Raw genomic sequence first — 61,806 nt, 5'->3', positions numbered from 1 at the left:
TCACTCTCTCTGTCTCTCTCCCTATGTCTTGCTGTCACTGTCTCTTTCGCTCATCCTTCTCCTTATCCAGTTGGCTTTTTCCAAAACAAACCTCTCTCTTGCCCCCCCCCCCCCTTCTGTCTGCTGCCCTTACCTCTCCTACCCCCTTGAGTAATGAGGGGCGTGAGGAGTGGTTGAGTGTAGGGGGGGTTTGGTAGGGAAAGGGATTAAAAGCCCCAGATTAAATGGGTTTGGGGGTTAAAATGAGATACAGCTGGAAACGGCAGGGGGTGCATGCATGTTTGCAAATAATGGTAGTGTACATTTAAAGTGGCAGTGATATATGTCTCGTATGTCTCACTGTCATGACTTTAGACATTCTCAAATGATGGATCACTGAATCCTCAATTCTCCACTGATTTTTGTCGCATCTGTTGAGTAGCCTAACCATGTGTGACACTGTGCCATTGTTTCTGTTTTTAGATCCTGTTACTGAAAAGCCTAATATTAACCAGACCCAGCTCTGAAAATGTAAAGCTTCACACACACACACACACACACACACACACACACACACACACACACACACACACACACACACTGTGTGCTCATCTGTCTGATGCTCATCAGAGAGATTGTCAGCCATGACAGTTGGGGTGAGGCCTGTCACCACACAGCCGTTGAGAGAGAGAGAGAGAGAGAGAGAGAGCCGCCCAGCTCGCCCTTCTTACTGTACAATCTGCCGCTGCTGCTCGACGAGCGGCTTGGCCCCCACCATCTGCCTGCACTATGCTGGATGCAGTCTCCATGGCAACCCACTCTCTCTCACAATGAAAGCCTGAGATGACTCGCCACTCTCCACCCCCCCCCCCCCCCCCTCCCCCTCCCCCTCCCACTCCCGCCCATCAGCAAACAAACAATGCAAGGCCCCTTAAACGCCACTGGCTCATCACTGGAGCCGGCAGCGCTACTACCTTTGTGCCTCGGTTTTACTGCAGCTCTGTTCAGTGGGGTCTCTTTGTAATATCAGATCTCTCTCTCTCTCTCTCTCTCTCTCTCTCTCTCTCTCTCTCTCTCTCTCTCTCTCTCTCTCTCTCTCTCTCTCTCTCTCTCTCTCTCTCAGGGAGCACTGCTAGACACATGCTCTTATACACACACAATGGCTATCAGAGAGATGGTCAGATGGTGACAAAGCTGTGAGGCACAGGACATCCTTTGTTATGATAGACAACCATTTGCCCTTTGTCTTTCACTTAGAGGTATTTCGGGGTGTTTTTATGACCTTCTGCACACACACACACACACACACACACACACATACCCACGGAGGCCTAGCTCATCTTCCCCTCAAATCCCAGCTGCTCGTGTTGTGTATTGTTGTGCAGCCTCCCCTCAGCCTAATCTCTCCTCCAGCCTCTCTCTCTCTCTCGGTCTTGTGCCGCGTCCATCCCATCCCATCCCATCCCTCCTTCCTGACGACGCTGTGGGCTCTACATGCTAATCAGCCCTGCAGCGCGAGGAAGCGAGCCTCCACCAGCCCACGGAAAACAAAGGTGCATTCACTCAGAGGAATCTACCTCATTAGTCGCACCACTAGGAAGAGCTACAAACAGGACTTTGTTATGTCATTCCTCCTCCTCCTCCACCGTGAATGCGCTAACGCCGGTCTCTTGTCTCTACGCCGTCGCTGTCTGTCTCTGTGTGCGTCTGTGTGTGTGTGTGTGTGTGTGTGTGTGTGTGTGTGTGTGTGTGTGTGTGTGTGTGTGTACGTGTGTGCGTGCGTGGGGGTGACAGAGGGTGATGCTGGAATTTCAACACATCTTCTCTTCAGGCAGCCGAGGTAGCAGCAAGCATCCTCTCTGACCTTTTATGGGCAGTGGGGGGTGTGTGCTTTTGTGTGTGTGTGTGTGTGTGTGTGTGTGTGTGTGTAGGCTGTAGCCCACTGCAGCAGACAACTCTGGCAACCCCATCGTCTCCTACAGCCTGGCAGTAGTGGGCGGATGCTAAAGCTTAGCCTATTTTGCATACCAGTGCAGCCATTGGTCCTAATGGCTCCTCCCATTCCCAACCTAGCCAATGAGCGCAGAACTTCAGCTCCATTCCGCTCTCGAGTCTCCCACCCCTCTATCCCTGTCCACTCTCCCTCTCTCGCCCACCGAGGACTGTTTCTCACTTCCCCCCCTTCTCCACGCCAAAGACCCCCCTCTCGCTCTTTCGCTCGCCCTCGCCTCTGACGTCTGTCGTCTGGGTTCGTCTTCTTCCCGGGGAGCGGTCGAAACGAGCGGATTTGACAATGGGCAACCTCCGGCGCGCCGAGCGATGCTGACTCTTCATCGGCTTCCAGCTTGAATCTCATGTGAGTACCCTCCTATAATCCTGCTCCTCCTTTGTCTCCCTGCATTGGGAGCGCTTGCCGTCTTCTTCTTCCTCCTCCTCCTCCTCCTCCTCTTCCTCCCCGTTTCTTTCCTCTTGTCCACAAATCGGTTCTCGTACGTGCATATGGCACAATACGGCGACGACCGAGGGAATGAATAATTCATTTGCACTATCTCATCTGACAGCTGCGTGGCTAGGGAATCTGGTGTTAGGGCAGTGATTTGCTTATTGTCTGTGGTGCATGGTCGAGTTGTCACACATACTAACGTTATGATGGAGCAAGCAGGATAGATGTGGATGGTGGAAAGGGGAAAAAAAGCTATTGTCTGTCGTCCTCTTTTGGTGGAGAGCTTCACATCTGTCTATTGAGAGTGACTGCCCGACTGGTGCCCCATGTTGCTTGTGTATGCATGTGGGCATGTGTGTATTGTGTGTGTGTGTGTGTGTGCGTGCGTGTGCTGCAGTGTTTGGGCAGGGCACAGGATGACAGTGGCTCAGGCTGACATGTTTCTTATTGGAGGTAGACTGTACCCCGTAAACAGGTTTTCATGCGAGGTGTGTAGTTTTCTGCTGCATTCTGTTTCTGGTTACTGGTTGGTTGAAATAATAATTCCATGTATAGCTAGTCCAAACCTTGATTTAAACTATGTACTGTTTATAGCTAGTCCAAACCTTGATTTAAACTTTTGAAATGTCTGTCAGACTATCATTTGTCTAGTTCCTTTTACAGCAAGGAGGATTTTAGACATGGTTTTAGTTGTGTCTTGTAGAACTAGTCCTCGTGTTCACACTGGCTCATGGCACATACAGTATGTGAATATATATCATTCAGGATGATATGAGGGTTGACCTGTGAGGCTTTAGTGAATGCTATTTTTTGCCACCCTGGGGTCACAGTCAGAGCAGGGGTCATGTGCGGATGTTTGGAGTGGCATGTCGTTGGGGCAGAGAGTCACCCCTGTTCTGAGGACAAACTGGTCTCCAGACCCCCCCCCCCTTATACCTCCACTCATGAACAGAGAGCTCAGGGCCTGTGGACCGGCTTCCTGGAACACCAAAGGCAGCCAGGCATTTGGGCTCACTGAGAAACGGTGTTTGGTTCTTCTGATGGAAAAATCCCCTGATAGTTGGAGTCCTTTTTAGATGAACACCATCCGATCTCCACTGAAGTCGGGACTGATAATGGGAACAGAAGTGTTTGTGTGTGTGTGTGTGTGTGTGTGTGTGTGTGCGCTCAATCTTGCGTCACGGCCCAACTGATAAACTCCAATGAGGTGAAGTCGGCGGCATGTGTGGAGCGGGCAGATTAACCAAACAAGCGTGTAATGGAAAAGATAGCTAGGCAATTACAGCCCAAATCACTAAATTACATTTGCTATGTCCAAAGCACTTTTTATCAAGGGCCAAGCATGTATCAGAGATGATCACTAACAGCCCATAATAAGCAGGCTGGTTCAGTAATGGTGGGAGTGGACCTCACGCGTGACACCACACCCCACCAGCAGCACATGGTCGGGCCGCGCACACATTTCAGATGTGTTATACTGTCTACTTCCAACTGAGTCATACGAAGAGGTCTTGGAGTCGGTGGTAGCGGTGGTGGTAGCATAATGGCTAAGGAGCTGGCTAGCATGCAGTAGCCTGAAAAGGTGTGGGTTCCATTTCTGGCTTCCAGTGTTGTGCCCTTGAGCAAGGGAGTTGCTCTGGGGACAAAAGCCCTTATAATTCACATAATAAGTCACTTTGGATAAAAGCTTCTGCTAAATGGATGGAATGAATGAATGCAAATGTAAAGTCTTAAGCCAAATTTAAAGGCAAGACTGGCAGTTAATTCTGGAACACACGTTGTCAGTCCATCACACTCCCAGTCCATCACACTGTCAGGTTCAGTCTGGTCTGGGGGTCTATCAGTGGGTCTCCTAGCTTTACCTCATATTTGGAGAACATAAACATTGCCTCCTACCCTGTGACTTGCCAAATTTCAGGTCAGGCTCCCTACAACTCAACATTTTGAATTGGTTTAATGTCGAAACAAAGCCTTCAAAATAAAAAGTTAAAAGTTTATCCCATGTTATATTTTGAAGTGGGGGTTCCTGACATGAACCCAACATCTGAGCAACTCTCCAAAGATTAAAATATAAGTGCAGGAAATAAGTGCTGTCAAAAGCCACTTTTCGGGCCGTCGATGTGAAATGGTCATTGTGGAAAGGGGCCAGTTGTTGGGGGGCCAGGCCAGGCCGGGCAGTGGAGGAGGCTGCTCAGCTGTCACTAATGGGAATATTATCTGTCTGACGCCGCGTGGAATAACAGACTGCACCTTGGGTGTTAACAGCCGCTTGCCCACGGCTGCAGCTGGCTGGCTCGGGGGGCTCCGCGGCTTAGTCCAGTGATCTGCGGCCACCCTGCCACGACTGGCCCGCTCGGCTGCCCTCACTCGAGTCCAAAAGGGGGTGTGTAGTGAGCGCTAGATCTTCTGCCTTTTGACTGTTTGCTTTCTTTCTCAGAACTCTTGGCAGAATTTTTATATCTCTAATCTCAAGACTAGCTCTTTTGAGGTCTTTTTTGACTTCTCTCTTTCTCTATCTCTCTCTCTCTCTGTCTGTTTGTCAGTCCTTCCCTCTTTCTCTCTCTTTCTCTCTCTCACTCTCTCTCTCTCTTTCTCTCTGTCTAACTGCCCCCCCCCCCCCCCCCCACACACACACAGGGTCTCTCAAACACACACTCACTATCTCCCTCTTTCCCTCTCTCGTACACACACACACACACAAAGTACTCTTTGACAGACGAGAGCATCTGTCGGGGGGGGGGGGGGGGGGGGGGGGTGCAGGATCCTGCCTGTCAAACGCCTCCAGAAAGGCGGGCAGAGGCCTCTAGTCAAAACAGCCATAGACTCGTCGTCCTCCCTGTACAGCAATGTCTTGTCCCTGCAATCTAATACACAAAGGAAAACGACGGTTCTCTCTCCAATTCAAATGAATGCCCAGCAGAGTGTTTATCTCAGACCAGTGAACGTCCCGCCGACTCGTTCCTTAAGAGGATGTCCAAGCGAAGCATTTCCCGTAACTTTTCGCCAAGGTTTGCCATTACTCTTGAGCCATAGTCTGGTGTCTTTTGGACCTCCTACCATCAGATAAATGAGATGCAGTTTCTCAGGGAACATTGCGCTTGTCCTCGCATGACTATTTGGAGTGCAGTTAGTGTCAGACAAATAGATAGTCTTTCCTCCAGCAGAGCAGCAATTATTAGACGACTTTTACACAGTCAGGCTTCCACCACTCATGATGGGATCACACTTACAGCCTCATTTTTAATTCTTTCAGTGCGACTGAAAAGCTTCTCTCTCTCTCTCTCTCTCTTCCCTTTCGACATTGTTCTCCTGTTGCCTGACATCTATTGAAGGATGTCTGTGATCATAACACAGCGCTTTGTTGCCTCTGTCTTCCAGCTCTAAAAAGGACCTGATTTGATTCTGTGCAGAATGCCAGAGTCTCATCAGCATCAATTAAAAAAAAAAAAGTCAATGCCACCCTGGCAAAAAATCATATTAGGTCATGTAGTCTATACTGGATAGTGTTATAAAGGCTGGCTGACTGTTGTTAACTCCCTTGGGGAGTTTTATGTTCGAATACCACAAATAGCTAAATGATAGCTAGATAAAAAGCATAGGCTTTCACCCCATCCTTTTTATCTCTCAGCCTTGCTTTTTAAAATGAACATCACACGTCATTCTGGTATTGATCAAACAGCAGGGTGTTTGCTCCATCTCAAGATGAGGTTTTTTTTTTGTTTAATCCCTGTTCTGTATTCTCTCTCCACCCCCACCTGTACCCCCCCCCCCCCCCCCCACCTGCACCCCACCCCCACCACACCACACCACACACACTCACACTCTCATTACTGTGGCTCTCTCTGTCCTGTGTCTTCCTTGAGTACCTGAGGATGAGTGCTGTAGTCTGGACACTGGAGGTGCAGGAGGGCTGGGCTCGTCTGGGCTGCCTCTCTTTGCCTCGCCGTGTGAAGACAGGCATGTCGCGCTCATTTCCATATGAATCCAATAGTGGTGACATAGCGGAACCATCCGTCACCAGTAAATCAATAAACATGCGCCATGTCTCTGTGTGTGTGTGTGTGTCATGTGTGTGTGCATGCAGGAGTGTGTGTTGGGCTGTGTAGGTGTGCCAGAAAGGAACTGTAGTGATCATGTGTGTGTGTGGGTGTGTGTGTGTGCGCGCGCGTGTGTGCTGATTGGAGTGAGGGCGGTGCCCACTCTCACAGTGGAGCATCGTTTGACCTTTTGTGTGTCGTCTGCAGTACGTACGCATCCCTCTGCAGACAATGAACAGGCAGCCATGCCATGTGCTTGGGATGTCTCCACACCTTCCTGTCGAAGACATTCTGCTGACTAGTCTCGTGGGCTGCATTCTTCTCCTGAACTCATGTAAAGAGGCAAAGGAATAACTTGTCTGTTGCTGTTCTGTGTCTTCTGCGTGATTACAAACCAGTTTTATAAAAAAGTCAGATAATATGTCTGCATGTGTTGACTGTAACATTATTGGCTTGTTTAGCATCTTACAGTGCTAGTTGCAAGCAGACCTTTTTTTACAGCTGTACCCTCTTTACACAGATTCTTGTGGACTCCTCCCCAGCACATTGTCCCTTAGTCTAGACACACACACACATCTAATGGAGTGATCACACACACACATGTGGGAGGACAAAAAAATCCATCCAAGCAGCCTTCCGTTTCTGGTCCTCACTAGACCTTCTCGGCTGCGGTGTGTGTGTGTGTGTGTGTGTGTGTGTGTGTGTGTCTGTGTGTCTGTGTGTCTGTGTGTCTGTGTGTCTGTGTGTGTGGGGTCCTACAGGCGGACGTCTCTTGCTTCTGGACACTTCAGCGCCAGCCTCGCCACACACATGGCGGTGCGCCGCATGGCCGCTGCTGCTGCAGTAGCGATGGGAGTTGGAGAGGGAGATAACATCATGCAGCCACAGCACAGGCTCCATGAGCCACAGAGACAGGCGCACTCACTCACACACTGCATATAACACAGTCCAGAGCCCACCGTCCCGCACGGCGCTCTGTGTATGCCAACGGTGGAGTATAAAAGCATTAGAACTTCTGTACCGTGGGAAATCAACTTCAGGATAATTAAGAAAATGCTAAGTGTGCAGCTAGGACGACCCCAGGAGAGACTGTGAATGAGGGAGATTGTTATACAACCAGAGGCTAAACTGGCAGGGATAAAGCTCCCTCTATATCTCCGTAAATTGCAGTTCTACAAAAGAAAACATTATTTTATTTGAAAGAAACTTTGTGAACAGGTCATGGACTCAGAATCATACTGCCCCCCCCCCCCCCCTACAACCATCAGCGGTAAATATTTTCACAACTTCTCGATCAACCTCTCGATCTCTCAATCGTCTTCCTCAATTTTGTCACAGTTCTCCACGGGGCCGGGCGCTTTCGGTCAGCCCTTTTAGAGAGCCGCGCATGTGAGCGAGCGTGCCCTGACAGGGGCGGCGTGAGTAAGTCCAGACCCGTCCCACAGGATGTGAGAGGCGAGTGCAGTGGGACGCCGGCGTCGCGTCCTGTTGTTGTTGTGATTGATCGGCTGCCCGCGGTCCAGGGCCTCGCTTCAGAGAGAGAGAAAGAGAGAGAAAGAGAGGGAGAGAGGGAAAGAGAGAGGACCTCTGGATGACCGCCCTGTGCCAGCGCTCCCCTCCGGAGCCTCCAGAAGAGCTTGCTTTACACCGAGACTTTATTTTCAGAGCCGCCGTGGCGACACTTACGTCCTATGTGGTCTGGCTCTCTTCTCTTTTCTCTTTCCAAGCCTCCCCACCCGTCTCAAAAGCCTCCCCCACCGTACATGGTGTACTGCACAAAACAATGGCCGCCCAATAAGTTTTTTTTTTGCTATAGCGTGTTAACTCTGCCAAAACCTCTGTTGAGGAATATTTAAGGTGTTACACAAAAGGTTAGGGTTCGGTACCATAGGAATCAGCAATTAAAGTAGCAATTAGTGACTTATAAGCTATATTTTAATTGTGATGAAAGATGATTCTCCTGAACTTTTAGGTGTAGCGCTTAGGTTTAAGTACTGTGTCTCTTGGCATTCAGCCGCACTTAAATGTAAAGTGAGCTTAATTGGGCCTTCTACCTTCCCCTCTCCTGTTTCTCTGCTTGGATCTTCTTGTCCTGATTGACAGTATAATGAAGCCACTTATTTGAACATCTGGGGAGCACCGTAAACCCGAGCAGCAGATGCATTTATAAGGAGAAGACGAGTGTTACGCAATCATAGGGTTGGGTCACTTTGTGCTGCATTCTGTCAGGAGAAACAGTGCAGTTGTGTAACTGATTATCTCCACTGGCTGACAAAGGATCAGAACAGTGCATGGTATCAAAGCAAAAGCACTGCGGGGGAACGCTGTGGGAGCCTTAGCTGGATGTGTACTGGTGGTGGTGGTGGTGGTGGTGGTGGTGGTGGTGGTGATGGTGGTGCTGGTGGTGGTGGAAATGAGGAGATAAAATAAGCTTGTAAGCTTATGCAATGTCTTCCTAGGGTGGGCACAAGTTATAAGGATGGGCAAAAAATATCAATATCGGACACACTATGTTAACACATGCACACACACACGCACACACACACACACACACACACACACTGTGTATAGACACACACTGTATCTGTACACACACACATTTATACTGTATACACACACATACACACTGTGTATAGACACACACTGTATCTTTACACACACACAATTATACTGTATATACACACACACACACACACACACATGCACACATACATGTACAGTACTGTTTACACACGCACACACAAAAACACTGTAGAAAAGATAGCTGCAGGCTAGTGTGCTTTTTGCTCCCCTGACCTTACCTTTTGGCATGCAGACAAGCTGTGATTGACTTCAGGACTCTCAGCCTTGTTTACAGTCCAAGCATGCCTTTCACCTTCCTCCTCCTCCTCATCTTCCTCCTCCTCCTCCTCCTCCTCCTCTTCCTCCTACTATTCACTCCAAACGAGGTCGGCTTTAAATAAAACAGCAGACAAATGAACGAACATACCGGGGCAGTGGTGCATGGCTTGCCCCCGAGTTTCCTCCATGCTATAGTGCATCGGAGGGCTCTCTCCATCTCCCCTGGTAAAAGGCCCCTGACAGTGTGCATTCATGGTCAGTCTACTTGCTCCAGATTTACTTTTTAGCGTTTTAAATGCATTGCATCACCTGAATCCCACTCTTGCAGTCCTCCACAGTGACTGGTAGAGTCCTGCGCTGTACTGTACTGTAAGCTTCAGTGTGCTGGGAAGTTTTAGCTTACTGTACTGTAATATTTTTTACTCATTGTATATTGCAGGGATCACATCCTCTCTGTCGTTCTGCATCAGTGCTCAGCCCAATCTGGTCTGAATGTCCCTATTATTCTTCTCTCAAACCCTTGGCATTTGGGTTCCTGCGCAGTGCCATATTGTAACTCTACATTTGTTGTTTTCCAGTACATCTACTTTACTGTATCCCTGATTTCCATCTGTAGCTGAATGCATCAGTGGGTTCGGTTTCCTCTCCTCAGCCCAACTCCTAGCATTGTGTATCCACCCGTAGCCCATTTGGCTTCTTCTTCTTCTCTTTCTCTCTCTTTCTCTCTCTCTTTCTTTCTCTCTCTCTCTCTCTCATCAGCTCCTTCAGACCGATCCTGACCTGAGTGTGACTCCCGGTCTCCTCCACGGCTATTTGTAGTGCCCTGTACGGTGACCCAGACCGAAACCGGATCAGACATATTTTGGGCTCCGGCTGCTCCATTTCGTACTGCCAGGTTCTTGCGCTGATAAACGACTTGGCCTTTCCTGCTTCACTTGTGTTCTGACTTTCTCAGCCTCCCCCATCAGCCTCTTTCTCTTCTCCTGCAGTCTCCATTAATGCATGTCTTGGCAACGGGCACGTTCCATATGGCTCTGGTTCCTCAGGTGGAATGGCGGCCCGGTCACTGCGGTCCACTGAACTGCTCTGGAAAATGATACCGGACCTGTCGTCTGTTTTTTTGGGTGGCCTCAGTGAGACTGTGAATCTGAGGTCATCTGTGTTAAGGTCGTTGATGAAAGATATCTCCCTGAGTGTAGGCAGAGCTCTCCAGCAGGTTGATGACGATGATGATAATAATGATGATGATGTCTCCATTGTGATAACTGATGACTGCCGCAGACAGATAATGTCTTCATTTCTGTGTGCCTATTTATAAGCTTGAGAAACTGCCAGTCGGCAGGCATCATCGTCACCAATTTCCATCACCACCGGCACCATTACCCGAAGACTACCTGCGACTCGCAAGCACCCTGGGAGGTGGATGCTGCCCACTGTGTCCCCCTATGACTCAGACTCCATCTACCCCTCCCCACTCCGCCCCCCCCAGCCCCCCCGGCCCCCGTCCTCAGCAGACGCGCCCAGCCAGCAGCCCTCTGAAGCTGCGCTTACGCAACGCCTCGCATCAATAATTGAGGCCCCCGATGTGAGACGAATCTGGCTGTTTGCTCAGTCACTGCCTTTAGCACCTAATGTAGACCGTCAGGTGAGGTGTACAGCGCATTTTCACACAGCAAAATGAAGGCAGGCAGACGGATAGCCACACCATACATCTATTAGTCATAGCTAACAGAACATTTGCTTGGCCCCCTTTCCCATCCTGGCACATTCAAAGCGCACGCTCACTGACGAATAAGTCACAGAGCCCCAATTCTGATCTGTACGCTGGGAGAAAGGAAGCAGGAATCCATGGGAATTACGTGCATGAAAGCAGTCTTTTTGTCGAAGCCCCATTTCCCAAAAAAAAGCAGGGGCCTTTAATTCCATTAGGATTTTGGAGGAGAATTCACACCTTCGGAAAAGACTGGCGGCCAGTCAATCCGCATAGATGAAGCTTCAGTAGGAAGATTTCTCTGAATCAAAGCCTGCACCCCCAATCCCATTAAGCTGGAGTCAGCAGAGAATGGCTTTATGATTAGGATATTACTCATGTCATTAGAAGTGCACCAGCCCACATGGGTGTTTTGACACAATGTAGCTTAACGTCTTTAGCAATTTAAATGGCATGCAAACTATGCACATTTCTGTTCTTTTGGGGAGTCTTTTGTAGATTTTTACTGTCCTCCAATGTTCTTGGTATATTGGGAACGAGATGATAAACACACCTGGCATTCATACCAGCTGCGTGGATATTTCATTTACATTTATTTATTTACAGTACCTGTAGTGGATACATTTTATCCAAAGCAACTTACATGTGTTACATAAGTATGTCAATTATATTACAAGGGCCTTTGTCCCCAGAGCAATTCAGGTTTAAGTGCCTTGCTCGATGGCACAACGATGGAGGCCAGGTATTATACTCACAACATTTCTGGCTACTGCATGCTAGCCCAGCTCCTTAGCCACAACGCTACCACTGCCCCATTACACTTGGTAGCTGAATGCTTTGGGCTGACTGTCCTGTAAAACTGCAAAAAACAGTTTTTATTAGTGCCTCCAGACTTGCCAATATATATCAAAGAACATCTTTGAAAAGAAGTATTCGCTCATACAAAAGTCTACAGGCTTTTCAGTTTGCTTTGTGTCGTATAGCCTTTTGGAGATTTCAAACAGCATTTTAAAAAGACCCAGACAAGACTCTGAAGAAGCTGTAGATGAGCTATGTCTAGTCAGGTGAGCGAGTGTGCGTGCGTGTGTGTCTGTGGGTGCACTTGAGTACAGGAGAGCGTTAAGCTGTATGTGTTAGTGTGCGTACATCTGTGTACGTGTGCCCCATGTACGTGTGCGTGTCTAGAGGGTGTCTTTTTTTTTTGCGGGCGGCGAGACACTGGTGTCCAGACGTTTCACAGAGGCTTTGACCGCAGGGGGTCATTAAGCCCATTAACCCAGAGTGGGAGCGTGTTGCATATCACACAAAGGCCTGCAGGCCATTGTCTCACTATTAGCATAATGCTGCCTGCTACTAAAAAAACATTTTAATTAAATGTTTTTATCTGGACTGACTGAAGCCTGTTACAAGCATGTACGACAAAAATAAAAGCTTTAATGTGGCTCATCTCTGTTGACGTCGAGGCAGCATTTACTGCTGCTGACAGTAGCAGTTGGAAAGGAATGCTTTTATTCATGTTCCCTATGTCATGAATAAATGGCTGACCGTCTCATAAGGGGTGATGATGGGCCTGTGATCATGAATCATACTAAAGTGGCTAGATAGCCTTCATGCCCCTAAATGGCATGTTAGTCACTTAGCGTCGACTAATTCCTGACTCTTTAACAAGATGACGATGATGATCTGTTCAGCACTTATCTGTTTGTTGAAAACAGTTAGCCTCTTTCACAGTTATCAGTGACTGTAACAGTGCAAGTACTGAGTAAGTTAACAAGGAAATCAGATCAGTGGTCTAACAGTGAACAGTGAGGCTGAGCTCTGATTAACATAATCTTGAAGGACTGAGCTATAATCAGAGCTATTACCGTAGTAACACAGCCACTGCAGCAGAGGGGATCATATTCTGGACTTGGGTCTTGTCCTTGCCCCCCCCCCCCCCCCCCACACACACACACACACACACACACACACAACCCCCACGTCCACCCCAGGATACTTCCTTCAGCCGGTTCCTGTGAAGTGATTTAGCAGATCCATTTCAGAAATCCAAGCGCAAGCGCTTCCACCAAAAACTGCTTTTGGCGAGGAAGTTTGATACATGTGTTTACGGAGAAGATTGTTTTTCTGTGATTCACTCACTGCCTTTTGAAGTCTGCTCAAGGCAGCGGTCGCTTCTTTTTCACCAAATACATATCCAGTTGAAACAAAGGTCATCCATTTATGCAAGTTAAAAACGAATTGACCAGAAGTCCCTAAAGCACCAGAGCACACACACTTGTAGTGAGAAGTGGTCAGCAGAAATGAAAGGAATGTGTGTGAGTGAGTGATTTCGAGAGAGAGAGAGAGAGGAAGAGAGAGTGAGAGAAGAAGAGAGAGAGAGGGGGATAGAGATAGAAAGATGAAGTGTGAGAAATGGTGAGCCCACTAGAGGGTGGAGCCTGACGGGGACGGCTTAAGCGGGTGTGTGCAGTGTGATCTATGGAGCTGTTCAGCTGCTCCTGTGTAGCGTCGGAGGGCGGGAGAGCAGAGAGGGAAAAGAGAGGAAGAGTGTCAGGAAGAATCAGCAGTTAAGGGTGGTGTGTGTGTCTGAGAGAGAGCGAGCGAGAGAGTGAGGGAGAGAGTGAGAGAGAGAGAGAGAGAGAAAGAGAGAGAGAGAGAGATCTGTAGTGTTTGGGCTGTACTGCAAGGGGTCAACCTGGAGCCTGCTCAACCTACTCAAGACTCCCTGAGCACCAACTGAGGGTGGCATAGAACAGTGCTTTTGGCTGCGTGTGTGTGTGTGTGTGTGTGTGTGTGTGTGTGTGTGTGTGTGTGTGTGTGTGTGTGTGTGTGTGTGTGTGTGTGTGTGTGTGAGGGAGTGAGTGTGTGAGAAGGCGAGGGAGAAAGCGAGGGAGTGAGCTCAGGGCCAGGGAGTAGTGAGCCAAGTCGGAGACTCAGGAAAGAATGCCATTGTTCTGGCTGCTCTGCATAGTGCATGGAGAGGCAGCTGCCACAAGGAGTGGGTTTATGGTAGCCCACAAGGAAGTGTACATAACCTATCGGCTATCCTTTTCCTACGCTCTCTCTTCTCTCTCTCTCTCTCTCTCTCTCTCTCTCTCTCTCTCTCTCTCTCTTCCTCCCTTCCTCTATCCCTCTAACTCTCCTCCTCTCATGTTCCCGCGTCTGAGCAGAAAAGACAGGCAGGTGGTTCTCTCCCACTGAGCTCTCTCTCTCTCTCCCTCTCCCTCTCCCTCTCTCTCTCTCTCTCTCTCTCTCTTTCTCTCTCGTTCAGCGTCTACTCCCTAGCCAGCTGGAAGCCTGTGGAAGGAACTGGGAGGAGGATTGTGTGTGTGTGAGTGTGTGTGTGTGTACGTACGTGCTGGGAGTTGCCATTTTAAGACTTCCCTTTTTCCCCCTCTCTCACCGCCGAAGCTCCGTGTTTTAGTTCAGGCTGTTTGTGTGTGTTGAGCAAGAGAAAGAGATCGGCCAGAGAATGAGAATGGTTGGTCTCCCTTTAGTCTGTCTGTCTGTCTGTCTGTCTGTCTGTCTATCTGTCTGTCTGTGTGTCTGTGTGTCTGTGTGTCTGTCTGAGGTGATACTGCTGTCATGTCCGCTCTGTCTCTCTGACAGTAATAATTAGTAATCTATAGCTAGAGGTCCACAGACAGAGAGAGGGAGAGACTGAGAGAGAGAGAGAGGAAGGGAGGAGAGAGGAAGGAGAGAGAAAGAGAGAGAGGGAGAGAGAGAGAGGAACCCGCCCACAGCACACAGTGAGCAGAGCTGAGCTGAGGGGCGTAGTTCAGTGCTGCTCCGCTTCCATCAAAGACAGCTCGGCTCCTCGGCTCCCCGCCCTGAAGCAGCCTCTCTCTCACACACACTCACACTCAGACTCACACTCACACACACACGCAGCCCGGCTTTCTAGGGAGGAGGTGGGAAGGAGAAAAGGGAGCGAGAAACATCTTTCATACGCGCCGCTAGGATGGAGCTCGTCTAGGACCCCTGGAGTCCCCGGCATTGGGGGGGAGGCAGGCAGGCAGCCATGGCTGCCGTAGCAACGGAGGGTGAGTCGGCATTTCCTCTCCTGTCGGCGTCCTGCCGCCCCGCTTCCCCCCCCCCCGGCGGCTATTGTGCTGGGGGGCCACCGGGATTACGGTCGTCCAGGTCACGACCCGCGGCGGCGCGGGTGCGACATTAGCATAGGTTAGCCCGGTTGGCGGGGCTAAACGTGGCGCGGGTCAATTCAGCCCAGACGGGAGGTTGAATGAATGGCTTTGTGTTACCCCATGTGGAGGCAGCTGCGTTCATTTTGATGCTCCCGGGGCATTGCATTTACAGCCCTGCTGGGTATTTGGTTTAATGTGGTGAGCTGCTCTTTGGAATCTGGTCTTTTTCTGGTGTTTTTTCTGCTGTTGAAGTGGACTAATGCCTTTGCCAGTCATCGTGAAGATGAAGATGAAAAGCAGATCTTTTCTCTTTGGCGTGTCTGTCGTTAGAGAGTCTGAAATGCAGCCTTATGAAAAGGTTTACTCAGGATGTGATGAGATGAAGAGACTGTGAAGAGACCACTCACTTTGTCTACTCTCTCTCTCTCTCTTTCTCTTTCTCTCACTCTCTCATGTGTTTCTGATATAAACCTTCCAAATAGTATAGGAATGGTCTGTGCACAGACAAATAATTTGGCCTCAGTGGTTCACAGTAGCAAGCCACACTGCAAGTGTGTGGGTTTGATTTATGTAAGCAACATTTTAGCATATTCCTCCGGTCTTAACCGATCGTATCCATAGTGACTGATCTGCTTCATAACCTGTAATTTGACAGCTGCCTTTGACATCAGTCATATCAAAGGTATTGCCTATTCACACGGATGGGATAAGCCTATTAGATATCCTAGCTGTAAAATAATGTGGCTTTTTATTTGCTTTATATGTGCAAAACATATGTTTAATGCTAACAAAGGAAACTTATAATACTGTAAGCTAATCCTAAAGTAATAATGCATACTGTAGGTTTGTTAGTGTTAGATGCACACATTACAGTATACAGTGCAAGGAGGACCATATTCTTCCAGCTATTATCTGAATCCATCGAAGAGTTGGAGCACTTCTATGATTACAGATTTTCTTGAAAGACCAACGTTAACCTCCACATGAGAGGACAGTATTCAGGTAGCCGTGGCAACGGCACATTTTGAAACAATTTGCGGCGTGGCCTTAATATGACTCGGATTGGCCAACGGGGATTCCGAGATGCTATCTTCCATGTGAGGGCTTTATCAGGGAGAGGGTGTGGTCTGTGGCAGTGAAGGAGAGGCAGAGTGAGACTGAGACTGTGGGCTTCCCAGCAGGTGCAGAGCTGGGAGATTTAAGATGAAGGCTTTGTTAAGAGCAGGTGCAGGGAAGGAGTGGGGTGGGGTGGGGGGGGGGGGGGTTCTGTCTGCAGTCCTGACATGGCATGGCAAGATGAGTCTCCAGGGGCATTCTGGGATGCTGGAGGCTGCTGAGGTTTGGGGTTTCTGAGGGTGAGCACACAGCAGGGTGTTCTAGCATGAAAGGCCTTTTTTCTGGGGTGGGATTGTTTTTTTTGTTGGGGCTTTATAAAAATAGACTGCACCCTTTGGCAGAAACAGAGGGGCTACTGACAGTTTGACTGTGGATGTTTGCTTAAACGTGTTCAACGTCCTCTTCTAATTAACTGCTGTGAAAGCATGGGTTCATAGATATTCTCTCTCTCTCACTCACACACACCACACACACACACACACACACACACACACACACACACACACACACACACACACACACACACACACACACACACACACACACACACACACACGTGTGTGCATGCACACTGGAGAGATTGAGAATTTGAGAGAGGGAGAGGGAGAGAGTTGGAAAAAGATGAGGAGAGTGAATGAGATGGATCAGGGAAAAGAGAGAAAGAGAGAAAGAGAGAGCGAGATCAGATTCATATTATGTCCACACTGCAGAAAATGAGAAAATATGCAGTTGTCACAGACACAGTTACTTTGCAGAGAACTCAGCGGCAAGTTAGACAGATACAGTAAATAAACTCATGTCTATATCACCTCCTTTTGCATTTGTCGTTTGCACACCTTTATTTAACACAGCGCACATGTACATGCATACAATTTTTTAGTTTCACTTTGCAGTGTCATGTGGTTGGTCCCCTTTTTTTTCGATCTGAAGAAGGCCCCGGACCGAATCGAGTTAATAGATACATCGATATGAAGCCAGAGTGCGTGGCATTTCTCTACCCTCTTTAAGTAATTGACCAGTGGCCAGCACCTGACCAACAGTCCATAGTGTGCATTACATTTGCCGTTTACACTCATTATTCCATTATTCCATACCTGTTCTGAACTGACCCCCTGGTCTGTCGACATCAAATTCCATTTTGCTTATTCAGACGTTCGCATTGTCCCTGCCAGCAAAATGCCCTTTTCATGCTCTTATCTGTAAGGCTTCATCTTGTAATCACGAGCCGCAGTGAAAACGAGTGGTTTTTATTTCATCCTTACATGCCCCTGTCTCCCTCAGACGAGTGTGTGTGTGTGTGTGTGTGTGTGTGTGTGTGTGTGTGTGTGTGAGGTGAGTGAAGGCTGCTTAAAGGCTCAGTGACTCCATCAGCCTGGGCTCTGTGCATAATGCTCTCCTCCTCATCTGGTCATTAGTGCAGCGGCGGGGCTCAGACTGCGCTCCAGATGAAAGACCCTGGTGCGGCGGTGGTGGTGGTGGACCACAGTGGCCAGGTCAGGGGCTACGTTCTAATGGGCACATCACCGCCTCCGCCTCCGCAGCCCCAGCCCCAGCCCCAGCCTCAGTCCGCTTTTATATATGTGACCCTGTAAAGCGGAACCAGTCGTTTCGGTAAAATTAATTAAATTAAGTTATTGTGCTCACGTGATCGGCCATAAACTAAGCTTTCCAACGATATGTATATCGAGGGTATTAGACAAACTATCGCTAAGATGACAGCATCCAAAGTTGACATGGTTCTCCTGTCACGATATGCCAGAAGAGGAGAAATCACCTTTTTAAGCGGCGCGTGCACAACGGGAATGACAGCAAATGTGTTGAATCTTCGCCGGGTTTAACAGTCAAAACGTATGTTTTTCCGTGAAATGCGTTCACGATATGAAACTGTAGACTGTGTACAGTCGAATTAGGCGAAAACGTGAAATTCAACATTTTAACCCGGAAGTTTGTTATTGTTGATTTTCTCAAAATAACGTTGTGCGCAAAACGACTGATTTCGCTATGAATGGTCACATATTCTTGTTGTTCTGCGCTCTGTCTGGACATCTAAAATAGGCCTCGTATCGGAGGACATTGGCTGGCACGTGGCGCCTGTCACTATGATGGGTCCCAGGCTGTGATGTGTCATATGCCCCCCCCCCTTGCGTGCGCACACACACACACACACACACACATATCCCACCTCCCCCCTGAGAACACTGCCCTGCTTCATCAACACAAAGCCGTCCCCTTAAACCGGCATGGGAGTTCCGCGGAACGCCATTGTGCGGAACCTTCTCGAGTTACCGGAGCACTTTGGCCACGGAGCCAGAACGAGCGTGTGAGCGAGGGGGGATTTGATAAGAAAGCTGCGCGCTAGGCCAGCGAAAGGTCAAGCTGTCGGGAGTCTGAATAGCCGGCGCTGGAAAGGCATCCTGCTGTGGCGAAAACAAGAGTGGCTGCTGCTGTTGTTGTTGATGATGATGTTGCTGTTGGAGAAGCTGGTTTAATCCTCTCTTTATCTGAGCTCGAGTGACACCGGGACCACTGCAGATGGGGAGATGTGTGTCATCCGCGTAAACAACAAAGCTGCTCTTGACCCGGTGGTGAAACTTAGCTGGGCTCTGCCTCCCCCCTGCACTAACTCACTCTCTGCCTCGCTCGCTGGCACACTGTGGGACAAGGGTGTGTGTGCGTGTGTACAGTATGTGTGTGTGTATGTGTGTGTGTGTGTGTGTGTGTGGGGGGGGTCTCTGTTTGAGGAATTATAATCTGTAATTCTGTAGTTTGCTGCATATCCAGCTTTACTGTATCCAATTTAGGGCATGAACTGAAATGTTTATACATCAGTTACAGATTTCTGGAGTTGGGAAAAGAAAGATTGAGATCTAAAAAAAAGTGTTTGTGTATGAGCCATCATGAGAACTGTAAACATTTAGAGATGCTGTGACCTTTACCCATAATGTTTATTCCTATAAATTGGCTCCAAGCAATATTTGAATTTAGTTAAATTTCTTTTATTGTTTGTCTTAATACAATTAAAAGCAGATGTATTTTGCTGTACGTGTGTACATGTCTAAGGGGGGGAATTTCTGAGAAAGTGTGTGTGTGTGTGTGTGTATGTGTGTGCGCGTGTGTGCGCGCCGTGTGTGCATCTGTTTTGATGTTTGTGTGTCAGCAGGAGAGACAATGTATAAAGTTGTGTATGTGTACAGTTGTTTGCGTGTGTACAGTATACGTGTGGGTGTTTTGTCATCCTGTATGTGTATGTGTGTGTGTCTGTGTGTGTGTGTGTGTGTGTGTGTGTGTGTGTGTGTCTGTGTGTGTGTGTGTGTGTGTGTGTGTGTGTGTGTGTGTGTGTGTGTGTGTGTGTGTGTGTGTGTGTGTGTGTGTGTGTGTGTGTGTGTGTGTGTGTGTGTGTGTGTGTGATGTGTCATCTGGCTGTCCTGGCAGGCAGGCGGGGGAGAGAGAGAGAGATGGATGTCTTCTCATAAGCCCACTGCTGGTTCGGGTAATTAGCTTGCACTGGAGCTTGGCCTTGCGGTCTTAATCACAGCTCCTCGTTTTTCTTCCCGCCCATTAGAACCTGTCGCACTTCAGTCCCCAACTCCGCCAACAGCCCGGGGCTCTTCCTCTTCCGCCACACTCTGTGCAGCGCTGCCCTGTTTACTTACAGTAGCGTCGGCCACCTTCACTGACCGGCTGTGGGGAGACCTGTCTAGAATAGAGGAGTAGGCCGTCAGTCTAAAGTGGAGTGGTGTCAGGAATATTTGAGAACATGGCTTCAGGATTTGTCTCTCTTTGTTTCTGTGTCATTATTTTGTCTCCCATATTTTTGAGACAATGCCTGCTCAATGCATACATTTCTAATTGATTCTCTGCTGTACTGTATGTCGAATGCAAACATAAGAAAATGATTCTTTGTCTTTGTACATGCCTGTTTTTTACATATCTCTGTATCCATCTCATCTGACCTCATAATGGTTGTATACCGCTGGCAAAACAGCAGTACTACTAATGAAACAAAACAATAGGAAAGACATTTAACCCCATGTCCTCTCCGCTGTCTCCTCAGGTTGAGCGGTGCCAGTGGCGTCTCGTCCTCGTCTCGTGAATGTCTCTCACCATGGCCAAGCGTGAGACCGGCAGCACCAGCCCTGTGGTGCGGCAGATCGACAAGCAGTTCCTGGTGTGCAGCATCTGCCTGGATCACTACCACAACCCCAAAGTGCTGCCCTGCCTGCACACCTTCTGCGAGAAGTACGTGTACCGCTCACACAACAAACAACACCAACACCCGGTCCGTCTTGCTCAGCCAAGAGCCTCCCGGATGGGCTTTTGTTTTCTGGTCCCGGGGAGCTTTTTAAAGCTCAACATACACAATCCTGATAACAGACGTTCTTTAATCCACAGAAATCCATGATGCTTCTGGGGCATGTCTCCTTAGATGAAATGTCTGAGGTCTCCACAAAGCTTTCAGAATTCAAGGGTTCTTTTTGACATTTTTGTTCGCCTTTTTCAGTCCAAATAGCAGAAGCTCCAGATACACATCTCTATCAGAGTTAACTGTCGAAGCAATTCCTAACAGTATTTATGGGGAAATGACCTGGGGGTTAGCTTCTATTGAATGCATATGTTTACATTCACTCATTTGTCAGTCATGTCTTAACATAATCCATTAGGTATGCTGGGGGAAATTATAGTCTGACTCCAGTCTAACTCCACTGGCTGGGTTATGATTTCACTAGGGTGAACAAACACTGAGGTTTAGTGCCGTCTTCTAGAGCTTGGAGATAAATATGTCTCTCTACTGAATAACGAAACTAGCTTTTCTGGTGACTAGCCCTGTTGGAAATGAATTATCCTGAAGGCTTGAGCTTCAGCCCGGCTCAAACCCATGTCACTCTAAAATTCACTTGCCCCCAAGGATGACTTAGATTACAGAGTTACATGTAATTCTGCCATGACCCCTTTACGCCTCCCCTGATGTACACAATATATACTGTAGTCCTCGATGTATAAATAAAGAAGACATTGGGAAACTGGCACAAATGTAGACATGTTTTGAGTCCTACTCTCTAGCTACTCTTCTATGCTTTGCGCAGCTTTCGCACCAGTATCCATAATTTATTTTTGCCTCAGCAAAATCACATTATCCACGGTTTCGCTTCTCTGCGGTGCTATCTGGATGCTGGCTGACCCCCTTGGACTCCTGAAAAACTCGGCCACGCTCCATTACCTGCCAATAACGAGGCGGTGACTGGGGTTCGAATAGCAATTAAGGGTGCCCCCTTACACCCTGCGGTCCTTTTAAGAAAAATGATACTATGACATCAGCCTGACTTTACAAGAGTAATAAACCCCCCCCTAAAAATAGGCCAGGAAGAGTGAGGATTGAATAACAGAGTGAAAAACATGCTAGTGTCTGACTTGGGTTGAATGTTTGGCTTTTCTTGTGTTGTCATGCTGAAACCACGTCCTATGAACGGAGAGCAGTCACATACACCGGTGATGACACAGCTTGCTGGCAGTCCGCGCTCATTCCCGCAGACTGCTTTGACTCATAAATCCGGAATGTTCCTCTCCTCCACCTTTTTTTATTTTCCGTTCTCGGCCACTGTGCCGGACTAAGCTCTTAAATACAGAGAGGCGAGCAGTGGCCCTGCAGTAAGCTCACTTAATGGCTGTTTATGACGCTGCCACTGCAATACAAGGCTGGTAGAAGTTGAGGATTTCGAAATGCTGACGCCGTGTGATAGCGTCAGATTGCCATGTTGCAGCCCATTGAAGCGTCTTCAGCATAGATTAAAGACAGCAAAACATTCAATTTGTTTCTAGAAGATTCTGTGTTCAATTATTGATTATATTTCATGTATTAGAAATGAATTTGATATTTACATATTGCTGAGGTAACCTTTCATTATGCTCAGAACACATCCTGATGCACACCCTGATTCCTGATGGATATTTGTGAAGCTGTTTAGAATTCTACATGTGTACGCCATTGACATTTAATGGGCATCGATCCGTTGCCAGTGTTTGCGTCAGAAACTGTGACACCACATGCATGCACACCAGAGGCACGCACACACACACACACACTCACACATGCAGACATTGCCACAGGCACACACACATACATCCTGCATGACACACCTACATGAAGCCATATTTGTAGTCCTAACACATTAGTCATAACAATCCACTCCTCCTCTCCGCAGATGCCTACAGAACTACATCCCCCCTCAGTCCCTGACGCTGTCGTGCCCCGTGTGCCGCCAGACGTCCATCCTGCCTGAGAAGGGCGTGGCTGCGCTGCAGAACAACTTCTTCATCACCAACCTGATGGAGGTGCTCCAGCGCGACCCCGAGTGCGCCCAGCCCGAGGCCTGCAGCGTGCTGGAGTCGGTCAGCGCCGCCTCCGCCTGCCAGCCCCTCTCCTGCCCCAACCACGAGGGCAAGGTAGACATTCATACACACACACACACACACACACACACACACACACAGACACACACACACACACACACACACACACACACAGACACACATATATGTACATTCACACAACACACACACACATTCACACACACACACACACACACACACACACACACACACACACACACACACCCCTCCATAAATCCATCCAGATACATGCATACTGTGCATACATACTAGCTTATTATTACACATATGTAATCATTAACTCTCACACCTCATACTAACACTCAAATGAAAGCATTCACATTAGCTCTTAGACAATATCAAACACTATCCACACACACACACACACACACACACACACACACACACACACACACAAAAGGCTGATTTCAGCATAAATCAAGCCTTTATTCATGAGGGCAAGGCATGGTTAATCCTCGCCCACGGATTAAATATACATTAGCTTTGGGATGAATGCTACTTAGCACTTTTATCAGTGTCATAGCTGCGCTCCAACAAGCAGGCCAGAGTGGTTAAACTACACACCCTGGTGCTGTCACACTCAAACAGCTGAGACTGCAGTTGCTGAACACACACACACACACGCACACACACACACACACACACACACACACACACACACACACACACACACACACACACAGAGACACACATTAACACACAGTCACTTACACAGCAGAGTTTCTGTGTTTGCAAAAACTGCTGGCTCATGCTGTTGATGTCACTGTCATAACTCTTACAAGCACTCTCTCAAACCTCTGTTTAATCCCAAATAAATGTTTGTCCCTCCCTAACTGTGGTAAAATTCTCCAAATAAATGTTTGTTTATGAGCGAACTCCTTTATTGCAGTGAAATAACAGACTGGTCAATGTTTTGATTTTGACTGTTAAAAATGTGTATAAAATGTATGTTTTTGCTCATGCTGGCTCCTCTGCTCCCCCTGCAGGTGATGGAGTTCTACTGCGAGTCATGCGAGACCGCAATGTGCCTGGAGTGCACAGAGGGGGAGCACAGAGAACACGTGACGGTTCCACTGCGTGATGTTCTAGAACAGCACAAATCAGCCTTGAAGAACCAGCTAGATGCCATTCGCAACAGGTACAACATTTTTTTCCACAGATCTTCTTATCTATTTGCAGATCATTCTCCACTGAAAATTCCCTAAAATGTGTGGAATCACTTCCTGTCACACTCATGAATTACAATACAGTGCTGTAACTCCTGTAAATTTTTACTAAACATAGTTATCAACACTGTACAGAATGTGCAATTCCTTCTAGTTATTCACATATACATACAGTAGATAAATTGTACATGTCACCTCTGCATTAACAGTTCTCTCAGAAATATTGTCACTATACTTATGTGTCTGTGGAAGTTCAATAAGTGTTAATTATGTCTCAAATATACTGTACTTGGAAATACTGTTGCACCTCACACCTGAGGCTCACAGATTTGCTGTGTCCGGTACTGCAGAATCATACACACCTCATTTAGGGTGCAGAGAGGGACCCTGGAGGGTTCATCAGTGTCTCTCTCCCTCTCGAGGAAAACTGGTGGACTTGTGTAAGAGCTCCCTGGCTTTCAGTTTTTATGCCAAATAAAGGATTATCTTTCCATATTTTATACAAAAGAATGATTTGTGTAGGGAGAGGTCCAACACAAGTTGCACAAAGAAAGATTAGCCACGATTAATCATGAAAACATCTTTCAGTGTAAGTTGGCAGTCACTAAACACACTGTATTGTTGTTTAACAAAGCTGGTAGTGAACTCCATGCAAGGACATCTGTAGAACAAACACACCGTCCTCTCTTCTCCTGCAGGTTGCCCCAGCTGACGGCGGCCATTGACACGGTGAACGACATCTCCAAGCAGTTGACGGAGCGCAAGAACGAGGCGGTGAGCGAGATCAACAGCACGTTCGAGGAGCTGGAGCGAGCGCTGCACCAGCGTAAGGGCCACCTCATCACCGACCTGGAGAACATCTGCAGCGCCAAACAGAAGGTGGGCACATAGTCTCACACTCACGCCATTCATTCATTCATTCATTCATTTATTCACCCGTTCGTTCATTCATTCATTCTACAGTACAGCTCTGGGTATAGTTCACAATTCTAGTGAAAGATTCATTAATCCATTCATTCATAGATAGATAGATAGATAGATACTTTATTGATCCCCAAGGGGAAATTCATCCATCTGTTCATTCATCCATCCATTAATTAATTAATTCCTTCGTTCATTCATTCACTCTACAGTACAGCTCTGGGTATAGTCCACAATTCTGGTAGCCTGATTGCCATCGACTTGAAAGGCTCTGCGAGAATTTAGTCTGACCAAGAGCCTGCGCTACATGGTTTCTCCAAGCGCTTGGTTGACCCGCCTCCTTTAAGTGCCTCGATTTGCTACTGGTCGATGTCAGAAAGCGGTTTGCCGAGTTTAAACCAATAACAACACTCTTTCCTCTGCCTTGAACACGCCTCTACCCAGAGCTGTTGGAGCTGCTCAAAGATTGGTTCTCGACCAAAGGGGGCAGTTCCGCAAATTTAGGGAATTCAGAAATCCTTCCCGATTAGCAGTTGACCAGACCAGCGACAGCAACGCCGAAGGTGTTACGTCAGAGGGCGTGCCAGGCTACAATTCTGGTGAAAGATTGCTCATATTTGAGTTTAGTCAATCAGCCAAACACTCCGCCTTTCTGTGCTCCTGCAGCAACATGTTGATTGGCTGGAGTAGTGTGTGGTTCAGTCCAAGCCTTGTTTCCAGTGTACAGCCAAGCGTATTTCTGGGCACATACACAGGATGGCCAGCAAGAGGACCGGTAGGTGCAATGAGCTGAATTGAACAAACAGCATATGAGATTAGAAAGCATGGACTGTGCCTTTAAATCTGACTGTGTCCTTCCTGGCACATCCATCATTCTCTCTCTCTCTCTCTCTCTCTCTCTCTCTATCCCTCCCTCTCCCTCTCTCCCCCTCTCCTTCTGTTACACATCTTCTGAGAGGTCCCAGACTCATTGTCGTGCGGTTTCAGTATGTAAGCCACAGCTCCTTCGACCAATTCATTTTGATTAGGCAGGCTGACAGACCCGCTCCCACCGAATAACAACCTAGGCCATTTAAATATCTTTCAACATGCTATGGCTTGACCCTCTCCGGCTTTCGAAGCCGAGCTCTGCTGCCTCTGACGAAGCTGTCCAGCTAAATGAAGTCCCCATAGAGGTTTTTACCTATGGAGAAGGTCAATTTAGATTGAACACGAAGAACCTGTGCTCTTTGAAGCTTGTCCTGTGCGGTAATTGACCTCTGAAAGACTCAATAGGATGGTGCAGAGTATTGATGGATTCTGCTCCTGAATGAAGATCCAAGCTGTAGACCTTTTCTAAGCTTGTCTAAAATCGTTTTAGTCTTTCGCTGTCCTTTAGAATGTGGGTTATTTTTGCATTATCCTTTTTCATATCACCTTTAAGTCCACTTCTCTCCTTCTCTCATTTCTCCTCTTCCTTTTTCTACTCATCTTCTGCCTTTCTTGCCTCTCTTTCTGTCTGAATATTTTGCTGTGTGTGTGTGTGTGTGTGTGTTTTTGTGTGTGTATGTGTGTGTGTGTGTGCGTGTGATCATGAGGTGTTGTGAGTAACGATTAGGAAATAAAAAACAGGAGAGGTCTCTTGGGGTAGAGTGCAGGTGGAATATTTTGATTTACAGCAGAATACCCAATCTCTGAGAAGCTGCCTCCTCCCTGTCACCTCACAATCTCTTCCTGTTGTCCTTCCTGCATTTCTCTCATCCTCCCCTCCACCCATCCATCTCTCTCTCTCTCCCTCTCTCTCTCTATCTCTCTCCCTCCCTCACTCACTCACTCTCTCTCTCTCTCTCTCTCTCTCCCTCACTCACTCACTCCCTCACTCACTCACTCACTCTCTCTCTCCCTCTCTCCCTCCCTCCCTCCCTCACTCACTCACTCTCTCTCTCTCTCTCTCTCTCTCTCTTTCTCTCCCTCTCTCCCTCGCTCGGTTCTGCAGGTGTTGCAGGCCCAGCTGGCGACGCTGCTGCAGGGCAAGGAGAACATCCTGAGCAGCTGCAGCTTCACGGAGCAGGCGCTGTCGCACGGCAGCGCCACCGAGGTGCTGCTGGTGCAGAAGCAGATGGGCGAGCGCGTGGCGGCGCTGGCGCAGCACGACTTCCCCGAGCGGCCGCACGAGAACGGCCACCTCAACTGCCAGGTGGAGACGGAGGGCCTGCGGCGCTCCATCCAGAACCTGGGCGTGCTGCTGACCACCGCCGCCGTGGGCCACACCAGCGTGGCCACCGGGGAAGGCCTGCGCCACGCGCTGGTCGGCCAGCCGGCCACCGTCACCGTCACGACCAAGGACAAGGGCGCCGAGCTGGTGCGCACGGGCAACGCCGAGCTGCGGGCGCGCATCCTGGCCGCCGACGGCGCCGCGCACGCCGAGGCCGACGTGGCCGACAACAAGAACGGCACGTACGAGGTGAGCTACACCATGCGCGCCGAGGGCGAGTTCTCCTTCCAGCTGCTGCTCTACGGGCAGGCCGTGCGGGGCAGCCCCTTCCGCCTGCGCGCCGTCAAGGCCTCGGACGTGCCGCAGTCGCCCGACGACGTCAAGCGGCGGGTGAAGTCGCCCAGCGGCGGAGGCGGCGGACACGTGCGGCAGAAGGCGGTCAGGAGGCCCTCCAGCATGTACAGCACCACCAAGAAGAAGGAGAACCCCATCGAGGATGAGCTCATCTACAGAGTGGGTGAGTACACACATCCTCTGCCTAGCAACTACATACCACGCAATCATATGCTAGTTTACAGCGTATATGCTAGTGTCCTCTTAGAGGTGTTCCATTACATTTAGATAAACTGAACACTCTTCCACTGACTTGTATTGCATTTACTACAATGTCACACATGTGTGATTACCAGAGATCAGGACTGGCTTTAGCTGGTTTGCATGCTAACCTCTGTGGATATCTGCCGAGTAACTACATATAACACAATCATATGCTAGTTTCCAGTGTATATGCTAGTGTTCCCTTTGATGTGTTCCATTGAATTTAGATAAATTGAACACACTTCCACTGACTTTTGTTGCATTTGATACAGTGTCACACAAGGTACATTGTGTTACAAGAGACTGGTGCTGGCTTAAGATGGTTTGCATGCTACCTTCTGTGGATATCTGAACAATACAGACCATAGGCATTTTGACATTACAGTACGTCAAACGGTTGATTTTTTCCGCATTATTCGCTTATTTTGGAGGTCTGTTTTGGATCATTTAAATTAAGCAAAACTCTACCACCTGTAGGAACTTGACTTGACTGTAAAATACTGTGTCTGAGTGTGCTATACTTTCGACTGTCCTCAGGCACACGTGGGCGTGAAAGAGGGGAGTTCACCAACCTACAAGGCATTTCTGCCTCCAGCAATGGTCGAATTGTGGTGGCTGACAGCAACAACCAGTGCATACAGGTTAGTGCTTGTCAGTGAAAGTGCTTTTCGAGAGATTACAGTACAAAACAGCCCTTAAGACACAAATTGGAGATATTTTTCGCAGGCGTTGGTCTTGTCAATTAAAAATAATCCCACTCATTTCAAACTAACCCCACCTCCATCACAGGTCTTCTCCAATGATGGGCAGTTTAAACTAAGATTTGGGGTCAGAGGTCGTTCCCCAGGGCAACTGCAGCGCCCCACAGGGGTGACCGTAGACACAAATGGTGACATCATTGTGGCCGACTACGACAACCGATGGGTCAGCATCTTCTCCTCGGACGGGAAGTTTAAGGTAAATGTGTGGGGGCCGAATAGAGAGCTCAAAACCTTTTAGCCGTATGCTAAGCACCAATACTATCACTAGCATGAGCAACTCTTAACTGATAGCTCAAATGATGAGTGTTTAAATTCAAAGGAATGCGATGCAGACTTGGAACCAACAGATTTGTATATCCATGTCTGTATCAAGCCATTTTCTGAATCACAACTGGTAAAAATATGACCTCTAAACCTTGGCCCTCTTGTTCCTGGACAGAATAAAATCGGAGCAGGAAGACTAATGGGACCAAAGGGAGTAGCGGTGGACAAAAATGGCCACATCATCACCGTGGACAACAAGGCCTGCTGCGTGTTCATCTTCCAGTCCAATGGCAAACTGGTGACCAAATTTGGTGCGAGAGGAACATCAGACAGACAATTTACAGGTACAGAGAAATGTCTGATAGATGATACAGATAGCTAGATAGATACTTTATTGATCCCCAAGGGAAAATTCAAGTTCTGTAACATTTAGAACTGAATGTCTGCCTAACATGACTACTACAATAACTGCAATTAACATATACGTAGTGTAGATTACACCACAGTTACCATAACAATTAACATATAAAATATGAATCACAGTATTCAGTTCAGTGGGAACTGTCTCACAGACAGACTGTTTGTCCACAAGGTTATGGTAGTTTTGGGTTAGCGCCCAGTTGAAGCAAGTTTAATATTCTCTGAATTTTATATTCACTCTCTTCATAACCACACTTTGTCAACTCCTCAGTCTAGGTCAAGCCAACGCTACTGTATACAAAGTCAATATAGTCGACACGCAATCATCCAATTTCCCCTCAGACTGTTGTAGCCAACAGTGAGACATGAACCTTGTCATTGGCATAGTGGAGACTGTCGACTCATTGTGGTAATGACTAGATGTCTAACAAAGAGGAACCAGAAATGGCTGGTAAATGTGGGGAGAGGAAGTCCCTTTAATCACTTGATGGGCCAGATTTACCCAGGCTTGCTACCAGTGATTTGCATGCTCCCAAACAAGCATGTCATCCTTTCATGCAGTCATTTGAATGTCCAGCATTTTAGTCCGTGGTCCTTTGATTTTGATGCCACCGTTGTGATGTGGGAAAGATCTTTTCAGTGGGTCAAAAGTCACCCAGAATGCTTTTGGTGGAAGCATTCAGTGCATTTAGACCATGAAATCGTGGCGCTAGGCTACTTGTCATGTGGCGGATGAGCAGACAGTGTTGAAAGTTCCGATTGCACGCTTCTTTTGTTCTCTTTTTTTTGCCATGCTTGCCTGCCGATGTGCATGAATTAAGTTGGGCCATGTGTAGTGTAGATTATTAGACTGTGTGTTAATCAAGGCAAAGAGAAATCTGTCCTAATTGACTCCAAGCAAAGTGATGATTATATACTAATTATTTGATAACATAAGAAAGACTGTGAGAAATACAGAGTCTGCATAATGTTTAATAGGTTGTCATTGCAGAACTCAATGAGATCAAAATGGTCCTACTTAACCTTTAATGGAAGCATCTAATGTTGTACAGTTACACTGTTTTGCTAATACATCATTACACTTACAGTAAGCATGATGTTACACTTGATCATTCCATTTGATCAACTGCTGTGTCAGACTCACTGAGAATGTGTAAACGCATTCTCTCATAACATGAAGATAGTTATGAAGTTTTGCGATTTAGTGCTATAAAGGCTCATATTATTTAAATGAATTCATCTGTGTTTTTTTTAGTAATATCACTCCACTTGTGGATTGGTCAGATATTAGCAATGGGAGTGTGGCCATGGACGAGTCCCCTTCCATTGTTTCTTTTCTGAATGGCAATGCTGACGTCAACCTTTATTTTATTCCCCCCCCAGACAAGAGTGGTGCAAACAATGCACTGGAGCAAAAGCTTAGTAAATCAGGCCCAGTGTTCAGTAAGTACGCTACTGGATGTGTAAGTTACCCGCTCTGTGTCTGTGAATGTAAAACACGTCAAGGGTCATTTGTTGTCTGTTTTTTTTTTTGCGTCATTATTTCACTCTCATTTTACATTCCCTTGCATCTATACCTCTATACCTCACCTCTACCTCATCTATACCATCTATATCTATCTTTATTTCTGTTATCATAAAAAATTGCTTTTATCTTCTCATTCCTTCTTTCTTTCTTTGTGTGTATGTGTGTGTGATTTTTTAATGTGTGTGTGTGTGTGTGTGTGTGTGTGTGTGTGTTCTTTTGTTCTTGTTTTGTTAAGAACTTGTGTTTGTGTTGTTGTGTCCTTGTTTGCTTTTCATATTCATCAGACTGTGGTTGTGACATGCACATAAACCAAATTAAAAGGATTGTCTCGTCTCTTTATAGCCTTTGCTGCTGGATGGATCACCATGACAATTTAAATAAATAAATAGTGCTCTCACTGCTCTGTCTCACTTGTTTTGAGTTGAAGACATCTGTCACCACTTTAACACAGGGTTCCCCAGCACAGGCAAAAATAGATCTTCCTCCCCCATTTATGATTCATCATCCTCTCTTCCTCTCCACCCCCCCCCCCCTTCTTTCTCTTCTCTCTCTCTATCTCTTTTGTCTCTCCCTGAAGGTCCACACTTCGTTGCTGTAAACAACAAGAATGAAATCATTGTGACAGATTTCCACAATCATTCCGTGAAGGTAACGTTTCTTTTTTGCTTACATTTTGTTTTAGAGCGAACAGTAGCTACATTTACAGGCAAAGATTTTTGTTTTTGCTATTCCAAATAAAAAATGATTTTGATTAAGTTGGTTACATGAAGAAACTTTGTTGTTATTGGGCAAACTGTATCATATTTAGTTGCATACAGACTCCATGTTTCCCTGTTGCGCTCCCCAAATGACTGTTTCCATGTGCTTTCTGGGACAGATAGATAGTCCACATCCTGTTTTAGAAGAGGTTGATATACAATGACCCGGCCCCACTTTCCTCTAGGTGTACAGCGCTGATGGGGAGTTCCTGTTTAAGTTCGGCTCTCATGGAGAGGGCAACGGCCAGTTCAACGCCCCCACCGGGGTGGCCGTGGATTCCAATGGCAACATCATCGTGGCAGACTGGGGGAACAGCCGGATACAGGTAGGAAGGGTGCTAACTGTCCAGAGCTATATTAAGAAATCTGTTTGAATCACTATCTAACAGACCTGAATCAGAGGGCACACACAGGCATGTGAATAAACAGGAGGATTAGATATACTGAAGATGTGAACTTCAAACGATAGTGTAAAATGGATTCTTGAAAGCACTGTGCTGTGCTGTTCTGTGCAGGACATACTAAATGGTTCTGCCGTTGTATAGCTAAAACATGATTGCTGTATCAACCCTTTACAGTCATGTTTCCTGAATATCACTAGTATGCACTGGCATAGTTGAGTCTTAAGTCCTGGAGATATTCTCTTGTTCAGGTTAATGCATTCAGTTCAAGTGATGATAAGCAACTGGATGCTTGAAGTTGCATTTCTTTAACCCTCGTGAGACAGAGGGCAGGCAAAACAAAAAAACAGTATGATACTTTTTATCCCAGTGCATGTCCTTTACCTGCTACTGCTACTTTACAATATGTATAAATAGTTTGCATGTCTTCTTTGTACTTTTCCTTTTCACTACTACTACCACTATTACTACTAGGGTAGTAGAGGTGAATCTTCTTGAATATTTTACAAAGAAAGATTTGAGTTATTATGTCCTTATTGTGGCAATAGTGAAGTAGCAGTAATAGCTCCAGTAATGGCTGGAGTCTGTAAGAATGAGCAACTTGAAGCCCTTGGTTGCTGACATTCTTTCGTCCACCATACGGTTCCTGTGTGGATGATGTAGGGCTTTACAGGCATTCTGGATAATGTCCAGCAGAGGTCTGGCTCTGAACTGGCTGTCGTGTCTCCCGCTTGCCCTCCTCTTGTCATTTTTCGCATCTTCGTGCGGATTGCTCATGTGAACATTCCAGGAAATCGTTCTGTACCTGTCCCTATTCCCAGACTGCCAAGGAACGGCGCGGAGAAAATGTTATTCTGATGCCAGTCATGGGAGATACTGTATGCTCCAGCTTTACCTTGGCCATGTAAACAAAACAAATAGCCCTATGTACTTAGATCACACACTGACCCCCATGTCGGTCCAATCGCATCCTCTTGCAATGCTTTTAGCTGTCTGCTTGTTGGTGTACTCGCACGCAAACCTTGGCAGCGGTCTTGAGCGCAGGTGTGTGGCCTCTGTGGTGAGCAGTTGGACCCAGAGGCTGTAGATGATTGAATTGCTACGCTGCTGGCGCTACATCGACCTCCTTCTCTGTGTTCCATCATGGAGTTGACAGAGTGTCAGTCACTCCTGCTTTTTTCTCTTTGATGGAGACGAGAGCTCGCCATCACTAGTGTCTAGCTTCACCTCGTCTGAGGAGTCTCCACATCTGTAAACATGCATTGCATACTGTACGTATCTTGCTTTAATCTGATATGGAGCAACTGCAGACAATACAGCCAGAAGTACTGCAGCCATTATGTATGGTAATAATGGTCGCTGGTATTATGTCAATAAATCTAAACCTTTTAAGCTGCACAATGCACACTATTTTCCAAAAATGTCAGACCCATACATACACTATACAGACAAAAGTATTGGGACACACACCTGCCATTACACCAACAGGAACTTCAATGACATTGCACTCTAAATAGGTATTACAGTTTTTCACAATTGCTAGAACACCTTTTTCAGAACTCTTTACCTTTTTCTCAAAACTGTGAACACAAAACTCATTTCTCAAACTACATTCTCGAAACCCTTCAATCTTGTTGCAAAACTGAACAATCACCTCAAAACACTTTTAACTTTGCTCAAAACTAACTAATGGTCTCAAATCATTGAACACATCAGGCAAAATTACACTCCTGCAGAGCAGTGATAAGACAATACACCAAACAATGGAAGACACAGTTTTCAGGGCAGGGTTTATGGCTCCTGGAGGAATTGTATTCATTCTAATTTGAAAAATAAAATATCACAATGAAAATAAAGAATAAGGACTTATATCACTCTCTACTCATATCCTCTAGCCTATATGAAGATATAAATCAATAGTTTTATAAGTGAACAGAAAGACAGGCCAATACTTTACAGTACTTTACTATGATTTGTACTGTGATGCCACAGACTCTGATAGTACTGTAAGTATGCAATACTGTAATATTGCATTGTGCCTAAATTTAGACTTACTTGGACATACTGATAACTCAGCTCTTTCACTCTCTCAGAGTTGAGCTCAAAGGGTAGTACAGTGTGTAACAGTGGATGTCCAGTGATTACTGTACTGTATGGTAATGGATTTTTACGCTATTTCTCTTCTGTAGTCTGAATCTTTGGATTATTGACGCCACAGAGAAACCACTGATGTTGGGTTGGACCATGAAGTCCTGCTTCTCTCATTGGCATTCCATGAACCAGTACATGGTCAATGATTGTTGCCCAAATATCATCATTTACAGTATTGCAACTCTTGGGACTCTCTGTCTTTCTCTTCATCCTCTTCCTCCTACCTGCACCCTCCTCTTCCTTGTACCCCACCTCTACTGTAACACACACTTGTTGTCCCCTGTGTCTCTGTCAACTCTGAACTGACGTATATTGGTTGTCACATCATTAGACACAAGTGTTATCTATTTTGAGTGGTAGTGTTCAAATGGAGACAACTGTGCTCTAATTGTGTTCAACTTCCGCCTTGTTTGGTTATCAATATAATTAAGAAGTGCATCAGAATGCACAATGTGTTTAGAGTTTTGCAAAAAGGGTTTATGAGTTTGGTAAAATGGGTGAAAGTGGGTGAAAGTAGTCTATGGTTCTGCCAAAAGAGGGAGTAATTCAACAAATGTGTTCAGGCATTTGAGAATTTGATTCAGAGAATGGGGTTTAGTGTTTGAGCAACTGTGAAAAACTGTAATATGGAGTTGATCCCCTTTTACAGCTTTAGCAATTTCCAGTCTTTTGGGAAGGATTTCCTCAAGCAGGCTCTTTAGCTGATGACGGGCATTAGCCCGCCCTTTCCTCTTCCTGTCAGTGTTTAAAGGGTTGTGCACAGACTCTCTTACCCTCTCTGGTACAGACAATAAACTGGAGCATTACTGCCACCCTGTGGTGTTACTATATAAAGGCAACGGGAAAGGGAATTTCATTGTACAGAATTCACTGCCAGACACCTTGCTTAAAATGTGTCTCTTTCGTCAAAATCTAGCCTGGCCTTTTCCTGGTCTCTGTGCCCTCTGGCTATCCATAAATATGACATATTTGTATATTTTTGGAGTGGCAGCATTCCACTCTGTCCTTTCAGAAATGTTTTCAGTTAAATTCAACATTTATGAACTGTACTGTAGGTCCCAACCCAAGGGTGTTTAAGTGGGCTTGTGTGTGCTTTTGTCTTTTAGGTGTTTGACAGCTCAGGTTCTTTTCTGTCCTACATCAACACCACTGCCGACCCCTTGTACGGACCCCAAGGTCTGGCCCTGACCTCGGATGGCCACGTGGCCGTGGCTGACTCCGGGAACCACTGCTTCAAGGTCTACCGCTACCTGCAGTAGCGCCACCTACTGTACGGACGCCAGGTCAGCGGGCAAGATTTGACCACATCCAGCACTGAACAAGGACACAACTAAATGTACTGAAACAGGGTGCCATGACCTTCCTGTTTTACGCCATTTTAATTTGCACATTCTCGCTTCCTTTGATGTAGTTTTCTCTGATGGACATACTGTAGTAGGAACCATTTACGAAGTGTGAGTACAGTTTTCGCTATCAAGCCTGACGTTAGAGAACTCAAGGCAGGAAAGTACTGAGGTAGTTCCTGTCCATTCCCTAAAGTGGTTGAAAGAACATGCAAGTCATATCATATTGTTAAACTATTGAAATGCAGATTTTGTGCTAGCATGAGCAAAATATTTATGGCAGAAGATCAATTTGCTGTTCGCTTCTCTGTAGTAACCCAGGTTATTCCACTGGCTTCTTTGTACATAATAATTGCCCAATTATCCGTATTGAAGGATCACTTATTTACAGATCAGACCATCCATGTGTAGTTGTGAAACACATTTACACATTTCAAAACAATCCCTGATTTCCATTATTCATTTGGGTATTGGAATCAGGTGGTAGCACAATAGGAAACAAGTCATGCATATTCTGCTAAACAACAATACAGGAAAGGCCACAATTAGAAGCTAAGGTGCCCTACGTTATCCCCATATTGTAAATATCAATATCAAATCCACATTTTCAACATGCCGGGAAGATCACATAACAGTGGTTGTTGTCGTGTTTTTGTTCTAAAGATGGAATTTCGGAGACGTTGTGCACTTGCCCATATCTCATCCATGAACAGCCATGGTATGACCTAAGATGATTTGAAGTGGTGTAAGTAAAAAAGTAAGTCAGTAAATTTGAATTATGTGGCACATTTGCATCCAAAGTGCTTCACAATAAAAGAAAAGGTTTAAGAGAGTTTAAAAGGTGGTTCCAACACCTACTACAGCTCATACCTCCAGACAAAAAAAAAGTACCCCCAGACAGAGACAGATATACAGACATCAAACAAATAAGATCTCCATCCATAGTTCCCACAGGCTCAATGGCTGTTGAACGCAAATTGGAAGAGATGAGTTTTTAGCAAGGATTTCAAAACAGTCACCGTGACCGTGTTCTTTCCACATAACTCTCGTGTTCATCTGAGACTTCTTATAACGTTTTGTCAGACGATATCAGACCTGGATGGGAAGACAAATAGCTGATGCAACCCATCCAGGCCTTTTTAAAAAGTTTGTATTACACTGCAAACATGCCTTCAGTTTCACCTGGAAAAGCAGATGATGTCTACTTCTCCACAGGGAGACTTTCCCTGGAGCATTTGGCCATTACACCAAGAACAACGCCATGGTTTTTGTCATTAGTGGATAGGTCTTAAATTAATTTCAAAATAATTCCAAATTTGTATCACTACACAATATAGGTTGTTCCTATAAGAGTACGCCAACACTGAGGGGTCAAACCATTTCAAACTGCATCTCTGTACATTGACTTGCTGTATATGACTGCTTTGTATAGTGTATAAATTGAATAGCTATCTGCCGATTTCTCTTGATTGATCTTGTTTCTAGTTTAGCGGTTCGCAAGTGTAACATCTCAGCTTTGACAGTATACTATTTTGGTGTGAGCAAGGCAGCTTGTAGTCAAATCGTGCTTGCGGCATCAGCAGCTTCACACAAGCCTGGCCATACAAATGTGTGTTCTATCTATGTATTGCTGACTTGAATAGCACAATTTCTTTTTATTTTATCAGGTCTTTTACACAAAATGCAGAAAAAAATGGTAAAAAAGAAAACATTAATTTATTTCATTTTGTACGCAATCTTATAGTTTACAAATTATTTTTCTAATTTGATGCATCTGAATTTCCGCTGCTGCTGGTATATGCCTTGATATGAGGAGACACCCCTTTTCAGCCCCAATGCATGAAATCTTACCTTTGTAGCAAGCTGTTGTCTGTACAACAAATTTTAAACTTTTGGTCAGGATTAATTTAGCCAAAAATTAACACACATCGGTCAGGTGATTCATCTGGCCCATCCTTCACACACACACACACACACACACACACACACACACACACACACACACACATGGACATGGGTATGTCAGTGCTACTGTGTACACATTTACTCTCATTTGTGGAACATAATCATCTTTTGTAGAACATCCATGCAAGAACACAAGTGTATCATTAATCACCAAAATAATCAGAAGTTACCAAATGTCTAGAGGTGCTTAGAAGCTTCGGAAGCATGCTCTAGAATATCAGCTCGTCAGTTTGTTCTCACCTGTTGAGGTTGTGACGTCTGTACTGTTGACTTGGTGATCATGGGGCATACATAGAAACCATTCATTTTTTAAAGCAACCGTAATGAAACTTTACCATTCATATCTGCTTTAATAAACAACATTTTGAAGCTTGGGAAGAGGGTGAGTGAGGCTGGTGGCCAAGGTGTTGGATCATACAGGAATTTACGAGAGTATTCCACCATTTTACTCTTACAGTATCCAAATACTGCAAATGAAATGTCCATCAGTCTTTGTATACTGATTCATTGTAAATTGTGCAATAACATGGAAAGGGTTGATTCCATCTCCCAGACATGTTTAGCTAATATAAGTTAAAATAGTCTATTGTAAATGTGAAACAAACTAATTATTTATCTGTTGGGAGTGAATGTAATACTGTTGAATATCGCAAGATGGTTCCGTAAACACACACATGACCATGCTCTTTAACTTTCTTCCTTTCTTCAGCCATCAGAAAGACATTGCCATCAATTTACTTAATCAACCTGTGGTCAACTGGCAACTGTGAATTTCACGTTAAAAGACGATGAAACTTTTACGGATTTGTAAATCTGTCTTTTCTAAGTTTCACCAACTGAAAAAGGACCTTCACACACTACCATGCACAACAACTGCAAAGATGAACCCTTTCACATACATGTAATCACAAAACTATTGTTTTAGATGAGAAAAATGCTCTTTTTTTGTGCCTGACATTATCCGGCCATGTCAAACCCTGGCCACGAAGACCTCTCCTTATTTGCCAATCCTCCACAGCTCTGTTCGGTCCGTTCTGAAGGTCAAGCTGCTGGACTTAAAGAAAAAAAAAAAAAAAAACACTTTTGGAATGTAACTGTGCTCCCTACCCAGGGCTTCCCTGTTGCATTACATTGACTATGTTGACTGATACGACCATGATTTTATTTCTGTCAATATGCACTGGTAATAAAAGCACATGGTTTACTGATCTACTGGTCTCTTGCCTTGTCATTACAAACATACATTTAGAAATTGAATCTACTGTACTGTATGTAGTGATGTTTTTTTTTTATTTATGTGAAACATTGCCTTCATGTATCAATGGAGCATCCTATAACTATCCTCCTAACAGACTGAACCCAAAGGGTAGACAATACTGTAGAGGTGCATGCACTTAAAACGTTTAGGATCATTTGAAGTAAAAAAACCAAAAAAAAAACAACCCTGCTTAAAGACAAGACAGCTCCTTTAACAGTGTACTGCGAGAGAGTTAAGAGCGTAATGTGAGTGTCCATCAGTTCAGAAGGCACAGCGACTCATCTCATGCTGCGCCATGAAGGTATGGAGTAGCTGGCAGGCCTCACGGTTCCTTGTGGCTCGGCACTGGCTCTGTTCCGGAATCTTCTCCAGCCACTCGTCCCTGCTCAGTAAGTACCTGGGGCTTTGTATGTCACATCCAACATGTCATTAGAGGACATACAGTAAACTGTCATTGTATTGTACACTTGGCTTATGTTGTCATAGGAAGTCATGTAGTGGTTGGTTTTAATTGGAGAAATGGGCTGTTTGGTGCTTACCTTCCCATGGCATCTAGAGTGGGTGTGATGGCTGTATTAGTACCCATGAACATGTACTGGGCTTCCATGGTCAGAGCAAAGTTCACACAAGATAGTCTTTGAACGAGTTCCCGTGTTGCACCAATTTTAATTCCTTCATCTTTGCCTGTTGATCAAGTGATACAATAATTAACAGAAATCAATGCATAACTGACATAATTGCCTTGGGAGATGTTCCCATATTTGAAGTCTTGCCTGTTTGAAGAACTTTGATCACTTCTGTAGAGTAATAATTGAAGACGCCATCATCTGTTGAGTTGATTACCTTCACAACATAAACTACCAAAAATAATTAGTCAGGCCAGGTTATATCCCAATTTTTTTTAACCAGCCAATATCTGTGATAAGAGAATCAAATCACTCATTCAAGAGACTCACCAAAATCAACAATGGGCTTGTAACATGCAAAGTCGGTGCGTGTGTTTGACTGCATGTTTTCACTGAAAGTCACTTTAGGTGTAGGACAGGAGCCTGTGACCACAGAGCATAGGGTTGCAGTAACATCCAAATGTGCAGCAACGCGTAAGAATATGTTTATGGTTTAATAGAAACCTCAAGTGTCACCTACCCTCTGCACAAGCACAGACATCTCCATCACACAGCTTGGAAACCATTTTCGTTTGGTGGGGAGCACTGTAGAACATTCCACATCGGTTTTCTGGAAAACAACAGCAATCCATCAGAAAAGGAAAACTGTCAACATCAAACAATACCAGTGTGGGAATGAGTGAGTCATTTAATCATATTTAAAGGACTTATTTCCAGAGTGAAGAGAGGCAGATGGTTTTACTTGGCTCATAGTAGTCGTAGATTACGGCTGCAGCTGGCTGGGCTAGTCCGATAGGTACAATCTGTTCCGCTCCGAACTGCAGACACTCTGTGGTGTTTGTTATCTGACATAAAATCCAGTCATTAGAGCAGCACTCTAATTTTAAAATCAATCAGGAAAGTGAGCTGATAATCAGACACAAGATATTGAAATCACTGGATAAAAGCAGAGAATGTAAGACGTGAGTAGAACTCACCTGATTGAAGTAGAGGTACACTCTGTTGGATCCTAAGTCATAGTGATCAATGAACTTCTCTGTGCCCTTGATGTTCTATAGGAGAATGTACACTAGGCTGTGATAACATTCATGCGATACAATTAAACATTCAAACAATAATAGTGGAAATATCTAAACCTAAGAGTGATTGGTCTTTTAAGTCAGTGTGGAAATATAGTGTCTAGGACAGTGCAGTCAGAATGTACCTTCTCAAGGTCCTGAACATTTGCCATAAGTCCACTCAGCAAAGAGATGTCCACAATGACCATCCCTTTAGACACCCCATTTAGCATCCTAGAGCGTGAACGTTTGTTTAAAAAAAAAATAGAACTCTTCAATCTGATATACAACTTTGTGGAAGTGGCAGCAACTTTGTTTATATTGTATGTGTAGTTCAATATTAGACATATTTTTTTAACATATTACATACAGTACATATGTGATGTGTTTTGTGATACACTTCAATGTTCAATCTGTTCTAATCAGATGAGATGAATAGAGTTGTGTAATTTAATTTTTGGATGATGACATGTTCATCTTTGCTCACCCATAACAGACTTTGTAGGTCAGAGAGCTCTCCTTCTTCTCCTGTGCAGGGGCTTGTCTCTTCCTACGGGTGCGCAGGTCAAACAAGTCCAGCCGGCTCATTGGGTCATCCTTCTGTGGTTCCCCATCGTCATAGTTCCCATAATCATCCAGGCCGTCATAGTCTTTCATTGCTGTGAATGAAATAACGGCCATAAAGACTAGTTACATTTTTTTACCGAGAAAATCCCAAACTGGTGATGCCTGACAATAGTTTCAGCAATGATATTACTATAGTTACTGATGCTTTTTTGTTTTGATAAGTATGGATTTCTCAATATTTAAATAATTCTGACATCTCTCTCCCTCCCGGTGTCTCTCTCTCTCTCTCTCTCTGTATGTGTGTGTGTGTGTGTCTGGGTGGCTGAGAGAGAGAGAGACAGAGAGACAGAGAGAGACTGTGTGTTACAGTAGTGGCACTGAGAAATCCTTCTATATGAACCTGAAATCCTTCTATATGAAGCCCTGTGCTTACGTTCATATTTCAGTTCCCCTTCAACCGTTACGTCCAGGAAGAATTTATCACAGGCTGTGTCAGGACTTTTCAGGCTCCTGTAATTCTGCACAACCTGTTAGATGTGAAAATGCATAGCTGTCAACTGCAAATGACAAACTTATCCATCTGAGAGAATGATAACTTACTAAGCCCAAATATGTACATACCGCCAAAGTGCCGTCTCCTTCTCCTTCAATGCGAACAGAGACTTTTCCCCCTTTCCTGATCTGAGGTAACACAAACACGTCATCACTAAGGATATGGAAACAGTCTGTAAAAGATCTACTAATCACACCTGTGATGTACAATACCTGCATATGCATTTCATACTGCCCACAGTTTTTTTTTTTACTGTATGAAATGGGTCCTTATTACGTATGTTAACACAGTGCAGTTTATAGTTTCACAGATTATTTTCATTATGTTATCCCTCAGTTGTAGTAGTAATAGAAGACTTCATCATGTGTTTAAGACTACGGTTACTGGACTAATGAATGTCACCTTTACCTTGATGGCTGGCTGGGTGAGAGCATTGTGTTTCGTCAATCTCATCACGTCCTTTCGACCGTCTTGAAAACACATCTCCACAGTGAGGTCCAGTCCACTTACATCGTTGCTCTTCTCGCTGAATGTGGCAAGGGCCTCCAAGGCCACAGCCGTGTCCTTCAGACAGTTAAGAATCCAGATTAGCTGAATTTGGACTCGATTGATGTGTAAATATCCAACAACTGCTGGCCTTGATACATGTTGGGTCTGTTTTTTTCAGGCTTTTTAATGCAGTGAGACCATGATTGTTGGCATGATACCTGACTGCCAGGTGAATGGAGGTACTGGGTCATGAAAGTTCATGATTTGAGGACTTCACTGCCCTGAGACTTACCTGGGTGGAGTGGAATCCGCCCCCAAACTTGCGCTGTTCTGTTATCCATGACGCAATTCCCATGGCATACTGATTGTCCTTCACAGCCACAGCCTGTAGCAGGGCGTACGCTGTGGTCTCCAAAGAGAGAGGGTCTGCTCGTACCCCGATGTCAGAGCTCTGGGCCTTTTTTGGTCCCCAGAAACACATATTGTTTTTACCTTTCAAGCGCAAGAATGGAGAAAATATTAAATGTAACTTGAATGTTTCAATGTAAGTATAGATATACCCAGGCACAGGGAAAGTGATTTAGATACAGTTTAATTTGGCCTCAAGTAACACATTGTACACAGCCACATTGATATAATGTGTTAGGACTCTCTCTTGTGCCCCCCTCAGGTATTTTCCTGTCAGTGCAGGGACTGAGCGGGGGCTGGTTAGGCTAAATGCATAACTGAACGCATCTACATTGGGGTGTCAGGATAATAGGGGGTTCCTCGCTTCTTGCAGGCACTTTTCTTCAATCTGGAAGGCACTTATTTTGATTCATTCTTGCACTGACATATTGTTTTATTTCTCCCTTTCTCCCCTTATCTCTCTCTCTCTCTCACTATCTCTTTCTTTTTTAATGTGGGATATGCTTTCATTGCATCCACACAGACATGCCACTAGTTTTATAATTTTTTGTTCTTTTTCAATAAACCAAATATATTAAACTTTAGTATATGTTGTCATGTACGTTTTTTATGCTGCAGAGTGGAACAAGCCCGCCAGAAGAAATACGATATAGGGACTATGGTGACATTTCTACTACTATTTTAAGTCATCAGTTCAGTGTGATCCATTTTCAGCTCCAATGTAACCCATTATACTGTATACAGATTTTACTTATGAAGACCAGAGAGCACTGTGTCTTACAAGGTGTCCTAAAACGCAAAGGCTGGACTTACTAGTATCGCAGTGGGCCAGATCTCTGAGCTTCTTCTGTGCTTGAGCAGCTGCTGAGCTCTGGGTCAGTGAGAGGGCATATGCTGTGATGGCTACAGAATAAGGATCCTCCAGGGAGTTCAACTGCTGCTCCAGGTAGCTCTGCGCACTCTCCATGGCCATTCTCTGAGGTGGATTGTTTTAAAAGCCCTCATTAGAGATCATTTTTATTTTCAGTTTGTGATGTGCTATTCAAGATGTAAGGCCAACAGCCACTGGTAGCGTCTGGTCTGACACACATCAAGTGACGCCAACATGTAGAACTCCATTACTTTTAAAGGAGGATAAAGCCTGGTGTGTAGATGCCAATTTTTTTTTTTTTTTTAAATCTAACTCTTGAGCGTCAGATCCATAGACACAAATGTCATTGCCAGTGCTTGTTGGCCTTTATAGGACTTATTGTGAAAGTATTGGATTACCACTTGTGTAGATTCAAAAGTGTCAAAGACAGGCAGAGCCTGGTTCATCGCTATGAGAACATAAGCAGTCAGTGCCGCATCTCCAGATGATTTCCCAACTCCGCCCTACAGCATGAGTGAGAGAAGTGTCAATAAATCTAGTGTCCAAAAGTGTCATGACTAAGACATTCAAATGACATTGTATTCAGGGAGTATACATTGTATGGTTTTGCCAGTTAGTTATACCTGTATGCCTCTGCCATTGGAGGGACTGATACCCTGGAAAGAGCCTCCTTCGGTCTGTTTGGATATGATGTAGGTTATGGACTTCTTGATGTAGGAATCCTCAATGGGAATGACTTTTCTGGCTTTAGTGAGTTCTTTGGCAACAAATGCTGTAATCCTATTGCGAAATATCCATTTTATAGTTAAAACAATCACATCACACAATGGAGATATGAAGCCTGAGTACATTACTTGGACATGAGGAACAAGAAAAAAAAGTCACCAGATAATGCTTGGGGATGAAGAGAAACTCCCGTAAGAACCATCTGCCTTCATGTATGTCAGGACTTTGCTGTAACCTGCCGAAATAAAAGTAAGATTAAAAGAAGGTGAATCAAACAGGCTTGTGATGGGTTGTGCTGTGTTGCCTACAATTGCATTGCATTGGGCTTTTTAGGGCTTTAATTGGACAGTAGAGAGAGTGATAGGCGAGGAGAGAGAGATGAGGTGGGATCGGAAAATGTCCCGGGTCGGACTCAACCCATGGGAATGTGAACCCTAGTATATAGATAGACAGATACTTTTTTGATCCCCAAGGGGAAATTCAAGAGATTTATTTCATAGTGCGAGCAGATGTTTCCTTAAACAAGTTTGCTATTGCCCGAACAATGTAGCTGTTCCATATCCATAGGATAGAATATCCGAAGTAAAGAAGTAAAGCGAAAGTAAACTCTAGTTTTAGCCATATTCTATGTACAGCACTTTGGTCAGTGGAAACTGTTTTAAATGTGCTCTATAAATTAAATTTACCTACTTACTTACTAAACAAAAAATCACGTAAAAAAAACACAGAAGGACACGGAGCTACTGAGAATGCTGCCACTTTCGTCAGCGCCGAAACCGGATACGAAGTATGCAATAGTATGGGCGCTGTAACCAGTTGCAGCACCCTCCAGCTCACCGCTCTGGATCATGGACAGGGCTTCATCCCTGCGGCCAGCTCTCAGGTTGATCCACTGGTCAGTGGCGTCCAGGTACTTAATGGCGTTGACGGCAGGGGACATCTTTGTCATGGTCTGCTCTGCACAGCCCGTCGGCAAAATGATCATCTTTTCGATGCCCTCCAGGTTCAGACAGTTGCCCGCAGACTCTCCCATAACACCCCCTGGAAGAATACCATACACAGAGCTCTTTCACACCGTTTGAGTCAACCCAAAACAAACTTTTCAATTTACATTTACATTTATTAATTTATCAGACACTTTAATCAAGCTGCTGTGACTTACATGTAAAATTAAAAGGGCTGCTGACCCCAGAACAACTTGAGGTTAAGTGTCTTGCTCAAGAGCACTATGGTAGAGGCCAGGGATTGAACCCTCAACTCTTCTGGCTACTACAGTACAGTACAGTACATGTTAGTCCAGCTCCTTAACCACTATGCTATCACCACCCCACTCTATTAACGATAGTATAGTGTTTGTTCTAGTATCATGCACTTGTTGTACACTGACTTTTGTCTGAAAGGTCAAACAACAAACATTTGAACCCTAAAGATTAAAAGTTAAATGCAGGACTCAAGCTGTTCCTAAATCCCCTTCTCACCTTTGAAGCTCATGAGGGTCTCTGGTTCATCTCCAGGCACCATGTCAGAAGGTGTTGTGATGTCAAAGTCCAGCTTGTTAGCTAGATAGATATGAATGGATGTTACAGAAGCTTTATGATGTCCCACATCACAATTGTGCTTCGGTCAATGTATAGGCTAGTATTACCTTTACTGTTGATGATGTGCTGACGATAAACTGAGACTAGCTCCCCCTCCCCCTGCACAAAAACAACCAATAATCATAATAATAATAGCAATAGAAATGAATGATTATGTATTGTATAAATACAGGATATATGTCGGTGCAGAGGTGACCACACACTGTACCTCAACTTTGAGCTCCTTCTGTATTTTATCCGCTACACCGCTTGAACTGTGGGCCAGAATGGTGATGGGAAATGTGCCCTTTTCGAGGGGCACCACGGTGAAATACACGGAAGACGCCGAGTTGGCAGGGACTGTGATGCTCTGTTTAGCCCTGTCTCCCCCAGAGGTACACAAGTCCTCAGAGGGCAGCATCTCCACAGTCACCTGGAATAGTTGTTAATGCTTATATACAGTATGTATTTAACACATCCACATCACACCAAAGACCACTAAATATACAGTAGTAGATAGCAGCAGACAGATACAGTGAACCAATCAAAACACACCTTCCACAAGTCATGGACGCTGGTCAGGACAAGGTGAAAAACATTTGGTAGTCTGGTGTGAATTAGACACAGCATGTGATTGGATCTGGTTAAGTACACCTGCGCTTACTCTTAAAGCAACACTAAGCACTTTTCCTCTGTTGCACGCAAGCTATTTGTTTAACCAGCAAATAACGATGTCCACACACAAGGTAGAGTATGTTGCATGATTTTATGAAAGTATGATGACTTGCAACATCGAAACAAGTCAAATTTGTAGTTTCTTATGTCACATTCCATCAAACCACAGATCCGCTACCCGACGTGGTAAACTTACATACACGTGGTTATAGCCGAAAGAGGGCCGTGAAGCGTTCACCCTGTTCACCCTGTTACAAGTTGATGAACCACTGAAATGATTTTGGAAACATTATTTTAAAATACAAAATAGTGTTGCTTTAAAGAGTAATTCAGAGTAATTTATAATCATTCACATTAACTGACACTACCTTTAACTCTGTGTCCTTGTAATTGAACACCACAGCTTTCACCTCCAGCTGTTCATTCTTTTTCACTGAGTATGGCAACTTCACAGACACAAAAAAGTCCTGGAACACCCTTAGTTGTTTGGGCTCTGCAACACAGAAACCTGAGGGACGAGACACGTGTTTACACAACTGCTGTGCGTAATTGTGATCATGCCATTATACAAGTAAAGAGAGAGCTCTTGCCTTTGCTTGGAGAGATCCCCACTGCTTGGATTTCCCAGGTTGTGATAGAATCGGGAGCTGGTACAGAGTACCTTTGATACACAGTAATGGTTAACATTATTCACTTAATTCTTTAACAGAGAAACATGGAATGCATACCTTCTTCCCTCAAAGTAGCAATGAGCAGGTTGTTCTATCTAGATGCCAGATGCAAAAAATGGAACACTCTCTCTCTGGTGTCAGTTTAAGGTCTGAATGCACAGCTCTGAATGGGTTTCACCTGAGCTGACCGCTCTCATCTGTCTCCGTCAGGTGCCACATCCAAGACTCTGGAAAACAGCTCCTCAAGTGCACATCTGTCCCATCGATGGCTTCATCCACCTCATTTTTTTGGTCTGTGTGGGAGAAAAAGAACAATTGTCAAAGCTACAGTAACCTTCTCCTCTTCAAAGCTTTGATCTAACTCACCATTTAGCTCAAAGGCAAAAGCAATACTTATCAGTGTACTAACCTCTCGCAACACTGTATTTTCGTGTTGCCTTTCGCATTTCGGTAGCCGTTTTACAGCATTGAAGAAACACGTCTCTGCATTTTTTGGACTTGCCAGCAGTCCTTCTAAACCTCTGCTCACAGGTGAGTCCCATCCGGTTATACCGGACTCCATCAGCACAGCATGGCCGGACATCTTCACCGTGCTTCATGACTGAGCACAGGATCCAAGGTTGAGTTAACATTAGATATTTTTTTAGGGGTGGGAATTGGCAAAAGAATGACAATTTGATACTATTGCGATATTTGGGCCACAATTCAATATTATTGCGATTCTAAACATATTGCGATACAACAAGTATTGCGATTCGATTCTGCGATATATTGCTATTCATGTCTCTCATATTGTTCGAAGGCATTACAAAAAATAAGGAAAATAACACTGTTCATCTCACTTTGTCATGGCATGGTGCATATCAAGGTCCTTACTATTTGCTTTTTGTTGAAAACCGAAACACACCCACACTTTCAATTTGAAATTGCCATTGAATGCACAATAAAACGCCACAACAAGCGCCACCTTGTGAGCGTAATATCTTCAATTTCCCCCTTGGGGATCAATAAAGTATCTATCTATCTATTTATCTATCTATCTAGCAAATTTAATGTGATCAGAGTAAACCCTAAGTAAACTCGCCTCAAATAAAAGTAAAATAGATACTTAAATTATATAATTAAGTATTGCGATACTTGAGCTACTCGTATCGATATAATTGCATGCACAAAATATCACGATACTGAACAGAATCGATTTTTTCCCCACCCCTTATATTTTTGTACAAAATACTTCTGATGAGTTATAATAATAATAATAATAATAATAAGGTAATAAATACGTGACCTTTCATCTCTACCATCAATATACAGTATAGTTACATATTATATCTAACAGTAGTATTGTCAACAACTCACCAACAGAAGAGAAGTCAGTAACTTTGCTTGCTCTTTTGGACCGTTTACTTTCAGGAGAGCAAGATTTTCCTACAGTGACCAAAGGAAATGTAATCACATATTGGCAAATATCTCATCTCTCGACAGAATGGCTGAAGTACTATTTTATAAACTGCTTAAACACATACTCTGTTTGCCGAGAGTATATGACAATGCCATGTCACAGTTGCACATGAAAGCGAGGCCTACATCCCAAAAAACAGACTGGGCATTCTTCCCTCCTCCAACAGAACAGGCCAGATCATAGGAGTTCATGTAATCAAACATCTACCAAAGCGCAGACAGATGAACAATTACAAATACATTGTATTAAAGAAACATTATATTATATTATGTAGGTATTTTATTTTAAAGTATCAGCTTCAAATTCATTTTAATGTTTCCTAATATATAATAGGTTATTGTCATTGCGTGTCCGGAATACCTGGTATTGCACTAGCCTAATGTTGGTGCACTGTGCCGGGAACATGACACCCTTCACCCTTTGGGCTATGTAAATGCCTGATTGGTCACTCAAAAATCCAAGATGGCAGCCAAACATTGACCTGACTAAATGTTTTTTCTTATAGAAATGCATGTACTGCTTCATTTCACCAACAGTAACAGACAGAGGAGCATCCAAGGATTCCAACAGTACCTAATTTTTTAAATCTGGGCATACGAGTCATGGACATACTTCCCAGATAGCAAAACTGCACTGGGACGGAACTGGGCCACATGTACCACAACATTCGGCACGGATCTTTATAATGGACCTGATCTGGCGTCCAAACGCACATCGGTCCAAAATTGTTTTGGATCTGTTTGACGGATTTGCGGCAGATATGAATTTGCACTCGTCCAGGTCCGTCCCAGATAGCAAAACACACCTACCACGACATCCGGCACGGATCTGAATAGTGGACCTGATCCGCCGTCCAAACGCACATCGGTCCAAAATTGTTTTGGATCCGTTTAACTGATCTGGTGGCAATAAGGGCTGAGACTGCTCCCAACAAACAAGATAACGTCCCGGCGATGATTCAGAGCTTTTTAAAAAACGTATTTTGTCACTGCGACGTAAAAAGAGGAAAAATCGAATTTCCCCCAACTACCAGTTCACCGTTTAGCATTTGCGCCATGGAAATCACCCAAGTCAATCTGTCACGAGCGTGTGGCGTTAGGATACTATTTATGTGAGTGAAACAGCTGTCAACGTTGGTAAGCAGTAATTGGCATACAGTAATGATTTGCAATTAAGCTTACGTCTAGAATTTCATTTCACACATTTATTTAGCTTACCTGTGGGTGCGGCTTGGAGATTGATGATCACGTCCAGATGAATGAAAAGTAGAAGAGTTAGCTGGGTATTTATACCCGGTTAGGTCTAATACTTTCACGACTATGGTGTATTTCCCCCCTAATAAATTACTAAGTCAATGGTCATATCTGGTAATGTTGTTGTTCAAAACATCAGTGGAGTAGGTTAGCCTATAAGCTAAAATATCCCAACCACATTGTTTAAAAATTCAAAACTAATATTTGCAATGCATGCTGGGAAGCAAACAAAGCAAACAAACAAGCAAACAAAGTAGGCCTACACAAAATATAATTAAAGTTATCAGAGAATGTCTAGGTTATATTTTATATCTAAACCATGAGGTTTATAAAGTCATAAAATTGTGATAAGCATCCTTAATTCTTCTGCAAAGTTTTTTATAGTGGTGACCAGTTGGGGATGTGAATGTCTGCTTAAAGTCATATGTGATATGGGACCTGCATTGCAGATCCGTACCACACACAAGAAGCGGACCCGTACCACACATAAGAGGCGGAACCGCATTGCAGATCCGTACCACACACAATAGGGCTCGGGCAGACGACTTGCATTCTAGGAATATTGCCGCCATGTTGGTAGCGCACTGAACGTGATGTCCATTCATTCCGATGCAGAAGACAAGAAGCAGAAATATAGTATTAGCTGTGCTGTGCCCGCAAAGTTTTCACGTCATGATCCCGAGCCCTATAAGCGGACCCGTACCACACATAAGAGGCGGAACTGTATTGCAGATCCGTACCACACACAGTAAGCAAACCCGTACAGGTCCGCTTCTTGTGTGTCGTACGGATCTGCAATACGGGTCCGCTTATTGTGTGTGGTACGGGTCTGCTTCTTGTGTGTGGCAGAGCCATAGAGAGAGCAGAGAGAGTTGCGACACGCTTTGATGTCGCCGCCACGCGATCAAAAGTTCCAAAAAACCTGCGCTGAATGGCTGAATTCCAGGAGGGTGGGATGTAGCTACTTCTAGATGCTGGAAGGTGTAATAATTTAACTCATTAACTACTGACCAAGAGATTGGCTGTAAATAGTTCCAAAAGTCCCATAACGAGGAAATAGCCTGGAAAAAGCACTGCCATTTTTTCCTACGGAGGTCTATGGGAGTGTCGCCACTCTGTTTTATCTACCGCTCTGGTGTGTGGTATACGGATCTGCAATTCATGGGTTTCATCAGGTCCCTTTCCACAGGTGTATAAAATGAAGCACCTTGATTATCAATGCAGACTGCATGGTGATTGATACACCTGTGCTAAGGGACCTGATGAAACCCATGAATACGGGTCTGCCTCTTGTGTGTGGTACGGGTCTGCTTCTTGTGTGTGGTACGGATCTGCAATACGGGTCCTTTTATTGTGTGTGTGTGGCACGGGTCCTCTTATTCTGTGTTGTACGGATCTGCAATACGGGTCCGCCTCTTGTGTGTGGTACGGGTCCACTTCTTGTGTGTGGGACGGATCTGCAATATGGTTCCGTTTATTGTGTGTGACACGGGTCCGCTTATTCTGTGTTGTACGGATCTGCAATACGGGTCCGCTTATTGTGTGTGGGCCACATCTGGCCCACAGTCAGATACCGTAGGTCCGCTACATACGGATCTAAAGGCTTTCATGCGGATCCGGCCCAAAGGAAATTGCTATCTGGGTTGGTACATGGACTGGTGGACTCATTGCGAAGACGCACATACAATTTGGTGCTCTTTGACCTCTAGGGGGCACTGCATTCAGAAAACATGCCCTCTGGCCTTTTGAATGTTATGTTAATGCATGTAGCCGAACTTTTGACTTGTATGTTGATTTTCAAAAATGAGGTACTATTGGAATCTGGTTACGGTTGGTGAAATTGAGCCGGTACATGCAGTATACCACTTACTCTAATGAATTTTTGCTGACCATCTTGACATATGGCCTCCATCTTGGATTTTCCAGGAACTCTGCCTCCACAACCATTACCGTAAGTATTTGCAGTTATTGTGTAAAAGGTCAATGTTCTCACCTTCTGTGCAGTCAACTTGTTCTGTTTGTTTAGGATGTACACAGCTGAGTCCACAGCCACCAGTGCAACCTTACTGTGGCTGTCTGCTTTCACCACCACATCCACGGACTCTGCAGGCTTGTGGTCTCTCAATGGACTGATCTCAATCTATGGAGACGTGATGCAAAAGAGCTGATCGTCTCCAAGATATTTTCTCGCTTTGGTTTAAAGGTGTCAGTCAAATGTCTCCCAAATAAACATTCTGAAACCATTTGATACTACAGTATGACAAAATAAAGCCACCTTCCCCTTGCAGATATCCATGACATCCACCCAGACTGAGTCTGCCACTATCGTTGTTGGGCCTCTGAAGTAGTATGCAAGCAGTCGGAAAGAGGGCGCCATATCAGTGCTGTACGGGAGGGTGATTTCTGTGAGTTCACTTGAAGTTGTCTGAACACTCTTAAACTGCAAGGTTTTACCCTTACTCAGGACCTGCAGAGGGAATGAGGGAATGCTTGGCTTAGTCAGATGTACGCGACAGTTCACTCAAAGAATCATTGCAGGATTTGTCTAAAACTAGCAAGCTAACTAGCCACGACTGTTGGGACAGTGACGTGATCGTGACGCAGCAAACAGACTAAGATGCTAAATATGAAAGATAGCTAATTTGGGTTTCATACTTTCCAAGGGTAACAGAGTTTCATACTTTCCTAGGAATAAACCACTCAGTGAAGAATACCATGGTCAGGTGACAATCTCCTTTTCTGGAGGCTATATGGTGCTAGATAATCCAAGAATTATGTGTCTAGTGTTTCAAATTAGCTTGACATTTAAATGATCTTGTTTCCTTTATAGTCACGTCATGTAAGAGCAAGTAAAACATACAAAAAGAAAACATCTCTGAAGTAAGACAGATGAAAACTCAAAACGAAAGTGGTGGCCTATGCCAATTACCATGTAGTAGATGTGGGAGGGTCGGGCGGTGCCAGCTGGAGAGATGTCTCTGAAGCGAGCTGTTAGCTCCTGGTCTGGAGCAAGAACACGGTGCTCCATCTCAATGCTGAGATAATCCTGTGTGTTTGGGACTGCTGTGACCATCATTTGTCCAGAGGGTGTCTTCTCTCCTTCAGCAGATAGCTAAGAGGAATGAGTGATCAGAGTGAGTGACCCACGAAGCCTTGCAAACAATAAAACCCTTACAAGTCTTTATTCCTTTGCTTCTAATTAATAAAGATGAGAAGGGATGACACTGTTTGCCTCTTCCTGCAACGATGCAACGGTCACCTTGATATGCAGGGATGCAGCTTGCTTGGGGACTTCAAAAGGAATTTCAGTAACTCCGTCTTTAGTCGCTACAGCGTTCTTATTAATGATGTTTTCTGTTTGGTCAGTTAATTTCACAGTAACGGCAGCGTTTAGCTTCACGTTTGGGATGCGACTGCCATCAGGATAGGTGGCTGTGGCCTGGAAAACAACAGAGATTATGCAGTTGCATTGTGGCATTGCTAATCCCAATAGCACTTGTTTATGTAGGATAGGCTACTCCAGTCAGTTTACATTCCAGAAGCACATTAGGGTTTTATATTGTATCGTGTAAATGTAAAAACAGCCCTTCACTGATTGGTTGTATAGCCTTTGTTCGATAGCCTTAGCTAAGACTAGCACTGTGCCTCAAACCGCGCACTTCTGCACTTAAAATACTTAATTTGAGTGCGTGAGGGCGTTCACACTGAAATTTCGAACGATAGGAAGGGCACTGCAAGTCCCCGGATGGTGCACTCATAACGGTCAAAAAGTTGAGTGTGGAACGCTGGACACTTCTCGCCCTCAACGGACGCCATCTTGGCTAAACAACGGAAGGGGAGGGAGTATTTTCAAACTCGTAGAAATCGCGGTAGAGAGATCTGAAGCAGCAGCGGTGGAAAACACACTTTACAGAGGTACAAGCAAGTTACAACATAAACTGTTCATGTTTTGACACAGTACGACCATGTCACGGTGGAATTGGGGACACCAATAAAAACAATTTAAACGTTACGATCGTCATTTCCGTGAAGTGCACGGAGGTTAGCGTTTGATATGAGACGACACTATTCTGTTAAAATGTGCACACTATGCCAGTAAGCACACAGGGCACATAGGGTGCTGCACGAAAGTGTACTCACGTAAGTAGTCGGTTTGAGACAGAGTGTAGGTCTACATGGCGGGGGTGCCTAGATGCCATGTAATGGGGGTGCGCTGGTGGTATACGATTGTTTTCATTAATAATGTAACCACAGAAAGTCATGTTTTTGTGTTCTTTAATGCAGAGAGAGCTTAAAGTGTAACTGCACCCTAAAATATATTTTTTGAGCTGTTGATTGATTGAAATTACTCATAAGTGAACTACACTATTACCAGAGTTAATATTGACAAAAATCGTGTTTCCCGAGAAAAGTAACATTTCGTATGATTTTGTATTGGAGATATAGCTCTCCGCGCCCTCTACAGGTTGAAACATGCCATGGCATTTTGGTCCAAAATGCTATTGGAATGCTGACCGAGTCCTGCACTTCTCTGGCGAGTCTACGTCACTGGGTTGTTACAAATTAGGAATGAAACGCCCCAACACCTGCTGCCCTGATTAGATACCTGTGATAAGCCATATCTGCAGCACTCATTCCCAGATTGACACAAAATCACCATGGTTGATTGGCTGCAGCAGTGCTACACTCCCTTCCAAATTTCAGAATGTCCCACCCATTTTGAAAGCCGTTTTCAGAAATGTGAAGTGGGTGGAGTTATGGGGTGAAGTTACACTTTAAAGTAAGGTTACCATACCAAAATGGAAAACTTGCTGCCAGGGGCAAAGTACTTCTTGGTCTTGGACATGTCAATCATATAAGGTGAGGTCACTATTTTCACAGAGCTGGTCTCCGCCTCTTCAAAGTCTCCACCTTCAAAAAAACAGAATTTACTAAACCTGTGCCGGGCCTATACATTTTCACACATAACAATGCAGCATATATTTTTTTTTATCAGCATATTCATTTGATTCCACCATACGATAGTATACACATGTTTTTCTCAGCATTCCATGGATTTCTGAGTCTTTGTATGACTTACTGGCCTTCTCCAAAGCGGTTACAGCAATATAAAGATGACAACCCTCTGGGTCAGTGATATTTGTCTCTTTTACTTTTTCTTGAAAAAGTTCAGAATGAAGTTTGACACTTGCACGACCATCCATGATCTTAAGTTTAAGAAAGAAAACAATAATTATAAAATAAAATGTATTTAATGTCTGCACACATTCTTAATATTTCTTACACAGACAAAGGACATTTAAGCTATTATGCTCCACAGTCATAACATAGCAATCTATTATTACTAAGTCATACAGACCGGTGTCTGGATCTCAAGACCAGGTAGATAGATCCTATTCTTTTGCTGGTCTATGATTCCATATCTGATGTAAGCGACACCATCAACAGCTTTCCCATAGGTATACCTAGAGACAACATACATTAGGTCACACCCATTTGTCTTTGCTACTGAGAAATATACGAATCTGAGTTGCGGGTTTTGAATCATTTGAAAAACCTTGCAGAAACTGAGAACTGGAAGCTTTCTTCTCCCAGTGTGTAGTACGGTTTTACTGCCTCAATCTTCACCTCATATGTCGGCAGCACTGGAATAAGAATTTAAGAGACTTAACATAAAAAAGGAATGCACACTAATGTTATGCACAAAAACGTATGTAGGAAAAGGTTGATAATTAGTTGACAATTGTGAACACAGAAAATGAGCAATTCTCACCATATTCCTTCACTTCAAACTCAACTGTGGTTTTTGATTCAGGTGCACCAGTAAAATATGCTTCTATTTTCCAGTGTCCAGCTCTAAAACATGTAGAAATGTAATGTTCATGAAGGGAATATGAAAGAGTTGGTGTGCAACATGAGGTGGCTCAAAAGAAGAAGAAAAAAAACAAACATATATGTTTGTTGTTGTTATTGTTGCTTTTACTGCTAACTTACGGTTCAATGTCAGGGATGCTGACAGTCTGCTGTGTGATTTCGTAAGACTTTAATAAAGTGCCATGGACTACCAAGCCTTTGGTGTTCTATGGAGATATAAATAAAAATGTAATAAACAAATATGACCAGAAGTGTAGGTTTCCCTTTTGTATGCGGTGAGATTCAAACATGTCTCATACTTACAAATATCCTAAGGTTGATCTGTTCATCTTTCGGCAGCATGTACTGGTCTAATGTGAAGATTCTGTATTTGACTGGGATATATCACAACAAAATGAAAACTTGTTCATCACATCACAATATTAAAAAATGTAAAAATTAAAAAAATCTGATTTCAGCCACCTTACCAGTCTCTCCAGGAGTGTAGATTGGCTTGTCAGTCTGAATGAAAATGTAACCCCTTTTGGTTGACAAGTGGATATCGACCATTTGTGCTTTATCAAAAAACTTTGGAGAATTGGCACACAATGTGATATACTTATATTGCACAGGATTTTTATCTTGGGCATGTTGGAATCGTTCTGGGTCCACCTAAACACAATAAATAAATAAATAAATAAATAGAAAAATATATAAATAAATAAATAAATAAAATGTATGAATTATCATCATCTGTTAGCAACCAACGCTGAGCTTCCACTTAACTTTAGTTTGACAACGGCTTGAAATCTGTTATCTTCACTGAGAGTTATGTGCTCAGTTGATGTGAGAGTGTCACTTGTCATTGGGTGTTTCATATAGAGATGAACATCCACAGGTCCAGTTGCTCCATGAATCTGCATGCTCACTGTCTCCTCTGCTCCAAGATGAATAATGCTGGGAGCAGTGATGAGCCACCTGAAGCGCACGCACGCACACGCACACACACACACACACACACACACACACACACACATACACACACACACACACACACACACACACACACACACACACACACACACACACACACACACACACACACACACACACACACACACACACACACATAATCACATACACAAAAGAACAGATTGATGCAAAAGAGAGAGAGAGACCAAAACAATGCTCATGTGCAACCACCATAAACAAGGAGCAACTCACAGGCATAGAGCAAAGAAAACCAAAACAAAGATACAGACATACTCCTCCACCCCCCACACACATACTGTAGAACCACATGGCAGATAGAATGCACACTAACTATCACACCACTGTAAACAAAGCTTTCCACAGCACACCTCAGCACCCACTGACCGACTCACCTGGGAGACTGGGCGCCCAGCGCAGTGACCACACAGCAGAGAACCAGGAGTGTGATTGCCATCTTGCTACCGGACTGGCTTGTGAGTTAGTCGAGCTTGCCTTTATCCCTCTTCTCTACTGCTCTTATGCAACTTCGTACATTTATTTATTTATTTATTTTGTTCAACAGATACCAGAAACAACCCAGAGCACCATGTGAAATATATGGGAAAGGTCAACATCTAGCTGTTGTGAAAACAGCAGAAAAAAACTGCTCAATATTGTGTTTGATGTTGCTTGCATGCAGATATTAAAATATGAAATTATAACATGAATACATAAATTACCTCTGGAGTTTGAGAAGAAGTCACATGATTTCCCAGAAATCAGCAATTCGAGCCAAATAAGGTGGGAACACTTTCAGACTCTTGCTCAATATACTGTTTTGAAAAGCTAAACTGTCCTTCAGCCTCTAGCCACGTTACATGGACAGTTTTTATTTGTCATTCCGTGCCGTCTGTTTACATGGGGTAGGCCTACGTTCTTTTGCGATCAGGTACTTTCAAGCGCCTTAGGATATTTGATCAGAATAGCCGTTGCCTACGTTTCATTGGAAAGATATAGCTGTCAATCTAAATGACCGTATACATGGCTGTTCATTCCAGACTGTCCCAGATCAAGATGTAGGCTAGCCTACTGTAGGACCTGGCCAGCAAGGGCGTCCACTGTATATTTAGGCTAGGAACAGACTGTACCACCTCTTCCATTCCGATTCAAATTCTGATCGGATCAGACATTTTCATTCCGATTGACGTGTTATTCCGTTTCTGAATAGAAGTGTCCATGTAAACGTGGCTGTGTTTAATTGACAAATGAGAGGAGGTAGGCCTACAAAGACACGTATTTTTATTTTTTTATTTAATTTAAGTATTCACATGTCTGTTTGGCATAGTGTCTCAGGGCTCTTCACCCTAATTACACCAGGCACCAGCTTTTAACCAGCAGAGGTTACTGTTGTGAAATATGGCTGCAGTTGGTTTGTCTATGACAGAGCACAACAGGCAAAACCTTGCAATTTAGTTTAGTTGCCAAATAGAAATAAATGTTCAATTACATCTGCTAAATTCATTCCAAATAAGAACAGTACAGTATATCAACTTTATCACAGGGTCTAGACCCAACAGCAGTGATGGAATTTCCGGACTAATGTGTTTGCTTGGACATACAACATTAATCTCTGCCTATAAAAAATCAGCATCATCTTCCATCTTGTCAGTGATGATGTGCTCAAGATATTTCGTACAGTTAGATTACACAGAGGGATTGTCCTCCTGACAGGTAAAACATTGGAAAGTGCAGCTTCTGATCCTCCTTGGTCCTACATAAATGCAAAACTCTTTTTTTTTTTGCATGATAATGTACATCAAACTCAACCCCTTACTCAGAGCATATCCAGCAGCTGCTGGAACACCACAGTTTTGGGGGACATAATAGCCAAATTGTCTGCGTTGTGCGTATCAGATGGTTTAAAGCAACACTAATGCACTTTTCCTCTGTCGCACACACACTATTTGTTCATCCAGCAAATAACGGACAAGATAGAATATGTTGCATGATTTTATGAAAGTATGATGTATTGCGACATGGAAGCAAGTCAAATGTGTGGTTTCTGACAGGTTTTCCATGTATAGGTTGATCAGGGCTGGAGACAGAAGCCCCCCCTGCTGTACTCCATTGCCTACACTGAAGGGTGGGGATAGGCTGTTTCCCCATTTAACTTGCATGTTGTTTGGCATACCAGTTAACCAGGATATGATGCATCCAGGCACACCCCTGAGTTTGGTAAAACTCTTGCTGATTTACCCTGCCAAATGCCTTGGAAGCATCACTAAACCCTAAAAACATTGTATATCATCTAAGCCAACGCTGTTACTTCACAGTCATTTGCTTTTGAGTCATTAACTATACTATAGGCTAAAAAACATCCATGTGCTATGATGGAGGGATCTTTGCTGACAAACAAGAGTATTTTTACTTTTGTTTGTGTAATGAAATGACATTAAAATGGCTGTTTGTGCAGTTAGCCCATTACCTTGCTCTTCTTCAAGTCACTGCCACCTTGTGAGGAGAGACTGAAGTAAGACAAGTCAATTATAGAACTCTCCTCCTTTTGACTAAAATTAAGACCCGTTATCATCCACAAATAGACCCAGAGTTACAGTAATATCAGACTGGAGTTTCCCTTTAACTCTTATCGTATGTATGCTTTATCACTTATGGTTTATTTTCTAAGATCTACAGATTGTCCAACATATTGGACAAATGTCAAGCTCAGCAGTTTGTTTTACAGTTACAGTAGGCTACAGGCTGTATCAATACTGACCATTGGCAAACACATCCAGACTGTCCTAGCATTGAATATGCATATTGAATACTGATACAAGCGGCAAATGTATTCAATTCAGTCAAATAAACAAGTAGAAAATATGAGCATGGACCCAGAGAGAGCTGTCGAATGGGGAGGCAATAATGGACAACATTAATATTAGAGGAAACAGAAAAAAATCATATTACAGCAAGATGCAGCAGTAAAACATACCATTCTTTATTGTTTACAAATTGATTAGAGATTGCCGTAAATGTGAAGTTACCAGGTGTGACAAAAAACTTTAATACTGTTCAGTAGTCCAACAGCGCTCTCCTTGAAGGTAATTTGAAGGTCAAAACATGTCTGGAAGATATCTCTCTGTGTGTTTGAGTGAAGTGTGTGTTCACTGTTCAAGGAGTGAAGACAAGAGACAGATAGAGGGGTTGCATGACAAATGCCACTCAAAACCTTCAACGTTTCGAAGGAAACTGTTAAAATGCAATTCACAAATGACATGATCGACGACTATCATAAATCTTACCTAACAGATATCTCTATAATCTGACTGACCCAGGTCAACAATTCAATAAGGACAATATCTGCTATAGTTATCACACAAGTTGCAGATGACAGCAAACAGTGAATCAAAATCAGTGAGCAATTGATGGTTGCTACTGTTCCCTCTAATTAATGTAGTCCACTAGATCAACCCCAACCAGTGTAGTCAAGCCAACATGTTTAATCAACATGTTCACACGTTTCAAATATATTTAGATACGCTTTGGAGAGCAACGTTGAGGCTATGCTTACAAGACCACTATGGCATGACTATAAACTGGGACACAAATACGTACCTACAGAACACCTTAATTAGAAACGTTATTTCTGTGATATATAGGGTATGATAATATTATAGTAGTCTGGACTAGATTAGATTAAGCATACATTTATAGTACAAAAGCATACATAGAAACACATTTAGAAAATGAATTTATATGGTGATGTTGCTTTTTTATGTGAAACAGCGCTCTCATGTACAGTATCAATGGAGCATCCTCAGGCAACAGGCTTAACTCAAAGGGTAGACAAATACTGTACAGTAGAGGTACATTCATTTAGAGTCATCTGAAGTAAAAACCTCTCCTCTGCTTAAAGACAGGACAACTCCTTTAAAAGAGGTAAAGAGCGTAATGTGAGTGTCGGGTTCAGTGAGCACAGCGCCTCATCTCATGCTGTGCCATGAAGGTCTGGAGTCGCCGGCAGGCCTTGCGGGTCCTTTTACACTGGCTCTTTTCTGGAATCTTCTCCAGCCACTCGTCCCTGCTCAATAAGTACCTGGGGCTGTGGATGTCACATCCAACATGTCATTAGAGGACATACAGTAAACTGTCATTGTATTGTACTCTTGGCTTATGTTGTCATAGGAAGTCATGTACCGTAATTTCGCGACTATTAGTGCTTATACTGTACATTGATTTTGCAAAATTTGGTCAGCTATGAGGTTAATACAGGGGGGCAGTTAATATGGTGTTAATATGGTTTCGTTTCTTTTAACTTGCATAAACACTGTCCTGCGGCTTATACACAATGCGGCTTATATGCGGGAAATTAATGTAGTGGTTGGTTTTAATTGGAGAAATGGAGTGTTCAGAGCTTACCTTCCCATGGCATCTAGAGTGGGTGTGATGGCTGTATTAGTACCCATGAACATGTACTGGGCTTCCATGGTCAGAGCAAAGTTCACACAAGATAGTCTTTGAACGAGTTCCCGTGTTGCACCAATATGAACTCCTTCATCTTTGCCTGTTGAGCCAGTGATACAATAATTAACATAAATCAATGCAGAATTGACCTAATTGCATTAGCAATAGCAGATGTTCCCATATTTGAAGACTTGCCTGTTTGAAGAATTTTGATCACTTCTGTAGAGTAATAATTGAAGACGCCATCACCTGTTGAGTTGACCACCTTCACAATGTAAACTACCAAAAATAATTAGTCAGACCAGGTTACATCCCAATTTTTTGACCAGGTATCTGTGACAAGAGAATCAAATCACTCATTCAAGAGACTCACCAAAATCAACAATGGGCTTGTAACATGCAAAGTCAGTGCGTGTGTTTGACTGCATGTTTTCACTGAAAGTCACTTTAGGTGTAGGACAGGAGCCTGTGACCACAGAGCATAGGGTTGCAGTAACATCCAAATGTGCAGCAACGCGTAAGAAAACGTTTTAGGATTTAACAGATACCTCATGTGCCACCTACCTTCTGCACAACTGCAGACATCTCCATGACACCGCTTGGAAACCATATCTGTGTAGGCTGCTCTGTAGAAAACTCCACATTTCTTAGCTAGACAGCAATCCATTAAAAAAAAGGACAACCGTGGTGTGGACATCAAACAATACCAGTGTGGGAATTAGTGAGTCATTTAATCTTACACTATATTGCCAAAATTATTTGCTCACCTGCCTTGACTCACATAGGAACTTCGGTCACATCCCATTCTTCATCTATAAGGTTTAATATAACAGCTTCAACTCTTCTGAGAAGGCTTTCCACAAAAGTTAGGAATTTGTTTTTGGAAATTTTTGACCATTTTTTTTCAGAAGCACATTTGTGAGGTCACACACACTGATGTTGAACGAAGAGACTGCGAGGAGACTGCCTTCCCAGAAGAATTGAAACTGTTATAGTGGCAAAGGGTAGACTGACATCATAACCCTATGGATTAAGAATGGGATTTGACCGAAGTTTATATGTGAGTCAAGGCAGGTGAGCGAATACTTTTGGCAATATAGTGTATTTAAAGCACTTATTTCCAGAGTGAAGAGAGGCAGATGTTTTTACTTGGATTATAGTTGTCGTAGATTAC

At 44.4% G+C, this 61,806-nt stretch overlaps 3 protein-coding genes across 5 annotated transcripts in view; 1 reads left to right on the top strand and 2 right to left on the bottom strand.

The window, feature by feature from the left end:
• The first annotated feature begins 2,155 nt into the window (after positions 1 to 2,155).
• Positions 2,156 to 38,358, top strand: LOC134099310 (tripartite motif-containing protein 3-like). 2 transcript variants are annotated; one of them, XM_062552111.1, is made up of 13 exons: positions 2,156 to 2,335; positions 20,327 to 20,511; positions 22,473 to 22,713; positions 23,667 to 23,818; positions 24,545 to 24,725; positions 26,743 to 27,478; positions 28,096 to 28,199; positions 28,348 to 28,515; positions 28,759 to 28,927; positions 30,387 to 30,446; positions 31,109 to 31,179; positions 31,475 to 31,615; positions 34,948 to 38,358. In XM_062552111.1, the coding sequence occupies exons 2-13, from the start codon at positions 20,366 to 20,368 to the stop codon at positions 35,098 to 35,100; spliced, it is 2,322 nt and encodes a 773-aa protein (XP_062408095.1). In that variant the 5' UTR covers positions 2,156 to 2,335; positions 20,327 to 20,365; the 3' UTR covers positions 35,101 to 38,358. The 2 variants fall into 2 exon arrangements, with proteins under 2 accessions (XP_062408095.1, XP_062408096.1); XM_062552112.1 differs by lacking the exon at positions 2,156 to 2,335 and adding an exon at positions 14,931 to 15,054.
• Positions 38,359 to 38,420: 62 nt separating this feature from the next.
• LOC134099308 (complement C4-B-like) lies at positions 38,421 to 56,713 on the bottom strand. Of its 2 annotated transcripts, XM_062552108.1 has the most exons (41): positions 56,582 to 56,713; positions 55,984 to 56,174; positions 55,685 to 55,870; positions 55,521 to 55,591; positions 55,338 to 55,423; positions 55,117 to 55,199; positions 54,901 to 54,988; positions 54,703 to 54,808; positions 54,424 to 54,550; positions 54,139 to 54,254; positions 52,603 to 52,782; positions 52,273 to 52,455; positions 51,619 to 51,810; positions 51,337 to 51,483; positions 48,155 to 48,293; positions 47,988 to 48,056; positions 47,038 to 47,229; positions 46,807 to 46,921; positions 46,548 to 46,618; positions 46,326 to 46,465; positions 45,512 to 45,715; positions 45,351 to 45,402; positions 45,184 to 45,264; positions 44,543 to 44,746; positions 43,865 to 43,940; positions 43,603 to 43,759; positions 43,378 to 43,482; positions 42,922 to 43,084; positions 41,993 to 42,192; positions 41,620 to 41,775; positions 41,280 to 41,339; positions 41,092 to 41,185; positions 40,579 to 40,750; positions 40,238 to 40,325; positions 40,011 to 40,085; positions 39,776 to 39,878; positions 39,554 to 39,643; positions 39,364 to 39,456; positions 39,181 to 39,264; positions 38,947 to 39,091; positions 38,421 to 38,810 (listed from the first exon to the last, which is right to left on the bottom strand). In XM_062552108.1, the coding sequence occupies exons 1-41, from the start codon at positions 56,641 to 56,643 to the stop codon at positions 38,669 to 38,671; spliced, it is 5,088 nt and encodes a 1,695-aa protein (XP_062408092.1). In that variant the 5' UTR covers positions 56,644 to 56,713; the 3' UTR covers positions 38,421 to 38,668. The 2 variants fall into 2 exon arrangements, with proteins under 2 accessions (XP_062408092.1, XP_062408093.1); XM_062552109.1 differs by lacking the exon at positions 47,038 to 47,229.
• Positions 56,714 to 58,822: 2,109 nt separating this feature from the next.
• Positions 58,823 to 61,806, bottom strand: part of LOC134099309 (complement C4-B-like) — a 15,624-nt gene continuing 12,640 nt past the window's right edge. Inside the window, exons 36-41 of the mRNA XM_062552110.1 lie at positions 61,782 to 61,806; positions 61,197 to 61,283; positions 61,006 to 61,098; positions 60,828 to 60,911; positions 60,588 to 60,732; positions 58,823 to 60,270 (exon numbers count right to left, since the gene is read on the bottom strand). The exon at positions 61,782 to 61,806 is cut by the window's right edge and continues 78 nt beyond it. Coding sequence (XP_062408094.1) covers positions 60,135 to 60,270; positions 60,588 to 60,732; positions 60,828 to 60,911; positions 61,006 to 61,098; positions 61,197 to 61,283; positions 61,782 to 61,806 — 570 coding nt within the window. The 3' untranslated portion in view covers positions 58,823 to 60,134. The remainder of the gene's footprint in view (positions 60,271 to 60,587; positions 60,733 to 60,827; positions 60,912 to 61,005; positions 61,099 to 61,196; positions 61,284 to 61,781) is intronic.

Source organism: Sardina pilchardus, chromosome 13 (assembly GCF_963854185.1).
Source record: "Sardina pilchardus chromosome 13, fSarPil1.1, whole genome shotgun sequence".
Classification (NCBI taxonomy): Eukaryota; Metazoa; Chordata; class Actinopteri; order Clupeiformes; family Clupeidae; genus Sardina; species Sardina pilchardus.
The sequence above is the reverse complement of the archived record's forward strand: the minus strand, read 5'-3'. Positions and strand labels throughout refer to the sequence as shown.

Excerpts from the sequence above, each read along its gene's own strand:
- LOC134099310 (XM_062552111.1), top strand. The coding sequence starts at position 20,366 with ATGTCTCTCACCATGGCCAAGCGTGAGACCGGCAGCACCAGCCCTGTG. Across the intron at positions 20,512-22,472 it reads CTGCACACCTTCTGCGAGAA|ATGCCTACAGAACTACATCC; the intron begins GTACGTGTACCG and ends TCCTCTCCGCAG. Across the intron at positions 22,714-23,666 it reads GCCCCAACCACGAGGGCAAG|GTGATGGAGTTCTACTGCGA; the intron begins GTAGACATTCAT and ends CTCCCCCTGCAG.
- LOC134099308 (XM_062552108.1), bottom strand. The coding sequence starts at position 56,643 with ATGGCAATCACACTCCTGGTTCTCTGCTGTGTGGTCACTGCGCTGGGC. Across the intron at positions 52,783-54,138 it reads GCAGCAAGTTTTCCATTTTG|GCCACAGCCACCTATCCTGA; the intron begins GTATGGTAACCT and ends GTTGTTTTCCAG. Across the intron at positions 43,941-44,542 it reads CCTGTCCATGATCCAGAGCG|GTTACAGCAAAGTCCTGACA; the intron begins GTGAGCTGGAGG and ends TTATTTCGGCAG.